Raw genomic sequence first — 72,089 nt, 5'->3', positions numbered from 1 at the left:
AAAGATACAGTGACAACACAAGGAATAAGCATTAACATAGATCTCTCTTTTGTACAAACCAGTTTGAATCATGCTATTATAGCTCAACCTAATGCTTCTCGTTCCTATTTCACCCGGTTTCATTCTAGCGCAATCACATTAAGCCCTTTGCCTTTACACGCACTTAGTGAAGTAGCCGGTTAGTGGCTTTGATCCTTTTTTAGCAGGGGTCTGGTACACTAGTGTGGTAACCCTTTATATATCCCATTTGAAGGTTATGGGGGATCGAACCGTACTTCGCCCTACTGTTGAGTGTAGTTTTAAGTGTCGGGTTTTTGTTATCGTCTCCACAGGGATTGTGAGATATCGCCGTCGTTCGACAGTTGTTTCAATTCTTAACTCGTAGTAACAAGGGGGTTTTGGTTTTAGTCACAGTATCTTGCATAAAAGTGTAATAAAATGCGGTAAAAGTTTTGGTTTTTCTATTTGAGAAATATTGTCAAAGTTAGGGTTCGACGATCACTTTGCATGTATATGTTCGATCAACAAAACTTATAAACTCCTTTAGATGACAAACTATTTCACAAAGTCCTCCCAATGTGTTTATCTCTAACACACATTGTGGGTTTTCCCATTTTGATCAATTGTTTATCTCTAACACAATCTATCAAAATGACAACTTTTTGGTTCAACCTTATGGTGAACAAAATCATTCATTACTATCTCTAGCTAACAAACAAGATTGGATGAAAACCTAGGTAAAGAGTTGGTAAACATCTCTCGATCATAAACCAACACAAAGAGTTTTCAATAAAACAAAGTTTTCACCATATATTCATTATTAAAGAGTTTACAAATGAAGATCATCCCATTTACACACAAAGCTAATGATCATCTACATCTAACCTTGACAAAATGAAGAACTTAGCCACTCATTTTCATGGTGGCTTGCACAACAAGTCTCGGTTGAAGGTTGATCAACATCCAAGTCGAAGAATCGAGATTGGATGGGAATCCACCTTCTTCTTGTAGAATAATGTTAAGAGATGAAGAAAAATGGGTTTCTAGGTTACAAAATATCTCTAGAGCAAATGCTGAAAATATCTAAAAAAGTACAAAGTATGAAAGTGTAAAAGTATGGCTCCAAAAAGTAGCCCCTGCTACTTATAGTGCTGCTACTGAGTTGTCATGCTCGCTAGGCGAGCATAATGGTTCGCCTAGCGAGACCCTAGAATAGGCACCGGAGGCACCTGCGCCCAGAGAAATATCTTTTGCCAGATTTGCACGTTCGCTAGGCGAACAAAACCTTCGCTAGGCGAATCCCACGCTTCAACCTTCGCTCCAGCGAGCTTAGGAGGTTTTGCTATTGGAATTGCTCGCTGGGAGCTCGCTAATGGCTCGCCTAGCGAGTGAGTGCTGGTTGCGCTTTTGACCAAGTCTGGGCGTGTTCGCTACCACCTTCGTTGTCTGCTCGCCTAGCGAGTTTGTTGATGTTTGCTACTGTAAAATGCTGGAGATGTTCGCTGGATGCTCGCCTAGCGAGAACTTCGCCACAGCACTCGCCTAGCGAGTAAGCTGATGAATGCATTCTTTTTCTTGGTCCCTTGCCATTTTCTTGTGCCTTCATTTTCTATTATTTCATGCCCAATTCCCGCACAATAACGCACAAATCAAAGGTACCAAGATCGTTTAACATTGTATTGCGATTCATCTAAAACAAAGGCGGTTTCGAACGCTTTAGCAACAAAAAGGAGTGAAAGATGCCCACATTTGATAACTCAAATAAGCACTTTTGGGCATCTAACAACTCTCCCCAACTAGATTCTTGCTTGTCCTCAAGCAAAGTATGCCTCTTGAAGGACAAGAGGATTTGCTTTAAGAAAAAGGTTTCTCCGAAGTCGGATAAAACGGCTCAAACACAAGAAAATCAACCAGGCATAAGTTCCCAATGACTAGAATAACATAATGCACAAGAACTAAAACTTAATAGCAATGCGAAATATGTATCTATCCACAATAATATTATCTTGAATGAATCACCCTATCTCTCCTTTTCGAATAAGGATTGAAGAAATTACGCGTTTGCAACCGCGGGGACAATCTCTCTCTCCAACAAACAATTAAGAAATCAATTCAATTCATACAATGTCTAACAATTATAAATGGAAATGCGGAAGCGAGAAGATCACTAAGGACTTTTCCGATTATAGCTTGGTTAGGTTTACAAACAAGGGTCATTTCTAAGGCCATTGAAAACGAAATTGTCGATGCAAAAGAGACATTCACTGTACATTATTCACACATCTCAACTTCGTTCCATTTGTTTCTCATTTGAAACCTTCACAACTCTTATTTCACAACTAAATTTTTGTTTTTCACTATTTTTCTTCCAAGCAAGCATTCATTTTCATTTTTTCTATTTTTTTCTTTTCTTTCACATCATATTTACAAAACAGATGTTTCTCTTTTCTATATTTTTATATTTTTTTTATTTTTTTTATTTTCAATGCTTGCTCGGTTTTTCAAGAGTTGTGGCACTTACTGATTCTCTTTTTCGTTCTCCCCAACTTATTTCTTACTCACCCTAAGTGAATTCTCTTGACTTTTTACGGCAAAAGAACAATTATCAAAAAAATTCGGGTTTCAAGAAAAAAGATTTTTGACATCTCGCTTTATTTCAAGCAGAGATTCAACTGTTTAAGCTCAAAGGGGTTAACGAATACTCTCTCTGCTCACGGGTAAGTTGTATTTGGAACTGGTTGTGCTCATAAGAAAACAAGCGCCTTGATCATTTCTAATTGCTTCCACAAATTCACAATAATAAAAGACCAATGCATGAATCAAATGAATCAACAAAGTTTATTAGAATCCAGCATTTAAGTGTACAATTGAGGTTTCCTCACAATTTGTGGTTCTAAGTCCTAGATGAAACATTCGTTCAATTATGTTGCAAAAAGAACAATATTCAATTACAAAAAAGAGTAAAGTTCTTAATGCATTCTAAAATTCTAACCGGAGGTAACCATGTACCTTAGCATTATTCACTTGTTTATTTTTATCATTGCCATCCAAGCTCGGGTGCACCTTCATTGGATACTTCTTTGAGGAGCAACCAATCTAGAAGGTTTGACACTCAACAACCAAAAATTTAAACCAAACACACAAATTTAAAACATAAACAATACTCATTACTTAAAAATTTTAAAAATGTGCATGGGGGACAAAACACCCCAAAAGTACATAACCAAAATCAAAATCCAACAAATCTGAAAAATACAATAAAATAAAACAAACTTAGCCCTCAAAGGACTCAAAACCCTCATCACTATCGGCTTTAGAACCGGTAGCATCATCATCATCATCATCGTCATCATCACCATCATCCTCAGCACCACCTGAAGCACCAGCACCAGATGCACCGGCACCCGCCCCCTCTCCAAACATAGGCCTGTCCATAGGCCAGCTAGCGTTCTGCAGAAACTGCTCACGCGTCATCATCGAGTGATCACTGGAGGGGTCACGTGCCTGCAACTGCAACAGCTGCATAGAGTCGTGCATGTCAACCATGGCGCGCTGAGTTGCCGCCATCCAATCCCAATTGTAGTTGCAGACAGCCTGTTGAAAAGGATCGGATCCATGAGCAAAAGTACCAGGACCATCAGAAGTCCCGGTATTACCAGCAGCTGCACCACTTATTAAGTTCTTAGGCTTGCAAAACTTGGCCACATATCTATCATTGATGGCCGGCGGGATCCTTACTTGACTCCGGGAGGGTAGCTTCACCTTCGCATGTTGGCACAAAGCCATGATTAGACACGGGAAAGCAAGGGGGCAGTTAACTCGTGCCCCCGACTTTAGCCCGCTCTCGACCACGGACTTCATCTCCAAAGCAATTACCCTCGCCACATCAATTTGAATATTCGTGAAGATGCAGTGAACCAGATGTGCCACTGGGATTGGTACGGTAGAGGTGTGAGACTTGGGTTTTATATTTGTGAGAACCAACATGAGTATCAGCTGAGCCATGAGAATCATGTCTTCCCTATGGTATCTCAACGGAACCCCAGATGGGTTCAGCTCAACTGATTTCCCTTCAAAAAGCAGGACAACAGAAATTGAATCGGTATCCCGGTGAAGCCTCAAATCCCTATGGTAAGTGTCTCTCTCATTCGCTCCCAGATGGAGCGGTTCACCCAAGACACGGTTAATTGTGTCCCGATCGAATGCAACCTGACGGCCAGACACTCGTGTTGTCCATGTGAATGACTCGTCATCGTTAGGCAGTGCGTTCGCGTAGAACTCACACACTGTTTTGATGTCATAGTGTTCAAGCGGAGATATCAACCGGTCCCACCGCTTACTGTGAATCAACCCGGCAAATGTACGGTATTCGCCCTCGGGGTTGATTATGAATCTTTTCTCCGGCAGAATCTTTCTCTTCTCCAAAGCGATATATCTAGCCGCTTGCTTTGGCCCGACAAATTTGTCGGTGTCGAATTGTAAGGGCACGGTACGGGAAGTGTTCCCGGCCTTTCTCTTTTTAGGCGTGCTTGATCTGGATGCCATCTGCAAAGACATAGAGAGGAAACAACACAAACACAAAACAGATTAGAAAGCAAAACAGAATATCCAATTACTGTCATGTTCGCCACTGATTCGCCTAGCGAGGTGCTAGCGAATCTTGCGGGTTTTGGGTTCTGCCTTGTTAACACTGAAATTTCAGAAAAACCCAAGGTCTCATGGTATCTATTTCAGAACAAAATGGTTTATCATGAAAGGCATCGTTCTAAGGTACATGCAAATCTACATCCACATGCAAAACCTAATGTACCTATTCCCTCAAATTCACCCTAAATGTCTCATATTCAGAAATATAATCTTGACAACAAAATGTAAATGAGATAGGACAAACCTGGTGAAAGAGATCGATAGAAGTAGAAATTCACAATGAGGTTTGCAATGTAACAATAGGGTTTTGTGTGAGATGAAAAATGAGAGTGTGATTGTGAGTTCTGGAGTGAGTTTGATCCTTTATCAGACTAAAAAAAAACGAAATAACAAGTGTTTGGGCCCAAATGAGTGGCCCTGTGAAACAGAAATAAAGTGCTGCCACGCAGCGCTCGCTGCTGCTTCGCCTAGCGAGCAGATAGCGAATCATCTCGCTACTGCCTTCGCCTAGCGAGCTGCTAGCGAGCATGACAGCAATTTGTTTTTTCATAACAGCAGGTAAAGCACATTCAGCAAGGTTTTTCAAAATGGACACCAATACAACATAACAGAAAACTGTAGATACTTACAATGTTGGGGTGCCTTCCAACAAGCGCTTGTTTAACGTCGGATAAGCTCGACGGTTCGATGCTCACAGAGGAGCATCCAAGGAAATAGCACAGCTCCCGCGATCCACATGACCGCCGAGATAAACCTTCAAACGTTGGCCATTTACCGTCCAACTCTCCTTCTTTTCCATGTCCTCAATGACAATAGCTCCATATTCCTTGACTTCTTTGACCCGAAATGGCCCGGACCATTTTGATTTCAATTTTCTGGGGAATAGCTTCAACCTGGAATTGAACAATAGGACCAACTGTCCGGGCACAAAATCCTTCTTTCGAAGCTTTTTGTCATGATACTTTTTTACCTTTTCTTTATACAACCAACTCGAGTGATATGTGGCATTGCGCATCTCTTCCAACTCAAGCAGTTGCACTTTCCTTTTCTCACCGGCCAAATCCTTATCAAAATTTAATAATTTCAGGGCCCACAATGCTTTGTGCTCCAATTCAACCGTCAAATGGCAAGTTTTACCAAACACCAATTGAAAAGGAGTTAGCCCAATTGGAGCTTTGAAAGCGGTACAATATGCCCATAACGCTTCATCCAATTTTTGTGACCACTCTTTTTTCGAATTTGACACAGTTTTCTCAAGAATTCTCTTAATCTCAGGATTAGAGACTTCGGCTTGACCATTAGCATATGGGTGATATGGAGTTGTCACTCTATGCGATACACCGTAATGTTTTAAGACGTTTTCTAACGGTGCATTACAAAAGTGTGACCCTCCGTCACTAATCAACACTCGGGGGGTTCCGAAACGGGAAAATATGTTTTTCTTCAAAAAAATTATTACCGTTTTCGCATCCGCCCGAGGTGAGGCAATCGCCTCAACCCACTTTGAAACGTAATCAACAGCCACAAACATATACTCGTTACCATAAGAGGGTGGGAATGGTCCTACAAAATCGATACCCCAACAATCAAATACTTCAACCTCTTGGATGTTTTGGAGAGGCATCTCGTCTCTCTTACCAATCCCACCGCTTCTTTGGCAACTATCACAACCTTGCGCATGGGCATGTGCGTCTTTGAAAATACTAGGCCAATAAAATCCTGACTGAAGGACTTTAGTGGCCGTTCTTACCCCATTATAGTGTACGCCGTAAGGCGAGTTGTGACAATGCCAAAGGATGCTCTGCGCCTCATCGCCGGTAACACACCTTCTCAAAAGGTTGTCACCACCCAACTTAAACAAATATGGGTCATCCCATACGTAGTACTTGGCATCCGAGAGAAATTTCCTTTTTTGGTTCGAAGTTAGGTCGGGAGGCACCAAACCACTAGCCTTGTGGTTCGCAAAGTCCGCAAACCACGGCCTAACTTGAACTTTAAAAAGTTTTTCATCAGGAAACTCTTCTCGGATTTCTTTCTCTGAAGTTGTAACCTCCACATTAACTAAGCGAGATAAATAATCCGCCACCAAATTTTCCGATCCTTTCTTGTCTTTGATTTCAACATCAAATTCTTGCAATAAAAGGATCCAACGGATGAGCCTTTGCTTCGAATCCGGTTTGGTGAGCAAATATTTAATCGCCTTTGGACCCTATAAGATAAGAACTAAACTTTTCAAGCGCATACACTATCGCAAGTAATTCTTTTTCAGTGGTGGCATAGTTAATTTGAGCCTCATTAAGAACTTTACTTGCGTAATGTATCGCATGAAATTTTTTCTCTTTTCTTTGGCCTAATACCGCTCCGATTGCATAATCGCTCGCATCACACATGAGCTCAAAATTTAAATTCCAATTTGGAGCGACTATAACTGGAGCGGTAACCAATTTTTCCTTTAAAATCTCAAAAGCTTGCAAACATTCATCAGTTAAAAGAAATACCTGGTCCTTGGCTAGCAAATTACTCAAAGGCTTAGCTACCTTTGAGAAGTCTTTGATAAAGCGCCGATAGAAACCGGCATGCCCCCAAAAGCTTTGGATTCCCTTCACATTCACCGGAGGAGGTAACTTTTCAATCACTTCAACTTTAGCACGATCAACTTCAAGCCCTCTTGAAGAGACTTTATGGCCAAGCACTATCCCCTCGGTCACCATGAAGTGGCACTTCTCCCAATTAAGCACAAGATTGGTCTTCCCACATCTTTTAAGAATCGTTTCCAAGTTTGCCAAGCATAGACTAAAGGAACCACCAAATACTGAGAAGTCATCCATAAAGACTTCCATTGTTTTCTCGATAAGGTCGGCAAAAATAGCTTGCACACATCTTTGGAAAGTCATCGGTGCATTGCATAACCCAAAGGGCATTTTACGGTATGCGAAAATTCCAAAGGGACATGTGAAAGCCGTCTTTTCATGATCGGCTGGGTCAACCGCAATTTGGTTATACCTGGAATAGCCATCTAAGAAACAATAGTATTGTTGCCCCGAGAGTCTTTCTAACATTTGATCCATGAACGGGAGTGGAAAATGGTCTTTTCGAGTTGCGGTATTCAACCGCCTATAATTAATGCACATACGCCACCTCGTTTCAACTTTGGTCGGGATCAACTTATCCTTATCATTTCGAATCACGGTAATGCCACCTTTCTTCGGAACCACAGCACAGGACTAACCCATGGGCTATCCGAAATCGGATAGATCATTCCCGCATCCAACAACTTAACAACTTCCTTCCTAACAACTTCCTTCATAGTAGGATTTAAGCGGCATTGTGGTTGAGCTACCGGCTTAAAATCCTCTTCCATTAAGATCTTGTGCATGCAATGGGAAGGACTAATTCCATTGAGATCGGAAAGAGTCCAACCCATGGCTTCTTGATTCTTTTTCAACACTTTGATCAAACGGGCTTCTTCATCTTTTGTCAAAAGATTGCTTATGATAACCGGCTTTGCCTCGGTCTCGTCGAGGAATGCATACTTCAAAGTAGAAGGTAACATTTTCAATTCAATAGGCGATTTTTCCTCATTAACCTCCTTCTTCAAGTCTTCCTCCTCAACTTCCCACGGTTGTAGTTCGTTTAAACTATCAAGTTCCCTTAAGCATTCATCAAGAGCTTGCTCTTCTTCAACTGTGAAAATTTTAAAGGAGTCATCAAGAGCTAACTCCATAGGAGATATCTCATGAATATGCTTAGAAACTTCAAAGGTTGCCTCTTCAATCGCATCAATGTGAAAACTATCACGTCTATCATTTGAATGCTTCATTGCTTCGAATAGGTCAAATGTAACTTCTTCATTTTGGACCCTTACCTTCATCAAACCGTCGTCAACGTCTATCATCATGCGCGCGGTTTTCATGAACGGTCGGCCAAGAATGAGCGGAGCATCATCATCTTCTTCCATATCAATCACAATGAAATCGACCGGGAAAAAGAATTTGTCGACTTTAACCAAAACATCTTGGGCTACACCATGAGGATGGGTAGTCGACTTATCGGCCAATTGCAACGTCATCCGGATGGACTTAATTTCAATGTTGCCAAGCCTCTTCACAATAGACAATGGTATAAGATTAATGCTTGACCCCAAATCAATTAGTCCCTTTTAGACATAGACATCACCAATTTTAACCGGCAAAGTAACTCGTCCAGGATCAACCTCTTTTTTCGGAAGCGTCCGTTGGATGATCGCACTACAACTAGCATCGAGGACAATCGTCTCCGGTTTCGTATACCTCCGCTTTTTTGTAAGTATGTCTTTCATGAATTTGGCATACTTGGGCATTTGCTCCAGTGTTTCGGCAAACGGAATGTTGACTTCCAGTTGTTTGAAAATATCCATGAACCGGGCGTAATGTCGTTCATTCTCCCCTTTAAGTGTCGGGTTTTTGTTATCGTCTCCACAGGGATTGTGAGATATCGCCGTTGTTCGATAGTTGTTTCAATTCTTAACTCGTAGTAACAAGGGGGTTTTGGTTTTAGTCACAGTATCTTGCATAAAAATGTAATAAAATACGGTAAAAGTTTTGGTTTTTCTATTTGAGAAATATTGTCAAAGTTAGGGTTCGACGATCACTTTGCATGTATATGTTCGATCAACAAAACTTATAAACTCCTTTAGATGACAAACTATTTCACAAAGTCCTCCCAATGTGTTTATCTCTAACACACATTGTGGGTTTTCCCATTTTGATCAATTGTTTATCTCTAACACAATCTATCAAAATGACAACTTTTTGGTTTAACCTTATGGTGAACAAAATCATTCATTACTATCTCTAGATAACAAACAAGATTGGATGAAAACCTAGGTAAAGAGTTAGTAAACATCTCTCGATCATAAACCAACACAAAGAGTTTTCAATAAAACAAAGTTTTCACCATATATTCATCATTAAAGAGTTTACAAATGAAGATCATCCCATTTACACACAAAGCTAATGATCATCTACATCTAACCTTGACAAAATGAAGAACTTAGCCACTCATTTTCATGGTGGCTTGCACAACAAGTCTCGGTTGAAGGTTGATCAACATTCAAGTCGAAGAATCGAGATTGGATGGGAATCCACCTTCTTCTTGTAGAATAATGTTAAGAGATGAAGAAAAATGGGTTTCTAGGTTACAAAATATCTCTAGAGCAAATACTGAAAATATCTAAAAAAGTACAAAGTATGGAAGTGTAAAAGTATGGCTCCAAAAGGTAGCCCCTGCTACTTATAGTGCTGCTACTAAGCTGTCATGCTCGATAGGCGAGCATAATGGTTCGCCTAGCGAGCCCCTAGAATAGACACCAGAGGCACCTGCGCCCAGAGAAATATCCTTTGCCAGATTTGCACGTTCGCTAGGCGAACAAAACCTTCGCTAGGAGAATCCCACGCTTCAACCTTTGCTCCAGCGAGTTTAGGAGGTTTTGCTACTGGAATTGCTCATTGGGAGCTCGCTAATGGCTCGCCTAGCGAGTGAGTGTTGGCTGCGCTTTTGACCAAGTTTGGGCGTGTTCGCTACCACCTTCGCTGGCTGCTCGCCTAGCGAGTTTGTTGATGTTTGCTACTGTAAAATACTGGAGATGTTCGCTGGATGCTCGCCTAGCGAGAACTTCGCCACAGCACTCGCATAGCGAGTAAGCTGATGAATGCATTCTTTTTCTTGGTCCCTTGCCATTTTCTTCTGCCTTCATTTTCTATTATTTCATGCCTAATTCCTGCACAATAACGCACAAATCAAAGGTACCAAGATCGTTTAACATTGTATTGCGATTCATCTAAAACAAAGACGGTTTCGAACGCTTTAGCAACAAAAAGGAGTGAAAGATGCCCACATTTGATAGCTCAAATAAGCATTTTTGGGCATCTAACAACTCTCCCCTTTAGATGGAGCATGTGGATAAGGAAGGTTTTGGATTGGAGTAGCGCTCACTACCTCCTTTCCTTTAGCAACTCTAGAACTTCTCGCTCTTTTCTTTTTCACTTCCTCCACCATTACTTTATCACTCTTATTTTTCTCAATTTCCACACTTTCTTTCTTTTCAACTTCACCATTCTTTTCGTTCTTTTCAACTTCTTCCTCACTCCACTCCCCCACTTCACCATCAATTTTATCCTCTATTATTTTCTCCTCATCATTTTTTTCTTCCTCTCTTTTTTAACTCTCATCTCTTTTTTTATTCTCACTAATCAACTCCCTTCCACTTCTCGTCGTTATCGCTTTACAATGCTCTTTAGGATTAGTTTGCGTGTTCGCCGAAAAAGATGGACCGGGTTGTTGTTCTGCTAGTTGCTTAGCAAGTTGTCCGACTTGAGTCTCGAGGTTTTTGATTGTCGCATCGTTACTTTTTTGATTAGCCATTGACATTTGCATAAATTGTGTCAATGTCTCTTCTAGCTTTGAAGTCACGACCGACGATTGTTGAGGTTGGTAAGGATTTTGGGGAGGGTTTTGACGGCTAGAAGAACCACCCCTATAACCTTGGTTATGGTAATAGTTACTCCTAGGTTGGAACCCTTGATTCCCTTGGAAGTGTTGTTGTTGATTTTGAGAATGTGGTTGATAAGGTTGTTGTTGTTGTTGTTGTCTCGGTTGGTAGTCTCGTTGGTTCGCCATGTAGTTTACTTCTTCGAAACCGGGAGGTGGACAAAATCCGGTGTCATGCTCACCTTTGCAAAGCTCACAACAAGCTATTTGTTTAGCTTTTGAAGGTTTTCTCAACTCTTTTATTTGTTGAGTTAAGAGTTCCACTTGTTGTGAAATGAGTTTGTTTTGGGCAAGAATAGCATCGTTCGTCCCAAGTTCAAGCACTCCCGGCTTCTTCAACGAGTTGCCTCTACTTTGACTTTGGAGGTCATTTAGAGACATTCGGTTAATAATATCTGTAGCTTCTTCGGCGCTTTTAGACAATAAAGAACCACCCGAGTAGCATCCAACAAAGTCTTGCAATTCAGTTGAAGGCCATTTTTGAAAATGTGGATTTGAGTCAATTCGTCGAAACCGTGCCCTTTGCACTTCCGAAGCATGGATTTGAATCTTTCCCATGCCTCATTCAAGGATTCGTTGGTCCCTTGTGAAAACACGGAGATGGCCGTCTTGGATTCCATGAACCGGTTGTGGGAGAAAAATCTTTCGATGAACTTCTCTTCCAACACGTTCCAATCTGTCATGACGGCATGTGTTTGATCTAAGTACCAATCTTTTGCTTTTCCGAGCAAAGCGTGGGGAAATAATCTTTTGAATAACGGTAGCTCTTGAGCTTGATCAACTCCGGCCGCCAATGCTATCTCGTAAAATTTGGTGAGAAAAGCAAAGGGATCTTCATGGTCCATTCTGGTGAATGGACTTCCATATAGTAAATTAAGAGTTCCCGTCTTCATCTCGGCTTGCCTTCCCGTGTGGTTGGTAAACTGAGCAGTATTCCTTGGACTATTTACACATGGAGTGGAAATGGGCGGTGGTTGTGGTGGTTGATCCATGATAGGTATGAAGGGTGGTGGATGTGTGGTAGAAGAACTTTCTCCTTATTCTTGTCGTTGTCTAGCTTGTTGCCTCCTTCGTCTCGTTTTGCTATTCAGTCTCCTGGCGGTTCTTTCGATCTCGGGATCAAAAAGAAGTTCGTCCACAGGAATCTACCCTCGCATAAAACGAAAGTTGCACACTAAACCAAACAAATTACAAGCACAAGTCAAAAATTCGAAAGCTAAAAATTAAGCAACTATTGCGATGCTCGCAATATCAATTCACAATCCCCGGCAACGGCGCCATTTTGTTGAGTGTAGTTTTAAGTGTCGGGTTTTTGTTATCGTCTCCACAGGGATTGTGAGATATCGCCGCCGTTCGACAGTTGTTTCAATTTTTAACTCGTAGTAACAAGGGGGTTTTGGTTTTAGTCACAGTATCTTGCATAAAAGTGTAATAAAATGCGGTAAAAGTTTTGGTTTTTCTATTTGAGAAATATTGTCAAAGTTAGGGTTCCACGATCACTTTGCATGTATATGTTCGATCAACAAAACTTATAAACTCCTTTAGATGACAAACTATTTCACAAAGTCCTCCCAATGTGTTTATCTCTAACACACATTGTGGGTTTTCCCATTTTGATCAATTGTTTATCTCTAACACAATCTATCAAAATGACAACTTTTTGGTTCAACCTTATGGTGAACAAAATCATTCATTACTATCTCTAGCTAACAAACAAGATTGGATGAAAACCTAGGTAAAGAGTTGGTAAACATCTCTCGATCATAAACCAACATAAAGAGTTTTCAATAAAACAAAGTTTTCACCATATATTCATCATTAAAGAGTTTACAAATGAAGATCATCCCATTTACACACAAAGCTAATGATCATCTACATCTAACCTTGACAAAATGAAGAACTTAGCCACTCATTTTCATGGTGGCTTGCACAACAAGTCTCGAATTTGAAGGTTGATCAACATCCAAGTCGAAGAATCGAGATTGGATGGGAATCCACCTTCTTCTTGTAGAATAATGTTAAGAGATGAAGAAAAATGGGTTTCTTGGTTACAAAATATCTCTAGAACAAATGCTGAAAATATCTAAAAAAGTACAAAGTATGGAAGTGTAAAAGTATGGCTCCAAAAAGTAGCCCCTGCTACTTATAGTGCTGCTACTGAGCTGTCATGCTCGCTAGGCGAGCATAATGGTTCGCCTAGCGAGCCCCTAGAGTAGGCACCAGAGGCACCTGCGCCCAGAGAAATATCCTTTGCCATATTTGCATGTTCGCTAGGCGAACAAAACCTTCGCTAGGTGAATCCCACGCTTCAACCTTCGCTCCAGCGAGCTTAGGAGGTTTTGTTACTGGAATTGCTCGCTGGGAGCTCGCTAATGGCTCGCCTAGCGAGTGAGTGCTGGCTACGCTTTTGACCAAGTCTGGGTGTGTTCGCTACCACCTTCGTTGTCTGCTCGCCTAGCGAGTTTGTTGATGTTTGCTACTGTAAAATACTGGAGATGTTCGTTGGATGCTCGCCTAGCGAGAACTTCGCCACAGCACTCGCCTAGCGAGTAAGCTGATGAATGCATTCTTTTTCTTGGTCCCTTGCCATTTTCTTGTGCCTTCATTTTCTATTATTTCATGCCTAATTCCTGCACAATAACGCACAAATCAAAGGTACCAAGATCGTTTAACATTGTATTGCGATTCATCTAAAACAAAGGCGGTTTCGAACGCTTTAGCAACAAAAAGGAGTGAAAGATTCCCACATTTGATAGCTCAAATAAGCACTTTTGGGCATCTAACACCTACCGAGTCCAGTACCAGGTACCTCTGAACCAACCAGCAACGGGTTTTTCTGTTCCTTCCTTTTGTACATCTTGCAACTGTTTGTATGGTGCATATTCAATTTCTCGATAGCAAAAGTAGGAAGGATCTTCTTAATTCGTAGGCATCAATCACTTATATTCATCGGCTTTTCACATGGTTTGTGTTTAAGACGGTGTTGACTGCTAGTATAAACTACTAGGGGTTAATCTAGAACGAAGACTTAAGGTATCAGTATAATGGGTATTCAAACTGATCTCGCAAAAGTGAGAGATCTAAGGTGTCAGGACGGTATCAATTTTGTTAGATTTTTCTCAGCTTCCTAACATAACCTATGTAAGACAACCTATATACTCGTAGGGTATGCATTTAACATAAAAACAAACAAAAATTGTATGACAAATTAGATAGAAATAAATGAACGATTAGATACGAACAAATAAACAAAAGACAAAATTTTTGTTATGGCTAAAAATAGAAATAAATAAAGGAAAGACAAGGATTCCCTCCCACACTTAAACAAAGCATTGTCCTCAATGCGACAATATAAAGAATGAAAAGGGAAGAAACAGGAGGATCGCTACTCTTCGCCAGGATGTTGGGCTCTGTGTGCTCTAACTCTTGCGCGTGCACGTTCACTTCTACCACGTTGGGTAGGATCCAACCCCACATGCTGAGTGTACTCCTGGATGGCATCAACGCGATGTGTCAAGGCATTCATCTCTTTCGAAAGTTCCGCCATCCCTTGGTCATGCCGGTTTGCATAGTCATATTGATCTCTCCGTGTCTGCTGGATCGTTTGCATCATTTCTATCTGGCGCTCTTCCATCCTCTGGTTATGTCGCAACATCTCAGCATAGATATCTTCCATGGTGGTGGGTCGACGCTCATTTCTTCGTTGGCCTCAGGAAGATGTCTCTACAGCATACTCAGGAGGTGGTTGTGGCATCTGTCGGTCAAGTTCCTCTTCAATTCCATCAGCTCCATTATTAGGATCTTCTTCATTGGGCTCAGGAGCGTTCAGATCAAAAATCCAATTCGCCATATTCTGCGGATTTGTACGATTCCTGTTGGGCATGATGATGCATCAAACTATCTTATTCCGAACCACAGGGTGGTACTTTCCGTCGTCTCTGACCTTGATGAGGTGCGAGGAACGATAATAGTCGATGTTGAGGAACTCGGCCGGCAAGGCAGGTAAGTTGGCGAGCCTATCCCCCAGATTCAGGCCTAATGCTATGGAGGTGATGATTCCTCCAAAACAGAACATCGTGTTGCCTCTCATGCAGGCAGCCTGTATGTTGGCCAACAAGAACGGGGTGACATTGAACGCCACCGGAGTGAACACACAGTGAAGACAGAAGAGCTCCTTAGAGTTTACCTTATGATTGTTGACTCTTCCGAAAACCGTGTGTCCTAAGACTCAGTGGAAATATCTTATAGTCGGGTTGTGGATGTATGTTGAGTTGAGTGCATCCCAACTTGTGACGTTCACGTTGGTAAGGCTGTGCCACACACCAAATGTTATTTCCGACCATCCGTCAGGGATACAGCAGTGAACTCCATCTCCATGTCAGAAACCAAGTATTCGCGCTATTTGAGTTTGGTTCAGGGAATACTCGGTACCGAACATTCTAAATGTGGCGGCTCCGGTGAGAAACAGAGTTGCACCAGGAGGGGTTATATAGGAGAACAAACTCAAGAATTCCAGGGTCAGCACCTCATAAGTTGGTTGTGGGTTGGTGCAGAGCTGCGTCAAACCAGAGGTGTTCAGCATCCATTCCACACCCTCTGCAAGCCCTAACTCCGCCAGACAGTCATTATCAACGTACCTCGTAGCTTGGACTGAACATTGATAGAACCTGAGGTAGTTATCTCTTTGTCGTTCGTCGGTTTCTCCCTCTCTGAATATGATATTTGAAAGGTCGGGAGCAGATCTCTCTTGACGGGCCATTGAGTGTGCGAATTGCAAATTTAGGTTTTTGTGGAAGAGATGGATTTCGTGAGTTATAGGGAACTCACTCGTTTCTTGCTTAAAATAGGATGTGATGGAAGGGTTAATGGAGAATTAAGTGGTGTGAGTGGGATGGTTAAGGAAAACAGAAGGATTAGATGAGGAAGAAGAAGAGAAGTACGCCTGTTTTTACAGGGAAACAGAACGCGCCTTCTGGATCCGTGACGAGCGTCACATGGCTGTTATGGTCGTCACGCGTAACGGTCTTGCGTAATGGTCACATGCAACAGTCATATGTAACGGTCATAAACTTCATTTGTGACGGGCGTGGCGCTTCTGTGGCGGGCGTCACGCCTCTGTGACTGGCGTAATACTGCATGTGACGCTCATCACATGCAACAGTCACAATTTTTGTAAAAAGGCCAAAAAATATATAAAATTTACTGCATGCTTAATTTCTAACTATTTGCAATGTTTGCAAGTTATGAGTGTAAGGACAGTAACAGTATAGAAACGCAGTAACGACAATAGCAACACAGTAATAAGATAATTGTAGCAGCAGTATAAAATAAAATAAGAGCAATATGGAATTAACAGCAGTAAAAAATTAAATTGGCGGAGGTAAATTAAATTTATTATAGAAGCAAAAAGAAATAACAATGTTATTTAAATTAAATTAAAAGACTAAAGTTAAATGTAACATTAAACATTAAAAGAAATAATAGCAATAAAGTGCTCCCTCCCCACACTAAAACATAACAGTGTCCTCATTGCTTTAATGTGAGTAGGAGAATTCAGCGGTCGATGTAATTAGCCACGGTGCTGTCCATTAAGCCTAAGACATCAAGGCGCATGCTTTTTAGTTTATCTTTCACATTAATAATGTCAGTGTGGAAACCATCCAAATGGGTAAGGATTATGGTCATATTTTCGACATAGGATGGAATTTCTGGTTCATCTAGGTTATAATAGTTTGGAGGGATTTCAGGGTCAGATTCATCAACAGAGATAGGGTCATCTAAATACTCATAAATAGGCGGTGTCTCAGGAGGTGATGGTGGAGCAATGTGGTGTTCATCTAAATCATATAGCCAGTTATTTCGGTTATGAACACTTGTTCTCTCATGGTTTGGTAAGGTAAATAGATGGACAACTTCATTATTAATTATGTAATCAAAAGTGTCTGGCCCAAGGTTTCCTATAATTCTTTGGTCAAAGCAAAAGTCAATATCCATGGGTCGGATGTGTCCAAAAGGTGTATGCTCGTTAAGTGGGTGTCTAAGTCCAATGGCATTAGCTATCATGGTTACTATGCCACCTATTATGATTGGGGCGCGATTGTTCTTTGCAAGGTGAACAAATATTTCCTTCATAAATGTCACAGCATTGACATGTCGACCTTGGTCGACAAATAGTAAGATGAAAAGTTCATCCCTTGACACTAAGGTGTTGTTCGCTTCTTTTCCAAATAGGGCGTGGGCTAGTATTTTGTGGAAGTAGCAGATAACAAGGTTGTGTATCATTTGGGAGTGCATCTCGTGTGGGTCAGGGTGGTGGTCTCCAGTTAAACTACCCCAAGAGTAATTTAGGTCGATGTCATCAATTAATTCCTCCTGGCAGGTAGTGAATACAAATGGGCCACTAGGAAATCCTAGGAGGTCAGCAAGGTCTCTACGGTTATAAGTGAAATCCATACTAAACAGCCTAAAAAAAATCAACCCTTTGTTTAGTCCGTAACCATGCTCGGGGTTGTAAACTAGGGAGCTAAGGAATTCTAGGGTAAGCTCACGGTATGTGACAAACCTTCTCTTAATAGCAGCATTCTCCCAACCTAGCTGGTTAAACATAAACAAGATGTTATCTCGGATACCTAACCTATCCATGGTAGGTCCATCATAATATATGGATAAAGCCATATCCTTCTAAGCTAAATAATCATAACGCCTTCTCTGAACTCTGCCTCTGAAAACTGTATCTACTGGTTGCATGATGAAAGTTAGTTACTAACTAGTTATAAATTCGCATGTTAATCAGTATCCAATATTTCTAAGTTAGTAACGACAAACAACAAGTACATTACTGCATAGAATCAAGGAAAGGGAGCAAAATAAAAGTAATAGTCAAAGAAGGGAAACGCTTAAAAACAAAAATAACAAATTAAAAAGAGGCGGGTTGTCTCCCACTAAGCACTTTGTTTAATGTCGTAAGTTCGACAGTAACGTTGCGATACATTAGTTTTGGGGTTGAGCGGGCAACTTTATAAGTCTTAGACTATTTGAATAGTCTCTATTGTCAATATTGTGATAATGTTTTAATCGCTGCCCGTTTACCATAAACGGTTGACTATTTCTATCTTTGATTTCTATCGCACCGCTTTTAAAAACTTTTGTAATTTCGAAAGGGTCTGACCACCTAGATTTAAGTTTTCTCGGAAAAAGCTTAAGTCTTGAATTAAATAGTAGCACTACGTTGCCGACATTAAACTCTTTCCTAGATATGCGTTTATCGTGCCATTTTTTGGTTCGTTCTTTGTATATCTTGGCATTCTCATAGGCGTCTAGTCGAAGTTCTTCCAATTCGTGAATGTCTAAAATTCGCTTCTCGTCTACGGAAGTATAATTTAGATTTAGGGTCTTAATTGCCCAATAAGCTTTATGTTCTAAATCCACAGTGAGATGACATGATTTACCATAGACTAATTTAAAGGGTGTGGTCCCTATTGGGGTCTTTTAGGCTGTCCTATAGGCCCATAGAGCTTCATTTAGTTTAGATGACCAGTCTTTTCTAGATATTCCGACAGTCTTTTCTAGAATTTGTTTGATCTCTCTATTCTAAACTTCGACTTGCCCACTAGTTTGGGGGAGATAAGGTGTTGCTACACGGTGTCGGACTCCATACTTCAGAAGAAGTTTTCCAAAGATATTTGATATGAAATGGGAGCCACCGTCACTAACTACTAGTTTTGGCACACCGAATCTAGGAAAGATTATGTTCTTGAACAACTTAATCACTACTCGTGTGTCATTTGTCGGAGAGGCTACAGCCTCGATCCATTTTGAAACGTAATCGACAGTTACGAGTATGTACTTATTACCAAAAGAAGACGAGAATGGTCCCATGAAGTCAATCCCCCACACATCAAAGACTCCCACTTCTAAGATGCCCGTTTGTGGCATTTCGTCGCATCTTGAAATGTTACCAGTGTGTTAGCACCGATTGCAATTTATAACCGCATTATGGACATCTTTCCATGGAGTAGGCCAAAAGAGGCCCGATTGTAAGATCTTAGCACAAGTTTTTGAAGTGCTTGCGTGCACACCATAGGGAGCGGAATGGCAATGAGAGATTATATCGTCTATTTCATCCTCACGAACACATCGATGGAAAATATCGTCGGTACCTCTTTTGAAAAGTAGAGGTTCATCCCAGTAGTACTGTTTTAGATCATGAAATAATTTCTTCTTTTGTTGGTATGATAGGTTCGGTGGAAGTACTCTAACAGCTAGGTAGTTGACAAAATTAGCATACCATGGCAGAGTTGCATTCGCATGAATTTCTTCCACGAATTCTTCTATTTCGGTATCATTTAAGGTTACTTCAGACATATCGCTTTCCATTTGGGTTATAAGTCGTTCATAAGGGAAATCATCATTGATTGGGATTTGTTCAGGCTTATTCCCTTCGATTCGTGATAAATGGTTTGCTACTACGTTCTCAGTACCCTTCTTATCTTTTATTTCTAAGTCAAATTCTTGTAAGAGTGGGATCCATCTTAAGAGTCCTGGTTTGGCATCCTTCTTACTTAGAAAATATCTAATAGCAGTGTGATCAATGTAGACGACGATTTTCGCTTTCTATTTGGGCTATAAGTCATTCGTAAGGGAAATCATCATTGATTGGAATTTGTTCAGGCTTATTCCCTTCGATTCGTGATAAGTGGTATCCTACTACGTTCTCAGTACCCTTCTTATCTTTTATTTCTAAGTCAAATTCTTGTAAGAGTAGGATCCATCTTAAGAGTCTTGGTTTGGAATCCTTCTTACTTAGCAAATATCTAATAGCAGCGTGATCAGTATAGATAATGATTTTTGCTCTTACTAAGTAAGAACGAAATTTGTCTAAAGCGAACACAACGGCTAGAAGTTCCTTTTCAGTGGTGGCGTAGTTCATTTGGGCAGGATCTAATGTTCTACTTGCGTAGTAGATCGCATGAAGTTTTTTATCCTTTCTTTGTCCTAGCACTGCACCTACGGCATAGTCACTCGCATCACACATGATTTCAAATGGTAATCTCCAGTTAGGTGGTTGCATGATAGGTGTGGTGATTAAAGATGTTTTTAACTGTTCAAACGTTGTTAAACATTTCTCATCAAAGATAAAGTCAACGTCTTTCATTAATAAACCAGTCAGTGGTTTGGTAATTTTTGAGAAATCCTTGATAAAGCGTCGGTAGAAACCGACGTGTCCTAAAAAGTTTCGTATTTCTCGTACGGTTTTTGGAGGTTGAAGATTCTCTATAATTTCGATCTCAGCTTTGTCTGCTTCAATTCCTTTATCAGATACTACATGTCCTAAAACGATTCCTTGTTGGACCATGAAATGACATTTCTCCCAGTTCAAGACGAGATTCACCTTTACGCATCTTTCAAGTAACATTTCAAGGTTTGATAGACATCCTTCGAAGCTCTGCCCACAAACAGAAAAATCGTCCATAAAGACTTCCATAATATCTTCTATAAAGTCAGTGAAGATTGACATCATGCATCTTTGGAATGTTGCGGGAGCGTTGCATAGTCCAAATGGCATTCGTCGATAAGCAAATGTACCATAAGGGCATGTGAAGGTTGTTTTTTCTTGGTCGTCAGGATGGATAGGAATTTGAAAGAATCCTGAATAACCGTTTAGATAGCAGAAGTGGGAATGCTTAGCCAATCGTTCAAGCATTTGATCAATGAAAGGCAGAGGAAAATGATCCTTTCGAGTGGATTTGTTTAGTTTCCTATAATTGATGCACATTTTACTTCTGGTCACAACTCTTTGTGATATAGATTCGCCCTTCTCGTTCTTAACAACTGTAACACCCCCTTTCTTGGGTACTACATGAACGGGGCTAACCCATCGACTATCGGAGATCGAGTATATGACTCTTGCATCTAATAACTTATTTACTTCATCCTTGACTATAGTACTTAAGATTGGGTTGATCCTTCTCTGGTGTTCTCTAGAGGTTTTACAATCTTCCTCTAGCATAATGCGATGCATACAGATAGAAGGACTTATTCCTTTTAGGTCAACGATGTTGTAGCCTAACCCAGTTGGATATTTTCTTAAGACATCTAGTAACTTTTCAGTTCCATCTGTCCTAAGTCAACGTTGACTATTACTAGTCTTTTGAGTTCAGTGTCTAAGAATTCGTATCTTAGGTTCTTTGGTAGTATTTTCAATTCTAAGGCTGGTTTCTTCAGGCATGGCATGTGGTTGGGTGTAAGTGTTAAGCATCCGTTTAGACTGTCATTTTGGTATGGTTCACGCAAATTATCATCTTCAAAGATTAGAGGGACTTGGATTTTCATTATATCAGAATATGTGGTTTCTTGCATCTCCATCTCTCTTATGCACTCGCCTATGACATCAAGTAGATAATAGGTATCGTCTATAGATGGAGCTTGTAAGAATTGTGTCAAGATGAATTCAACCTTTTCTTCTCCAACTTTGAATGTTAGCTTACCTTTTTTCACGTCTATTATGGCTCCGGCGGTAGCTAAGAATGGCCTTCTTAATATAATAGGTGTACTGGCATCTTCTTTGATGTCCATGATTATGAAGTCTGTAGGAATGTAGAATTGTCCTACACGTACTAGGACATTCTCTAGTATACGAACAGGATATTTAATTGAGTGGTCAGCTAGTTGGACAGACATCTTCGTTGGTCTTAGTTCTCCCATGTTGAGCCTTTTACAAATGGTTAAGGGCATTACATTAATGCTAGCTCCTAAGTCGCATAGAGCTTTGTCTATGACAAACTTTCCAACGACACAGGGTATGGAGAAACTACCTAGGTCTTTTAGTTTGGGAGGCATGTTATTTTGGATTATTGCGCTACACTTAGCAGTAAGTGTAATTGTTTCGTTATCCTCAATCTTTTTCTTATTGGATAGGATCTCTTTAAGAAACTTGGCACATGAGGGCATTTGTGTGATGGCTTCTGTAAAGGGAATTGTAATATTCAGTTGCTTCAGAAGTTCAACAAATTTCCTAAATTGCCTTGCAATTTTAGAATTTGCGAGTCTTTGAGGATACGGAATGGGTGGTTTATAAGGTGGTGGAGGTACATAAGGTGTTTCTTTCTCGTCGGGATCTTGGGTATTATCTTCCTTCTCCTTTGGTTCACTTACCTTCTCAATTGTTGTTTTGTCAGGTTTTTGGTACATGGCAGGATTTTGGAGTCTTGGATCCATGGGTTCGTCTGGTTCTTTTCCACTTCTCAATATAACGGCATTTGCATGTCCTTTTGGATTAGGTTGTGGTTGTCCAGGAAATGTGCCAGCGGAAGCAGCAGTAGATGCTTGTTGTTGAGCCACTTGTGAAATCTGTGTTTCAAGCATTTTGTTGTGGGTTGCTAAGGCGTCTACTTTGCTTGATAATTGTTTAAGTTGCTCACTAGTATGTATGTTTTCATTCAAGAAGTCTTTGTTTGTTTGAGCTTGGGTAGCTATGAAGCTTTCCATCATTAGTTCAAGGTTGGACTTCTTAGGCATGTTATGAGCATTATTAGCTGGCTTTTGATATCCAAGCAGAACAGCGGGTGCTTGGCCAGGTACATATAGGGCGTTGTTGTTCTTATACGAAAAGTTAGGATGATTTTTCCAACCTGGGTTATAGGTATTCGAATAAGGATTTCCTTCTGCGTAATTTACTTGATTTGTGAGGACTCCTGCTAATATCTGATATTCTGGTACAGTGTGTCCAGGAGTTCCACATAACTCACAGTTTGGAGTCACGGTAGCCACGGTGGTTGCGGGTGGTATGGTCAAGTTGTCTAACTTTTGAACAAGGGCATCTACCTTTGCATGGACATGGTCGAGGCTACTGATTTCGTACATTCCACTTTTTGTTTGGGACTTTTCTACTGGAGTTCTTTCACCTCCCCATTGGAAATGGTTTGGGGCCATGTTTTCAATGAGTTGATAGGCTTCGTTGTATGACTTATCCATAAGTGCACTGCCCGCGGCAGCGTCTACTGTCAGTCTTGTGTTATATAGAAGCCCATTGTAAAATGTGTGAATGATCACCCAGTCTTCAAGACCGTGATGTGGACATATATGTATCGTGTCTTTGTCTCTCTCCCATGGGTCATAGAGAGATTCTACATCTTTTTGTCAAAATCCATTGATTTGAGCTCTCAGCATAGCAGTTTTGCTTGGCGGAAAATATCGGGCTAAGAAAACGTTCTTCAGTTCTTCCCATGTAGTAACTGAGTTGGATGGCAAGGATTGGAACCAAGCCCAAGCTCTGTCTCTTAGAGAGAAAGGAAAAAGGTGTAGTCTTATCGCGTCTTGGGATACACCATTCGCCTTCACAGTGTCTGCGTACTGCACAAACTTGGTCAAATGTTCATTAGGGTCGTCCGTGGGACTTCTAGCAAATTGATGTTGTTGGATAGATGATAATAATGAGGGTTTCAACTCGAAATCATTTCGATTGATAGCAGAGGCAACAATGTTGTTGTGAGGTTCTTGTTGGGACGGGGTAGCGTAAAACTTAAGAGGACGATTATGTGGTTCCACTGTAGCCATGGTTGGTTTTTCAACTGGTTCAGTAGTAGGAAAGAAGATATCGGGAATATCGTACCTTCATTGGTACTATAGTATTCAGCGTCTTAAATATAAGAAACGCTCTAGTTCTGCAATTGGTGGTGCTAAGTTTTCGCCTTGTGAGCGAGTACTTGGCATACAACCGGGAAATAAGGGAAAGGAAATTAGTTTTTACCTTAGTCTATACTGCGCAACGAAAGAATCGTACTATTTGACTAAATCAGGTCCCCGGCAGCAGCGCCAAAAACTTGATACAGATCGTGACTGTATGTAAAATATAGTTTATCGGGTACTTGACTGCAAGTGCACAGTCTAGTTGTTTTAGTTTTAAATGATATCGAACCCACAGGGACCGATGGTCAAACTAATGATATCGATGTTACTATGTTTTAGCTAAGGAGATGATTTTTAGAGGTTTGGTTAAACAAAAATTAGATCTAAAGGAAGTTAAGTTTTTAAGAAAATATTAATAGAGGGATATCAGTATGCAACGCATTAATCGTCAGGGATTCGATAAGTCATCGGTGTATATTTTTAGTACCAAATATCTTTCAGTAGAAAATACTCATTTAAAAGGCTTTATCTCACACTCTCGTGATTGTTGACTTCGAACTATACTTTTAAGTCAGAATGTACACTCTCGTTGTCCCATTTGAAGTTAAAAATACTTTTTGAAAATAAATAAGTTCTAATTGCTTTTAAAGTGCTCTCGCTGTTTTTAAAATCAATGCCTAGTTTTTACTATCCAGTTCGACCCTCACGCTCTCGCGATTGTCGGTTCTCACCTTAGTTAATTTCTCACTCTCGTGACAAAGTTAATTAAATTTAAGTTAAAAACCACAGCCAGAAAGATTGTTTGAGAAAAGAAGTTTTACACCGATTATTATTGAATCCTGTCTAATTAAATTGTTTACATACCGATACCGATAGTTTAGCCGGACATGTTAATTACTGCAAACACAGATGAACATAAACAGACTAACAATAAAGCAAACATGATTATAATAATAATAAAGCAATAACAATAATAATTGAATAAAAACCTGGAACTTGGATTAATCAAATATGCCTAATCTTAAAGTACTTGAGCAGTCCTCCACAGGTCGGTAGGATTCTGCTTATTCGAAATAACTGCTTAAACTAAATTAAATAAATTGTAGTAGTTCCCCAATGTAGGAAACTACTACTTTGGCTAAATGAAAACGGAAAGGGAAAGGGAAAACAGAAACTCTGAAGGGAACGGTAAACAAATTGCGGTAAAAGAAAACAATGTTGCTGAAGAAAAAATAATAGAAAACAGAATTGCTGTGGAAAATAAATGCGGAGAAAGATCTTGAAAGTTGCTTCAGGGTGGACAATCAAGCGTGCCAGTAGGTTTCTAACTTCCATCCTTTTATATTCTCCATTGGGTCTTGGTAGTTGAGAGAAATAAGGGTGACTTGATTGAGTGAGAAATTCACGGGAAAGTGGGTTGAGGAGCGAGAAAAATGGGCGTGTGGATCACTTCTGTTGAACAATTCCATTACATTGCTTTTGGCCTTGTGACGGTCGTGATGGGCCTGTGATGTTCGTGACACCCAGGGCGTGACAGTCGTGACAGGGTTTGTGACGGTCGTCACATGCACAAGATTTGTATTTTTTGCTTTTCTGTTGTTTTCTCTTCTGTTTCTTCTTCTTTTCCTTCCTTTTCTATACTGTGCTCATTTAAACATGGGAATTGAAATACCTGCAAAAATAACTCGAACACTTGCAGAATAATCGGAATATAAATGAAAGTGGTACAATTTTTTAGTGTAAATCAAGGCAAATATACGATGTATTTTCGCGTTATCACCCTCTCCCAACATTTGTTTCATTCTCAAGATTGAGTGTTGAACTGTTCAAACACAACACTGACATGGATCCATAGAGATGCCGAGACACAAACAAGACAAAGCACCGAGGGTGGATTCACGAAATCACTTTAATTTAATCCACGCGACGCTAACGCGAATCTGTGATGATGTTGATAACGTGAAACATGGATTCGAAGGCAATGTCTCAATTCAAGAATGACGATGAATAGTGAAGACGATTTCCGAATACAAATTTGTGACGCGAGGGAGGCGGATAGAACGCGACGATGAATCCTTCGGAATGCTACATTGGAAACTCTGACCAGACATGGAGGTGAGGAGGAATCGACGGAGAATCCGTGAGGCACATGATCAAACACGACGTGATTCCATGAGCAAGGAAGCCGATATCGGACTCGGATTCTGAGCGAGTTTTAGTTTCATTTTGGTCGTGATTGCGGGCTCGTTCAAGGAGTCGACCAAGAACGCATACAAAGTTTCAATTTCATTCCCGACGATGTTGGTTTAGTAGCGGCCGTTTAGGGATGACGACGACGGATCTCACGTGGATAGCCATGTGTGTTTGGTATTCACCAAAACCTGGAAAGTATGCCGGTGTATGAGGGTTTAATTTGGCCCCTGGGCCCAAAAAGATCCTTGAACAATTACTATCCACACTATGTGCGAGGTTGTTGCACCCTCTATGGCTAGATTATTTCAGCATTGGGCTTAGACCCTTGGCCCTGAAACCCATTGCTGTTCACACCCTCTTCCATTGATCATCCTCCAGAAGGCCATTTCCCGGTGTTTTATGGTTTTGCTAATTATTTTTTAGTTAGAGATTAGAATTTAATTAGGTTTATTAGTTCTTGATTAACATATTAAGTTCTAGAATACTAATTAGGGATTTAGGTTAACTAAAGGGATAAATTTTGGAAATTAAGTAAAGATTAGAAATTAGTTAAGATTTTAATTGTGATTAGATTAAAAGAATTAGAGTTAATTAGAACATTAGAAATAATTAGAATTAGAATTTAGTTTTATTTAGAACTAGGACTTAGTTTTAATTAGAAATTTTAGAATTTAGTTTTGATTAGAAAGATTATAATTTAGGTAATTAGATTTAATTAGAGTTCATTGATTAATTAAATCTTACATAGTTTTTTCATGGATTTTTTAAAATAGTTTTAATTAGATTAAAAATTAGAATGTTTAGATTTTAGTTGATCTTAGAACATAGTGAAATTTCTAAACATTGGGTTAAAATCAAACTTTAGGACTTAATCAATTTTTAGGCTATTGGTTAGATTTCAACTATAATTTAATTTGTAGTCAATACCATATTCTATGAAATGCCCATTTTACCCTTTAGAGATTATTTTGTCATTTTTACCTTATAAATGCATGATCCCTTAGGACTAGAATTTGACATTAGAATTTTAATCAATTCCTAACAATGGCATGTTCCCTTAGCATTTTAATATAGAATTTTAATCAAGAATTTTGACATGATCCCTTAAGGCTAGATTGATCATTTCTAACTTTTAGATTAGGATTAACCTAGTTTCTCAAATCAAATCAAACCCATGATTCAAATTGATCAAAAGTAAATTTGATCAATTAAATCCTTTGAACTTGTATAATTCCACAGTCTAATGTTAGTGGCCAGAAGACCCTTGGTCACTTAATATGACTTTTTTCTTTTAAGCTGTGGAGCTCGAAGCCTTAAGTCAAGATATTTAATCAAGGCATCCTCATTCATACCAAACAGTGGATAATACAAGCAATCAAAGGTAGCATCTTCAAGAGCTTGTTGAATCAAAGTTAGAATTGTGTGGCATGAGCCTTAAGTAATAGAGAAGGAGCGGGACTGGAGAATTCCTACCCCCATTCTGGATATCTTTGGGTATGGGACGAATGACTCAGTGCTCATCGTATTCACTTCTATTCATAGACTTTAGCACAATCCTATTCATATGATTGGCAAGTCTCTCTCTCTCTCTTTACAAAGCAAAGCAAGGACTACATCAATAACTTATCAATCATGAATCGAGTTGTACGGTATGAACCTTAAGCAATAGAGAAGGAGTGGGACTGGAGAATTCCTACCCCCATTCTGAATATCTTTGGGTATGGGACGAATGACCCAGCGCTCATCGTACTCACCTCTATTCATAGACTTTAGTGCAATTCGAATCAAACAATTGATAAGGTCACCTTCAGCAAGAAACAACAAAGATTTCCCCCTTCCCTTTTGAAAGTTAAGATGAGAACTACATGCCATGATCCTTAAGTAGTAAAGAAGGAATGAGACTGGAGCTTTCCTACACTCATTCTCGATATCTTTGGGCGCAAGACGCTTGGCTCATTGCTTATCGTGTCCATCTTTACTCATAGACTTTAGTGTCATTCTTATCAAGTAACTATCAAGTCTATTCCACTCTTTCGTTCAATCATTCTATCGTATTTTCTTTTGCCTCCCCAATCATCTCGTTTCAGCCATAGTAGGCTGAACTATGAAAGCTTTGATTTCCTTATTGCACTATAAGGATACGTAGGCAGAAGAATTCAAATTCTTTGTGAGCTACCTTATTTATCAATCTACCTTATTTATCAATCAATCATTCTTTATTCATCAATCAATACCATCTTTTTGAGATCGAATATTACTTTTCCTTGGTTTCCATGTTCATCCTTTTAGGACGCCTAATGAATAGTCCGCCTTGTGAACCAAGAGCTATTTGGATTGTCCCCAAACATTATAATTTGTTGTGACAGGAATGGGTATGCCTAGTTTCCTCCACATCCTAGTCGATACCTCTTTCGCTCTTCGGTTCAGATTTATTCCTTCTTTGATCCAAGATATTGTCCTTCTTTGATCTCAAACTCTTTGTTCCCCCAACAAGTGATATATTCTTACTTGCATCCAACAATAATTTCTTGTGGGTCTCATCCTCATCCTTTTAGGACGCCTAATGATCAGTCCGCCTTATGAACCAAGAGTTGTTTGTGCTATGAAACCAAACATTTAACTCATTTCTTTTTCGGCTGTTCCAATGCAGTGTTGTAGGCCCTCACTTATTGGTTCATACCAATTTTACTCTTGGGTTCGGAGCCAGTTATTTTTGTGAGTTCCCACTTTACCATTCTGTTGGTGCAAGTTATAATTTTCATCACTCTCAATCTCTTTCTCCATTTTCATAGTTCCGAACTACAATTGCTCTGATTTTCTCATTGCATAATAAGAATACGTAGGCACGAGGATGTGAATTCTTGACGAGCATACTTCTAATTATTCCTCCTCCACCTTAGGGTACCATCCATATATTTCATGATCCATTACCTATATTCGATCCTAAACCGTTCACTCCAGTGACATACTGTTTCTTTAAAATCAGATACACTTTCTTTGGAATTCCATATATACCCTTTTAGGACGCCTAATGAATAGTTCACATTTGTACCTAGAGTTGTTTGGCTTAATGCCAGACATTTAATTCCTTCTTTTTGGCCCAGATGCCTATTTCCCTCTATGATACGAATCCTATTTCTCTTATGGATTCCAATATACCTTAACTTTTGGTTTCAAACTATACTTATTCAGTCACTTGTTACCAAAAACTCTATTAGGTGACTTTGGTCACTTTATTCCATCCATCTCCATGATGCATTCATAATCTACCTTCATTCACTTCAGGTGATATACCTATTTTTTAAGCCAAATACATTATACCTCTGTGCTCCATCTTGTACCTCTTTGTGAACCAAGAGTTGTTTGTACTATGCAACCAAACACTTAATTCTATCTTTTTTTGGTTGTTCCAATACAGTGTTGTAGGCCCTCACTTGTTGGTTCATACATGTTTTGATCTTGGGTTCATATTTTCACCCCTTGTTGGAGTTCAAATCATATTATCCTCTGGTTCAGACCATACTTTGATCACAACTTCTTTTCATCTCCTACCACTAGTTCTTTGAACTACGGAGCTCTGAATTTCTCATTGCAATATGAGGATACGTAGGCATGAGAGCCCCAATCCTCACCAAGCACTTTATCTATTTCTCTATCTTTTCCCCACTCTTTTGTGAGTAAACCTTAGATGTCACACCTATTCGAGCAAGAACAATCAAAACGGTTCCCATGGAGTACCATGGACGTTTGGGGTGCTAATACCTTCCTCTTGCATAACCGAATTCCTTACACATCATATCTTTTTCCCCCAGGTTTTATCGATGTTTTCCCTTTCCTTCAGGAATAAATAAAGTTCGATGGCGACTCTGTTGTATGTTCGAGCGTGCGATACCTTCGAGGATATTTCTGCTAGCTTCAATACCCATACTCCTCTTTTAGTTCAAATTGAATTGTTGAATAAAAAGCTAGTTGAAGGCAGTTTAGGTAGAGCTAACGTGAGCCAAGTACAAGCACTTAAGTGTGATTTATATGGAGGTGGACATGCAAATGGAAGTTGTTTGTTGGAAGGGACAAGTGAGGAGGTCCAGTTTGCTAATTATCAAAAGAGCAACCTGTATTCCAAGACATACAATCCGGGTTGGAAAGATCAACCAAATTTCGGTTGGAGCAATAATCATAATTCCAATGCCAATCAAGGTATGCAACAAAGCCAACAAGCTCCACTTCAAAGGAAGCCATGACAATTGGAAGATACTTTGTAGAATTTTATTAAAGTTACTCAAAGTATATTTAATTAGGTAACTAGGAAACATTAAATTTTGAGCAGAAACCGTGATACGTTAATCGAGAATTTGGAGACTCAAATTGGTCATTTATCAAGACAGATAGCTGCTTTGTGAAGCTCAAATAGAGGTTTCACCAGTAACACCGTTGATAATTCTAAGAGTGAAACATGCAAGGTTGTGGATACAAATTTTGGGGTAGGTTTTAAAAAGGATAAAGCTGAAAGAGTTTAAGAGGATGAAATCGAGAAAAAAAAAGGTGGAATTGAAAATGAGGAGAGTGTAAATCAAGGTGACAAAGAGGAAAGAGGAGTTACCGTTGATCAACTCATAGACAAGAATTATCCTTGGAAGAGAACAAAGGAGAAAATCCTGAATGAATCGAGCCCATCTTTACCAGATTACATAAAACCACCATATCTTATCATTAAGAAGAAATTAATACATGAGGATGAGGCTGGAATGTTTGAAAATTTTAAAGAAGTGTTGAGACAACTTCATGTAAGTATATCTTTACATGAAATTTTAGAGTTAATTCCCAAGTTTCCTAACTTTATACAGGTATTGCTGAAAGATGGAAAGCATAAGTTGCCTCGAGAACAGGTCAACATGGCAGAGAAATAGGAGACAGTAGAACCGTCGAAAGTTCCACCAAAGATGAAGGATACAAGGGAGTTCAACATCACTTACACCATTGGTGGGTTTAAAATCCCACATGCTTTATGCGACTTAGGATTGAGCATCAATATCATGCCACTGAGCAAATTTAAGTAATTGCAGATAGGAAAGATCATACCGAGCAAGATGACACTCACTTTGGCCGACTCATCTATGACTCGTCCACTTGTATTGTACAAAATGTGCTAGTTCATGTTGATGGTGATCTTCTCTGCATACTTTGTGGTGATTGACATGAAAAATGATTATGAAGGATCACTGATTCTCGGGCGCCCATTCTTGGCAACCGGGAAGGTAAAAATAGATATGGAGACAAGTGAATTGATTTTGAAGTGTAATAAGGATAAGGTGGTGTTTAATGCATATTAATGGACACCATATATGTAATATCTAGAGACATGCTATCAATTGGAAGAGAAAGGTAGTGAAGTTCACAAAAGAATGAAAAAAACAATTTTCACCGACGTGAGGGTATCCCTTGTGCCTGCCGTGTTTTGAGCATTTAGTGTCTAGCTAATGACGAAAAATAAGCACTAGATAAGAGGTAACCCATCAATTTTAATTAGTTTTTGTTTTTCAGAATTTACTTTCTTTTTATTCAAGACCATCCACAAGAGAAATTATCTACTCAAGGATAACCCTTCCATGAAGATCCATGTTGTCTTTAATAAGCAAGTTTGTAGTTGTTTTATTTCTTTCAGATTGCAAGTGTAGTACTTTGGCATTGAACAAATGATACAAAATAAACTTGATTATCACAATAGAAACTAACAACCTGAAGGCGAATGATGATAAAATAATCAACAGACTTGTACCCAACCTACAAATACCTCATATAGTAAGGTTTGAACAAAATATTTCCATTGTTCACTTTTTTTCTTTATAAGTGTATTCATGCATTATTCTCGTATATGGTTTGATATTTTTCCGATTAAGTTATCTAGTTAGTGATCGAGAAAATAGCAAGTGTACTATTTTGCCTTTTATAGTAATAATGGGGAAATTCCCCGAATGTCGATCTCAAAGACTGCATGTTAATATTGAGTTTAAATTATCATTCAATTAAACAAAAAGTATAAATTTGGTTTTTAAGTGTAAAAATATAATAATAAAAGTAAAGGTAAAAAAGGATGAAAATAAGGGTTTATAGAGAAAAAGGAACAATGCCAGGGAAGGTGTATGATTTATCCCTGTAACAACTCTGAGTCACTATTGCATCAACAAATATCAATTACTACCAGTTCTCAAGGGTATTTTCTCCCAAGTCCTTGGTGAGAAAACCTTTAATCAATCTACCCTAATTCCTATGTCCATAGCCAATTAGGGTGAAGTTAAGTTGTATAATATCAAGAATACTCTGGTTCATACAGGGTATCCCTAGTCCTAGGTGATATCTATTGTAGAGTAACCTTGTGAAAACCTTATCAATGGCGGTCCAGCCTAATTGATAACCACAAATCAATCTCAATTGGTCCGAAAGAGAAAGCAATAGACACATCAAAAGGTTACCGTAAAAACAATATTATAAATGCAAATGTAAACTCAAATTCATTACAAATCTAAATCAGGGACACCCCCTAGCATTGGGGGGTTTAGCTACTCATATTGTTTAAAACAAATTCAAGATAAAAATTACACAATACAAGTAATTGGATGACTTTGATCTTCAATCGCTCCCGCTCATGAATATCTTCAGCTCTCTGAATGCCTTGATCTCTGTAATACTTGATTGATTCACAATACTGTGTTTTGCCATATTCCAAGATGATTTTTCCTTTGGCAGAAGACCTTCTTTTATAGTGAAAATTCCCAGTAGCAATTTGACAAATCCAAAGATGTCTCTAAAAAGGCCGACGAACAAAAAGCCCGAGAAAACTAGATTTTTTGGGCTTGGGCTGACACGGCCCGTGTCAGCCTACTGTTTTGGCTAACACGTCCATGGCAGGGGTGACACGGTTGAGGGCACTGCCTGACACGGCCCGTGTCAGCTGACACGGGTGGCCGTGTCAGGCTACTGTTTTCTTCACTTGTCTTCCCTTTCCCTGACACGGTCCGTGTCAGGTGACACGGGTGGCCGTCTCAGGCCTCCTGTACCGGGGTTTTCTGCTCCTTTGCTTGCCGGAATCTCGCACTATCTTGTTCTGAGTTCTCTGGTTCTTCTACCTGGATCTATCGGAAAAAGCACAGCTATCCCACGCATAAAATCACGATAATAAAAAGTAAAACATAACAAAGATTAAAAACGCGTAAATAAAATGACGAAAGTAAAACTAACTCGAAATGTACCATAAATGCTTGCATAGTGTGTCAAATGCCTTTGTTTCGCATCAGATCAGTAATGAAAACTCAATGTAAATGGTGACTGATCACAACCCCAAACTTAGCTCATTGCTTGTCCCAAGTAATGTTTCATGATCACTCCCTAGAATTCTTCATGTTTTCCACCACTGCTGAGATCATTCGCCAACGTCTTCCCTTTTCTTTTCACAAGTCCTGCCTATCCTTGTAAATCATTATTCACACTTCCACTTCAAAGCACCGTTTCACCTGTCATCTTATATCACATTCTCACCAATTCTCTCGGGGTAAGCTGTTTACACTCATAATTCAAAATATGCAATATCACTCACAAGTTTGAATAGTCTCTCTTTTCTCATCACCTACACATAACACACACACTTTTGAGATCTTTAGGGTTGTAGCTTGGCTTGGGTTAGGGTATGGATTAAAAAAAAAGAAAAAGGAAAACAAGGGTATTTTGGTTCAGATTCGATGTTACATCCTGTGTTTGTTTCTTTTATTTCCTCGGTTTTCTTTTCTTGTTTCTTTTTCACCGACTGCCCTTTTTCGTGCTTCTTTCTTTTGAATCTTCGAGTTGTCGAATTTTTATTTTTCTTTCTTTTTCTCGATTCATCATTTTTTTCTTTTTCTCTTGTTTTTGCACTTTCTTGGGCTTTGAGAGCTTTTGGGGTTTTTACCCCAAACTTAACTTTTCAACACAACTTTGAATGCATTATCATGACTGTGAACAGGGTGAGGAAGTGTTTTGGCCAATGGTTACATTTATGGTGTTTAAACAAAAAATGGATATAGGCTCAAAGGGGGTTAACGAGGGATATAAGTATTCGAGATGGCTAGAAAGGCTCGGGGTTAATTACAAACAACATGCCTCAGTGTGTGTATCATACAGTGACAGTCCCAGAGAGTCTACGCAAATTTAGAGTGATAAAGACAAACCTGAATGACGCTCATGATGATTAATGTGTTTGGCTTTTTATGACTCACTTGGTTTGGTTCAGCTTTGACAGGATCCACAATGCTCATTAATTTGGTGCGATTTCTTTCTTACTTCGGAATGTGCAGGATATTCGTGTCGGTTAAGCTGTATACGCTGCGTCCGATCTTTACTTTCAGTAGTGTCACTTTCTGGGGAGATCCTTTACAATAAGCCATGGTGAGTGGTGTGATCCTTTCATCCATTCTCAATCGTGATCATTACTATTTCCAACCTGTCAACACAGACTTGACACACTTGTAGCATAACGTACCTTCAACAGACAAATTAAATCTAGAATACAAAAGTAAAAAGTAAAAATAACACAATAACCAAATACTAATAAGAGACATAAAATCTCCCCCACACTTGAACTCAACATTGTCCACAATATTTTTGAACAAGAGCGGATGAGGGTACTCACAGGGTCATACTGAGGAGGGGGTTGCGGGAAATGCAACATCAACTGTCGCATCATGTTGCTCATCTCATCCAACATCGCCCCCTGACGGGCTTGCTCGATGCCTTGCCGCTGTTGTTCAGTTCTCAAGTCACCTATCTCGATTTGTACCCAGCTCCATTGGTCAGTTGACCAAGATGATGAACCCGCCGCCTGTTGGGTGGGTTCCTGATGCGGTGGGACAAACTGCTCAGGAGGTGCTTGAGGATCTTCCTCTTCTATTTCCGTTCCTTCGGCATGGTCATCCACAAATTGCTCACCTGCAGTAAAATGGTCAGTTTCGTGGCCTTCATCCGCATCGGGATTGGCGCTCACATACAACCAATTAGCACAGTCAGTAATAGCAACTCTGTCCGGATCCGGCAGAGCGATGATAAACCTCTTATGGATAAGTACAGAATAATAAGTAAGGGCAACATCAATGATACCTTGTGAAATTAGAGCAGACATGTCAATTTTTGTGTTACCTGCAATTGGCGTGTCTTCGAGTAAAACAACTTGATACCCGAAATGCTCAGTGATTTGGGTGATCATTCCCCCTACGGATATGCCTCCGGAGTTTGCTCAGCCGACTCTGCCCAGATAGTCTGCTGCAAAGGTGGCTACATTGATGGCTTTGGTTTGGGCCATCGAGTACATAAAGAATAGCTCTCTTTGAGTAGCTACCCTTGTGTTATCGCCTCTTCCAAATAGGGTATAGGCTAAACCCTTCTGGGCGTACCTGAAACATGGATTCTGGATGCTTGAGGCTTTCGCACCTTTGGAGGAGTAATCCGTCCTCCCGGTGATGGCGATCCAGAAATCCTTTGGTGAGAACCCGTCTGGGACCGCCCTTGGTCCGTTCAGGGGGAATCGGAGTATTGCAGCTAACTCCTCAACAGACAATTCATGATAATTGTTAAATAACCGTAAACGTAAGGTGCCGAAATAATACCTGGTTGTGTCAATCCACCTTTTTTCCAACTGGAATTCCAACATGCTGAGGAACTCGAGAGTAATGCGCTCGTAGGTTGGCGCTTCCAAACTCATGAACTCGAGCATTCCCAAAACATGGAACATCTGGTATACCTCAATTTTCAGCCCAGAGCTTTCAGAGTATGCTCACACACATACCTTGTCGGCGTGAGTTTGCGCTTTCGGTGAATTTGGTATCGTCGTTCTTGTTCCGGATTGTCAAACACGATGTTGTGTGGAGTTGGATTCTGACTCGGGCGCTTCCGTGACTTTTCCATTTCCGTAAGTTGTTGCTTTCCGGTAAGGATTCTCTGCGGGGGCATTTTGGACCTGCAAAAAATATAAATATTCTGAACTTTCGAGTTAAGAAATTCCGAAACTGTGGTTAGGACCGGGACAACGAGTGGAGTAATATTTGTGAAGGGTGTTTTGGCGATAGGTGAGTGGAAATGGGGGTTATGGAAGGTTTTGTGTGGTGAGGTTTATGAGGTTTAATGGAATTTGAAAGAGTGTGAGAGAAAGAGATGAAGAATGATGAGAGAAAGTAATGAGGTATGGGAGGAAAATCAGATAATGATGAGGTAATTGGGGAAAATGTGTGGTTAATAGTGGATTAAGTGGGTGGCCCACACGAAAAATCAAAATTTTCAAAAAATTCAAAAATTCCGCTTGCCTGACACGGCCGTGTCAGCTGACACGGGTGGCCGTGTCAGGCTATTGGATTCACCACGTTTCAGCAATTTCCTACAGTGCTCCTGACACGGCCGCCCGTGTTAGACTATTGTTTACCAAATCCAAAATTGCTTTTTCTTTCAGTGCTCCTGACACGGCCTGTGTCAGCCTACTGTTTTCCCAGTTCCACGTTTGCTTTTTCCTCTTCTGACACGGCCCGTGTCAGCTGACACGGGTGGCCGTGTAAGGCTGTCCTTTTGACAGTTTTTTGATTTTTTTGTTGGTTCAATTGTTGGTTCCTCTATGATGTTCCCTCCTTGTAGAACTCCTGTATAAACCTACAGACACACACAACTGATTAGAAATAAAAAGCGTGGGTTGCCTCCCACGAAGCGCTTCATTTAATGTCGCATGGCTGAACGGTTCTCCGTCTGCTTAGGTGAGACGAGTTTTTTCTATTGGACCACCCTCCTGGTCTTGTATGTATGGTTTAACTCTCTGCCCATTCACCTTAAACGTGTCTCCGTTTGCTGGATTTCTTAGTTCAACGGCTCCATGCGCAAATACTTTTTGTATCTCAAAGGGTCCCGACCATCGGGACCTTAGTTTCCCTGGGAAGATCTTCAACCTTGAGTTGAATAATAACACAAATTATCCTTCCTGAAGGTCTTTCTTCTGAACGCGCCTGTCATTCCAGGTTTTGGTTTGCTCTTTGTATATCTTAGCATTCTCATACGCTCGATTTTGGAATTCTTCCAGCTCTTGTAATTGGAGGATCCGAGATTTACCCGTTGTGGAAAGATCATAGTTGAGGAATTTGGTGGCCCAAAACGCCCTATGCTCAAGTTCGAGTGGTAGGTGACAAGCTTTACCATATACTAACTGATACGGGGACATACCTATTGGTGTTTTGAACGTTGTTCGGTATGCCCAGAGTGCGTCATCGAGCTTGATTGACCAATCTTTTCGTGAGGCACTAACGATCTTTTTTAGGATTTGCTTGATTTGCCGATTGGATACCTCAACCTGTCCACTAGTCTGGGGGTGGTATGGTGTGGCGATTTTATGCTTGACATTGTATTTCCGCAGTAGGTTCTCCATCAACTTATTTAGGAAATGGGTACCTTCGTCACTAATCAGTGCTCTTGGTACCCCAAACCGTGCGAAGATACAATTCTTGAGAAAATTGATTACCACCTTTGCATCATTCGTGGGCTGTGCAACTGCTTCCACCCATTTTGACACATAGTCAACCGCAACCAGAATGTATTGCTTTCCAAATCCCCCACACATCGAACAGTTCGACCTCTAACATGGCATTCTGAGGCATCTGATTTCTTTTAGATATGTTGCCTGTTCTCTGACATTTGTCGCATTCTTTTAGTACTACTTGTGCATCTTTGAACAGTGTAGGCCAGTACAATCCAGACTGGAGGACTTTGGCCCCGGTTCTGTCTCCGCTAAAATGTCCTCCATATTCTGAGTTATGTCAGGGTTTTAAGATGTCCCTTTGCTCTTCCTCTAGAACACATCTCCTGATCATGCCATCTAATCCTTTTTTGTAAAGGAATGGATCGTCCCACACATAGAACCTGCAATCATGCAAAAACTTTTTTCGTCTGTTAGAGTCAAAGTCATCAGGTATCAGTCCACCTACCACAAAGTTCGCGTAATCGGCGAACCATGGAATATGCGTAATGGCTAGAATACGTTCGTCTGTGAACTCATCTCTGATGGGGTGCGTTTCTTCTATTTCTTGAATAATAGTCATCTGAGACAAGTGATCAGCAACAATATTTTCACTACCCTTTTTGTCTCTGATTTCCATGTCGAATTCTTGTAGTAGTATGATCCATCGCAGCAGCCTTGGCTTTGATTCCTGTTTGGAAAAAAGATATTTTAAAGCAGCATGATCGGTATATACAATTACCTTTGATGCCAGCAAATAGGATCTAAACTTATCAAACGCGTATACCACCACTAGGAGTCACTGCGCCAAAAACTGGAATAGACAGCGCACCTTAGAGGGCGCTTTATTACAAAAGCGCTCTCTAAAGTGAAGCGAAAAAATAAGGAGCAATAGACAGCGCACTTTAGAGGGCGCTTTTGTAATAAAGCGCCCTCTAAGGTGAAGCGAAAAAATAAGGAGGAGATAGAGGGACAACAATACATGGCGCTTTTTAGAAAGCGCCCTCTAAGGTTACCCTTAGAGGGCGCTTTTAATAAAGCGCTGTTATAAGTCCATGTACATTTCCAGCTTATAAAGCGCTTCTGGAAAGCCTTAGAGAGCGCTTCCATAAGCGCCCTCTTAGGCCCCCTTTAGAGGGCGTTTTTTTTCCACAAGCGCCCTCTAAGGTCCCCTTTAGTAAACATTAAAATTATAACATACTGCGCATTTTGTTATTTCACTCTCTGTTATTTTCGTTCTTTTTCACGTTAGGGTTCTAAGGCGTTTTCCTTCCACCTCTGTTAGATCTACATTATTACTGCGCGTTTCCTCCTTCTACCAATCAAAGGTACACGATGCATACATTATTACTTTTACTATTGCTTTGTTTTAGCTTTGCGCAATTTCAGTTTTATGTTATTGTTTTACTATTGCTTTGTTTTAGCTGCGCGTTTACTATTGCTTTGTTTTAGCTTTGTTTTAGCGCATGCAATGGGACTACATTACCCAGTAGTTAGGGTTATACGACCTATGAACATTTGATTTTGTGTCAACACCAGTATCATTAGAAACCTAGGTCCGAATGTGTTTGAACTCTTCTGAAATTGTTTTTTATTTATTCTAATTAGTAATGGATAATACATGGATGTCTTCCAATCGATTGTCGAGAGAGTACGAGAATGGGGTATCAGAATTTGTTAAGTTTGCCGTTGCGCACGCCGAAGACCCCAGTAGAATGATATGTCCTTGCTTGGGTTGTTGTTATGGGAAACGGGTTGACGCAGTTCAGTTGACATCGCATCTAATGAGGCATGGAATTGATCGAAGTTAAACCCTAAATTTGCAAATCTGTCGTATTTTGGTGTTATCGAGCGCATTTGGGTGTTTGATTATGAGAAGTTTCAGATTCCTATATTTGGTTGCAAGTGGGTTGAAAATAATAACGGCATTCGAATGGATAAGTCAGGATTTTTGCAAGTGGATCTTAATAGGGTGGGATACAAAGATGAGTCTTTTATTCTAGCCTCTCAAGCTAGACAAGTGTTCTATGTCAATGATCCGAAAAGTACGAAATGGTCTATAGTTCTTTTTTCCAACAAAGTAATTGATGAAAACACTGGAGATCAAGGTGATATTGATGTTGAGATTGAATCGTTTACCAGAAATGATCAAGATGAGAATATTATATCAAATGATTCATATATTAGAAATGATCATAATGAGGGTATTTGGATCAATCCAACCGTCCGTGTTGTTAAGAGACATGTAGAACATATTCCAACCAAGAAAAGAAAGAGAACTTAGTGAAAAAGGTACAGGTCAAATGATTTTAATTGTGCTCTTTATTACAGATAAAATGACTTTTATGATTTTAATTGTTTTTACATTTGTCATCTGATTTTAATTGTTTTCTTTATTACAGGTAAAATGGCTATTATGAAGTCAATCATTCGTGCAAGGGGCAAGGGATACTCGAAAGTATCAATTGATATTTGTTTAGATGGAGATGTTCCATTGTCGTCAAGCCTCATTCGCGTAGATGATGATGCTGGATATTTGAAAGTATCCCTCTACGACAATGGAACATGTCCATCTAAACAAATATCAATTCTATCTTCAAAAGATAAGAGACCAAAAATATAAGGGGATTACGCAGCAAATCGAGTCAGTTGCATCAAAAAAAAGGTATAAACACAATTATATGATATTTATGCATAGAAAATGTTAATTCTTGATCTTATACATCACCTAACTAATTTTATGATATTTTAGGTTCATGCTATTGATATTGAACAAAAAGAGGTTGTTGCTAAGAAGACTGCTGCTAGCAAAAAAAACATACATCTTAGAGATGCTTTTGCTACTTAGTTTTATTTCTTTTTAAGTTATGAATTGGTTGTATATAGAATCTTTAGAAGTTAAACGATTATATATCAGTGGATTATTGTATATGTATGGATTGTTGTATATAAGGCTTGTTGAATGCAATGTGTGAAAAAGAGCTTCAAATTATATAGTTTTGGGTGTACTGCTTCAATATACAGGTTGTCTAAAATAAATAAAAAAATATAGCGCTTTTTTTAAAAAACAAAATTAAATAACCACCCACTTTAGAGGGCGCTTTTTAAAAAAAGCGCCCTCTAAAGTGGAAACATTTAAGGGTTTAGAGGGCGCTTTTACTGGAAAGCACCCTCTAAAGTGGAAACTTTTAAGGGTTTAGAGGGCGCTTTCCAGTAAAAGCGCCCTCTAAACCCTTAAATGTTTCCACTTTAGAGGGCGCTTTTTTGAAAAAGCGCCCTCTAAAGTGGCCCTTAAAGGGCTTAAAAAGCCACTTTAGACAGCGCTTTCACTAGGAAAAAAATACCATAGGGGCATGTGAATGCAGTCTTCTCTTGGTCTTCAGGGGCAACCGCAATCTGGTTGTACCCCGAGTAACCATCTAGGAAACAATAGTAATTGTGTCCTGCTAACATTTCCAGCATTTGATCAATGAATGGTAACAGGAAGTGATCATTCCTTGTTGCCACGTTTATTCTTCTGTAATCGATGCACACTCTCCAACCTGTAACAGTTCGGGTTGGAATCAACTCATTCTTTTCATTTTTTATTACCGTCGTGCCCCCTTTTTTTGGTACCACGTGGACTGGACTCACCCAAGAGCTATCGGAGATAAGGTAGATTAGGCCCGCATCTAAGAGTTTTACAACTTCTTTGCGCACCACTTCTTTCATGGCTGGGTTAAGTCTTTGTTGTGGTTGCACTACCGGTTTGTGGTCATCTTCCATTAAGATCTTGTGCATGGAAACATATGGCTTATACCTTTTAAGTCCTCAATTGCCCATCCGATTGCACCCTTGTATTTTTTTAGCACTTAAATGAGTTCTGCCTCTTGGACACTCTGTAGACTAGCATTAATGATAGCTGGACATTTTTCTTCAGTGTCTAGAAATACATACTTCAAATTTGTTGGTAACTGCTTCAGATTCACCCCTTTTTTTGGTTCTTCAGTGACATTGGATGGTGGTGGTCTTAGATCTTCCCACCGGTGTGGTCTAGATCTAATCCATTCAGGTTGTTTTTCCATCAGAGCAAGCACCTCAGATTCTTCTTCATCTTCATTACTTTCAAAAATGGATAAGCTTAAGACCCGGTTTAGTGGTGACTGGGGTCTATACTGTTCATTTTCTTGAGCAATTACTTGGTTGATTATCTCTATAATGTTGCTTGTGCCGATATCATCTTTGTATTGCATTGTATTCCTTACATCTATCTTTAACTCTTCATCATAGACCTTGAGGGTCATAGTTCCTTCCTCAATATCTATCACACACCGTCCTGTTTCCAAGAAAGGTCTTCCCAATATGAGAGGAATCTCCTCATCCTCCGGCATTTCCAGAATGACGAAGTCAACTGGGAAGACAAACTTGTCAATTTTTACAAGAACATCTTCCACAATACCATATGGTCGCCTAACAAAACGATCCGCAAACTGAAGGGTCATTCAAGTATCTTAAACATAACCGATGCCTAATTTCTTATAGATGGACAGTGGCATCAAGCTTACACTTGCTCCTAAGTCAGTCAGAGCCTTCTTGAATTTTCTATCACCAATAGTGCAAGGAATAATAACCGATCCCCTGTCTTTCTTTTTCACTGGGATTTTCATTCCTTGGAGAATGGCACTACATGTTTCAGTCAGGATGATCCGTTCCGTATCAGTGGAACGCTTCTTGGAAATTATGTCTTTCATGAACTTGGCATATATTGGCATTTGTTCCAATGCTTCAGAAAAAGGGATATTGATTTCGAGTTTTTTGAACATCTCCAGGAACTTCTCAAAATTCTTCTCATGTTGATTTTTCTTTTTCTATCGTGGAGGGTAAGGGAGTTTGATTATGGGTTTAGGAACCTTCTCCTTCTCCTTGACAGGAGGTGGTATTGCTTCTTCATCTTGGACCTTTGTTTCCTTGATTTCTAAATCCACCTCTATTAATCCATCTTTTTTTATATCATTTTCCTCTGTTGACTTTCCACTTCGGGTTGTGACAGCGTTAACAGTATTATGTTCCCGTAGATTTGTCACCGTACCACTAGGTAGGGTGCCCCGGGCTTGAGAGTTTGAAGCTAACTGTTGTGCTATCTGTCCCATTTGAACTTCAAGATTTTTAATGGAGGTTGTGGTGTTTTTCTGATTAGTCCTTGTTTCTTCTTGAAACTGTATGCTGTGGGCTGCTAACTTTTCAATGGCAATCTCCCATTTAGCCTTTTTAGGTGCATGTTGTTGTTGCTGTTGTTGCTGATACCGAGTCTGATATTGCCCTGTACCTTGTTGCGGAACATTCCCTCTCTGATCTTTCCAGGAGAAGTTTGGACGATTCTTCCAACCTGGATTGTAAGTGTTAGAATAGGGATTATTCTACTTCAAGAATTTGATCTCTTCAATTTGTTGGGGAGTCGCAAAGCAATAGACTGTGTGATGAGGTCCATTACAGATTTCACAAGTGCTCGCCTGAGCTGGCTGAACCTGCGCTATCTGTTAAGTACCTATATTCATAGCTTTCAGCTTTTTGTCTACTTCGACAACAACAATATCTTCCAGACGGATTTTATTTGTCTCTAATTTTAGATCAATCACCCCATCTGGCTGACTGGTACATCTGTCATATAGCTCTAGATGCTCATTGGCAGCTATTGCTTCAATAATCCTCTTGATACCAGTGGCTGTTGAGAAATTTGTTGAGCCACCGGCTGTTGTATCAATCAAATGTTTTGTCTTTATTTTCAGCCCATTAACGAACATCTGCATTTGTTCGGTTTGATCCATATTATGAGTGGGACACGCGACTAATATCTTTTTGAATCTTTTGTAAGTGTCTACCAATGATTCACCATCCTTCTGTTTGAAAATAAGAATTTCATACCTTTTTCTCAGGAATACTGACGCTGGAAAGTACTCATTTAAGAATGCAGTTTCCATCTCCTCCCAGGAAGTGATACTACCGGCAGGGAGAGAATAGAACCATTCTTCCGTGTCTTCAGCTAAAGTGAACGGGAACATTCTTAATTTTTTTGCTTCATCAGTATGACCATCAATTTTCAGGGTGGTGCTTATGGTCAGAAATCTTTGCAGATGTTTGTTGGCATCTTCATTAACCTTTCCGGTGAAAGGTTTTCTTTCCAATTGATTGATCGTGCTAGGATGCAGTTGAAAATTCGTCACATTCACCGTTTGGTTAACAATGGTCAGTCTACCACCCGGTGCATTTGCACCTCCATAGTCACCCAGGAGTCTTTCCGGAGGTGGAAGAGGTGGAATTGGAGGAACTTTAGCCCTTGGTTCCTTGAGTTCTGAGTGATCAGAGGTACTTTCTTCTGTAGAATATACTCTTTGTTCTCTGCGTCTTCGGTGAAGGGTTCTCTCGATCTCTGCGTCAAAAAGAAATTCAGCTGAGGGTTCTCCTCGCATACACCAATTAGTAAATTATAAATGACAGAAAAATAATTTTATTGCAGAGCAACAAAATTTTAATTGAAATAAAATTAAACTCTATATTTTGGCAGTCCCCGGCAACGGCGCCAAAAACTTGATCGGGAAAATAGCAAGTGTACTATTTTGCCTTTTATAGTAATAATGGGGAAATTCACCGAATGTCGATCTCAAGGACTGCACGCTAATATTGAGTTTAAATTATCATTCAATTAAACAAAAAGTATAAATTTGGTTTTTAAGTGTAAAAATATAATAATAAAAGTAAAGGTAAAAAAGGATGAAAATAAGGGTTTATAGAGAAAAAGGAATAATGCCAGGGAAGGTGTATGATTTATCCCTGTAACAACTCTGAGTCACTATTGCATCAATAAATATCAATTACTACCAGTTCTCAAGGGTATTTTCTCCCAAGTCCTTGGTGAGAAAATCTTTAATCAATCTACCCTAATTCCTATGTCCATATCCAATTAGGGTGAAGTTAAGCTGTATAATATCAAGAATACTCTGGTTCATACAGGGTATCCCTAGTCCTAGGTGATATCTACTGTAGAGTAACCTTATAAAAATCTTATCAATGGCGGTCCAGCCTAATTGATAACCACAAGTCAATCTCAATTGGTCCGAAAGAGAAAGCAATAAACACATCAAAAGGTTACCATAAAAACAATATTATAAATGCAAATGTAAACTCAAATTCATTACAATTCTAAATCAGGGACACCCCCTAGCATTGGGGGGTTTAGCTACTCATATTGTTTAAAACAAATTCAAGATAAAAATTATACATTACAAGTAGTTGGATGACTTTGATCTTCAATCGCTCCCGCTCATGAATATCTTTAGCTCTTTGAATGCCTTGATCTCTGTAATACTTGATTGCTTCACAATACTGTGTTTTGCCGTATTCCAAGATGATTTTTCCTTTGGCAGAAGACCTTCTTTTATAGTGAAAATTCCCAGCAGCAGTTGGACAGGTCCAAAGATGTCTCTAAAAAGCCCGACGAATAAAAAGCCTGAGAAAACTGGAATTTTTGGGCTTGGGCTGACACGGCTCGTGTCAGCCTACTGTTTTGGCTAACACGCCCATGGCAGGGGTGACACGGTTGAGGGCACTGCCTGACACGGCTCATGTCAGCTGACACGGGTGGCCGTGTCAGGCTACTGTTTTCTTCACTTGTCTTCCCTTGCCCTGACACGGGTGGCCGTGTCAAGCCTCCTATACCGGGGTTTTCTGCTCCTTTGCTTGCCAGAATCTCGCACTGTCTTGTTCTGAGTTCTCTTGTTCTTTTACCTAGATCTCTCGGACAAAAACACAGCTATCCCACGCATAAAATCACGATAATAAAAAGTAAAACATAACAAAGATTAAAAACGCATAAATAAAATGACGGAAGTAAAACTAACTCGAAATGTACCATAAATGCTTGCACAGTGTGTCAAATGCCTCTGTTTCGCGTTGGATCAATAATGAAAACTCAATGTAAATTGTGACTGATCAGTTAGACCAGCACACATTAAGGCAATTTTTTTGTTTATAACTCTGAGCCTTTATAAACCATCATGTAGTAATAGCTATATCCATTGCTAACCATTTTGAGCCTAAGCCTCTCTTTCGGTGACGTAGCCTAAAATTCTTAGCCATGTTACTTAAAAGATCTTCTCTTTCCACTCTCTCTTTTAAGTTAGATAAAAGTCTAGTTCCTAAAGCATATGAAAAAGATTAAGTTTGGGGTTGCTCTTGGAAGTGAGCAAAGTTTTAAGTTTGGGGTTGGGGTACTAGGGAATATGATCCAAATTTTCAAAAATTATTGGGAAAAGAAATAAAAAAAAAAGACACTTCTTCAAAAAAAATGAATGAGAAAAGAAAGAATTATATTATAAGAAGAATCAAAACTCTTTAGTACTATCATAAAGGAACAAATATGTATAATAATAGAAGGAGAACTATAAACCTAACTCCAAAGGTTTAAACCTATTTCCTCAAAATATCATACCCTAACACAATCCGAGTTACAACCTGAAAAGTCTTTTAATGTGTGTGTTGTGATTTCTATGGTGAACTCTATTAGAACATGATCAAGCTAAATTTAATTGATATTTGCATGTTGATTAAGAGATCACCCTATCCATTGAGTGAGTTATAGTGAGCTGAGAGACAGGTTGAGTACTTGTAAATATTGAAGATGTTTTTCCGAATTTGTCAGATAGAAGTTGGGAGCTAGAACAATGGTTATACAAGTTACTTAAGGACAAGCAACAATTCAAGTTTGGGGTTGTGATAACAGTCCATCATTGCATATATTTAGTCGAAGAATCAGAGCAAAATAAGTGAAAGCCGAGAGAATACGAAGAAGAATGACCAAAGAATGAGGGGGAAATATCTAAGTGTGCAAATTGTGGACTTGGTGAAAAATTGAGTGAAAAAGGAGCAAAAAAGGGTGCATCTTTGGAAATAATTACACCCACCATAGCGCACAGGATATGACATTTAAAGCTGCATCTCGCATGCAATGCAAGGTATCATGCGCGCGATGGTCATTTTTCTTGGCTTTTTCTGACGCGTTCTGGTCCATTTCGACGCCTTTAAAAGAGGATTTTTTGCACTTTCACAAGGGGTTATGAAATTTGGAGATTGAAACACGATTTTAAGGGCACAAATGGATATTTTTAGAGCATCTGAAGCCATTTGAGGTCATCACTTCAAGGGACTTCTCATGTCATTTTTATCTATCAATTGTGGTATTGTTAATTGCACTATGAGTAGTTAAGCTCCTCTATGTTAGGTTGTGTTATGATGAACCTATTTATATATTGTTGGATTCTATGTTGATTTGACTATTGTATGAACCTATTGATCTATAATATTATTCAATTATTTTTTATTTGTAATGCTTTTTATGTGAGATACTCTTTTAATCTAATTTTGTGCACATAAGGAATATTAATCATTAGTCTATATGTTGGACCTAAAGCAATTATTGTACTTACGCTAGTTGAATATGGATAGGAGACCCCGAGTAATGGCATAAAGAATTAACGTTCTATACACCGCTTAACCTTGCTTACATTGGCAGACTAGGGATAGAAAACTCTGGGTAGTGGTTAATGAGTTATTTCGTGAGGGATCAGCTATAATGGTTTTGTTAATTCGCCTTGGGGGTTATAGTGATTAGATCATTCATACATGGCATCAAACATCAATAATAGAGGAATAGAAGATTCTAGAACACAACCTAACCACTTTTGTGATATTGTTTACTTGTTTATTTACTTCTCGAACTAAAACTCGAAACCCCCACTCTTTACTAGTTTTTCTATATTTCACACATTTTATCTTGCTTGGAGGCAGCTCCCGTGGATTCAATCTTTTTATTACTTATACATTATCAATACACTTGTCTAGAAGTCATCAAAGGTCTTGATAGAGTGTCATTACCCTTCATTAAGAGATTCCCATAATTGATTATAGACTTTATTATCTCTCATCAATTTATTAGGTATCTATTCTAATCGATTAGACAACTCAAAGACTCGTCATAATCAATTTAACATTTTCCAATTCAACTGACTAGGCTCCAAAATCATGTTTAGTGAATTTAATTGAAAAAAGTTAGGCTTCAAAAATAGTTTTTAGTGTGTGTGATTTATACCTGCAAGCACATAGTTCCACACAAGTTGCAAGACTTTTCATTTTTTCACCATGTTAAAGAAAAATAAAAGTTTTAAATGGAAAAACGAATGCAAGCAAGCGTTATTGGAATCACCGTCTATCTTGACACGCTGAATAATAGGTTCATTGTTATATATCAACTTGATTGTTACCAGGCGTTAAGCTCAATACTCGTCTAGGAAAAAAAAGGTGGAACAACCTGTCTATTTCTTAAGCAGAGTGTTTATGAACGTTGAGGCTCAATATCATAATATAGAAAGGTTAACATTGGCGGTAGTGGTGACAGTAAGAAAGCTCAAACTTTATTTTCAAGGACACTGAATATTGGTAAAAGTAGATTATCCCATATGTCAAGTCCTCAATAACCCATACCTGACTAAAAGAATGGTTTATTGGGTATTAAGGTTGTATAAATATGACATCCAATACATTCATATTGGAATAATCAAGTCACAGGTCTTGATAGATTTTTTGGAAAAATTCAGCACGTCAATTGGCGAGGAGATTTCCCCCACCTGCACCAAGATCAATACCTCTGGTTCAAGAAGCACCATGATCGCAACCTTCGATCCACAGTGTCACATCAACACAGTCCATCGAAATATTCGCTCTGACATAGTTTCCACAATCCTCACCATTTTCTGGTTCCGCAATAAAACACTTTGTTTTATTTTTTATTCACTTTTAGGCTAGTAGTTTAACATCCTCGTACCCATACTCAAAGTTCTCTCAATAGTAAATAAACCCACAAACAAGGGACATATTTCCTACCCCAACACAACCATGTGAAGAAAAAAGATATTATTGGTGAGAGTTATCAACTAAACCTCAACTAACTTTCATAGTTAACAACAAAAATGACATAGTCAGTTGGATACCACGATCAATACTGCTACAAACTCCCAAACATTAGGTCAATACCACACTAGGTATATTCACTTGTAGTGTGGAAATAACCTAAACACTCTGGATCAACCATCATCATCATCATCATCATCATCATCATCATCATCATCTATAGGGAGTCAGGTAAACAATGACCATATAAAACTTATATAAGTTAGTGGGAATGGCAACAATCATGTCCTTTCTCATTACTTATAGACATGTAGTTGTTCCACCAAATGAACCTAATGGTAATAAGTGTATAGACACATATCAAACTATGGAATATATGACACCATTTATCAAGTTTCTCAACAACTCATTGACATTGTAAGACCCATGGTTAATAACGAGGTCTAACAAGCTAATGAGTTGAACACAAGAGAGTTAATTTGGGTGGAAATTTTGTCGCATTTGCTACTTAAGGAGTCAAAGGGAAACAAGGTTAGGGAGACATTTCTACTAAAAGGCATCATGTTAATACGACAATAAATCATTCTAAGATCCATTTGACTCATATACAACAAATATCTTTTACTCGTTTGTAATTTCCATTTTAGAACGTTCGTCACAACTAACTGTTAGGGGAACCCGATGAAAAATGATACATATAATAAGGTTAATCTTCAATTTGGATAGTAATATATGGCAAGAAGCCGTATGTAGCAGTGGGACATATTGATATTCCATAAGCATCTCCTTATGGCGACATTATGCAAGAAACCAACATGTCTTACATTGAAGGATATGCCTTAATCGTCTTGATAATGTGATCTAAAGGCTTATGTAAGTTTTATCGGGGTCTATGACGAGCATAAATGTTCATGTATGAAACACGAGGGATGACTCAAATTAAGGATATCATCTTTAATTCATATTCTCATATATTTTTTTTTCTTCTTTAAGTGAGTGAGGCATACATACATTCTTATGTCAATGTAAGACATGATGTAAGCATGTTATACGTGAAAATGTGAAGTAAAATCACACTTAGTAGGCGAGACCCTTATTTATAATGTAATAAAGCTTCTTTAAAGTTCTGCATGTTTCTATTTCTCCTCGTGCGACTGTTGCAAGCAAGTTGATATGGATATTGGAAACTAATGTTTAACCAATCATATCATAATAATAATGGTAAGTCAGTGTGATTGTTGTCATTTGAGTTGAGATTGACGATACAATTAACTACATCATAATTATTTAAAGGTATATGCTTTTTATGACAAGAAAAGTGATGTGAAGAATAAAAATTTCATATATTTGACCACTTAAAAAATTGAAGGCCACATGTTAGAGTATTAATGGCTTAAAGGAATACTATTGTTTGACGTTGAGAATAAATCCAAACCATTGGACCGATACAAAAGCCCATCACCAAAATGAGACCAAGTTATATACGCGTGATCCCGCATGAAGATATTGCAATTACTAATCCTATATTATTATAAAATAAATCTTGAGATAGATCCCCAACACAAAAACACATGAAACCCTAGATTTACGATTACCATCTTCTATCTCCAACACAAACATAACTTTCCGTCGCTCTTTGCTCTCATCACAAATACCACCATCGTTGGGTTTTTCCCTTTGCAAAACCTTATACAAAACATCAAGAACTTACTGTCACATATAAATTCCATTTATACGTGCACTACCAAACTCAACATGTTCGACACTCATATCGATGACTCCTCGAGGGACAAAATCACACTTGTTCTCCATTTTCATATGGTAAACAACGCTCTCACGATACGAGGTAATATTTCTTTAGTGCTTGTTTGCATCAAATCCTCATTTATATGGTTATTGTTTGAAGAGACGTTTCAATGATTTAAAATCAAATCATATAAAATCAAACTAATCAAAATTTTATTTGTTACAATTATTATTTTTAAATCAAAAGTATGATTTAATTATTATGAGATCCTAAATCTATACTATATCATATGAATTAAAAAGTTGGGATCATCTCATTTCTGTAGAAAAAAATGAAAAGTCTTAGGTAGTACAAAGATACTTTAAAAAAATATATTGTTTTATCAACTTTTTTTTATTTTAAACTTATTCATTCATTTTGAATAATACATAAGTTTGTGTAATGTTTTAATTTTGTAGGAGAAGATTTTAACAATCATAGTTCAAGTAAGAGATAAATAGTACATAAAATTTCGCACGTGCACACTTCGCACAGTGATGAAAGAAAACACAAGCTACGCCACAGCTTAAGCCAAAGAAGGAATAGCGAGATCACACGGATCGATGACATGTACACATTCTTTTCATTATCCCGCGTAAATGCGTACTCCAAATTTCATTTTCCCTCCATATTGCTCTCACGCTCACATTCAAAAACCCACACACGCTCTCAGTATTTTTCACAATTCACAAAACCGAATTTACTCTCTGAAACCCTACACTTCGCTCGCACCGATTCTCTCTGAACTTCGATCAACATGCCTAAGGCTACCTCCAATGCAAAACCTGCTGATAACCTGTGAGTTTCTTCTTCCGCTTGCTCCGCACTTTCAGATTCGGTTTTAAGTGTTTATCAGATCTTACGTTTGCGATCTCGTTTTCGTTTTTGCTTGTTAGGTTGAAGCGCAAGGGCGCTGGAACTGGAACTAAGCAATCGAAGAAAGCTGCGAAGGATCCAAACAAGCCTAAGAGGCCTCCAAGTGCTTTCTTCGTTTTCATGTATGTTTCTGAGCTAAAAATTGTTCGATCTGATTTTTTTTTATTTAAAATTTGATATATCGTTTTAAGTTCAATTCATTTAGTATTTTTAGGTGAATCGGATTTTGATTTTTTGTTTGCGCGATTTTGTTATGGTTTTAGGGCTGAGTTCAGAGAGACTTTCAAGAAGGAAAATCCTAACAACAAATCGGTTGCTGTGGTGAGATTTGTGACGTTAAGTTATTGTTATTGATATTTTTTGAAATTCGAATTTCGATTTGAGTTATCTAATGCGATTTAATCTGAATTTTGAATAGGTTGGTAAGGCTGGAGGAAAAGAGTGGAAAGCACTGTCTGCTGCTGTGAGTGATTTGCGCAGTTCATCGAAGTTAATTGATGATTATTAAATAATGATTATGCTAATTCTATTTTTTATTTAACGTCGTTTTACCTTTTGTGTCTATTCCAGGAAAAGGCTCCTTATGTTGCTACTGCAGAGAAGAAGAAAGTTGAGTATGAGAAGGCTCTCCGTGCCTACAACATTTCATTGGTAAATTATTTGTTTTGTATTGATCTAATTTTACTTTGAATTGTGTTATCGTTTGTGATGTTTGAATTAAATTTTATGTATTAGACGGAAGGAAAAGCTCCATCTGAGGAAGAGGGATCTGACAAGTCCAAGTCTGAAGTCAATGATGAGGATGATGATGATGATGTAATATTTCTATCGTTTTAACTCTACGTGCTTAGTAGTTGTTATTTTACTGGTTGTTGTGTTGATTGAGTTTATTGTTTTATTTTTCAGGACGAATCTGACGAGTAAAGTTGCTGCTCTTCAAAGAAGAAGAAGCGTAGTAGTAATTGCCATAGAATAATAATTTGTTAGTAGGTTTTCAGGAATTATGGGGACATTTTGGATCCACACAGCTGTTTGTGATGTGATAAACAGTTTCAGTGCCTTAGGTTTATATTAGTGCATTATATTAAGTTTAGGTTCAGAGCCCCATGACCTGTACTTAAACTCCATCTCTATTATTAATACAAACTCAGTTTTCTATGGTACACTTGTTCTATTTCTCTATGGAATGCCGTTGTCATTTTCTTTTGAATGAGATATGTTACTACCTTCTTCCAATTGATTGTTAAGCATTTGTTGTGATTGATACATATTTTGTTAGCTTTAGTAAGTAAACTCGGACATTTATTTTCTTTATTTTTGTATTTAAATACATTAGCTTTGGACCCACTATTATGATGTATTTTAATATGGAGAAAAAAAGGGAAAGAAATTTGTGTTCATTCACTATTTGAGTTTTTCATTAACAACATTGCAAAGTTTATTTGGGTCTTTGGAAATGAGAAACTATGTAAAATTTTGCTGATTTTGTAAAGTTTATCATTCCAAAGGTTATTTAATAAACAAAAATCATTTAAAAAACAAACCATGTTGTTCACATTGTGATTATTTAGTATCAATTTCACATTCATTTATTCTATTACTCGCAATCGATGACTATCCAAATGAATTGTGTCCTGAATCTAAGTCATTAAAGAAATTGGAATTGCCACATAATTAACTAAAACTTGAAAAGTTTAATTGAGAAATGTGTAAAACTATTAAAAAATAATTCCAACTACTTAAATATTCAGCACTGCGAAGATCGAGGAACAGAAACTATGTCTGGTGCTGGGAAATGCTTGCTAGTGACAGGTCCTCCTGTGAGTAATCCCTTCTCCGATTTCTTCTTCTCCTTTCTTTCAAATTTGAGTTACTTCCATTGTTACTCATCATTCATGTAATTGATTGATTTATTGTTTTTCAGGGTGTGGGAAAAAGCACTCTTATTATGAGAGTATTCGAAACTCTCAAAGCTTCAAATCCCACCCTCAAGGTTCAGGGTTTCTGTACTCGTAAGAATCTCTTCCTATCCCTTCACCACCCTTCCCCAATTCCCAAAACTTTTCAATGGTTTGATTGGTTTTGTAGGTGAAGTTAGACTCGCAGGTGAGAGGGTTGGTTTCGAAGTTGTCACACTTGATGGTCGCACATGCCCACTTGCTTCTTCCAGCTTTTCAAGGTTCTGTTTTTCATTCCGTTGCTAAAGATACTATCTTTTTTCTTGTTCTGTGTTTCTTGGTGATAATGGTGCCTGTGGTTATGTTTTAATCGATGTTTTAAAAAACCTGACTGGATATTGAATTGACGAGACCTCATAATCATGATTCAACTGCTTGAGCTGGGACAAAAGCACAATCGAACCGCGTAAATAACCTACTTGTAGACAATGCTGGTTTGAATCACGAGTTCGGTTCAGTTTTTAAAACATTGCTTTTAGCAAACACAGAACAACTTGAGATGATTTTTTAGGTGTTTCTAAAAATGTTGTGGCATTACAGAATTTGGATTAGATGCAGCCAGAATACCGCGTGCGTCGTCACTGCATTTAGTACATCTAGACCGTAGCATTAAATTTGGACGGTTCTAATTCCAAGTTTATATTTGTAATTTGCTTTGGTGAAATTGAAATATGAACAATCTTGATCCGAGCACCGATATGTGCTGACTGTTGTGACTTGTTATTTGGCAGCATATCAGACAATCCAGATCCTACATAACAGTCTTGTTTAGTTTTGTCAATGCTTTGCTTATTTGACTAAAGGGTGTGTTATTTAATGGCATTGGCAGCCAAGAGTCTCACAGATGGCCTAATGTTGGGAAGTATAAAGTTGATGTAGCATCTTTCGAGTCACTAGCACTGCCTGAGTTGCAGGTGAGCTTGCTTTTGCATACTGCTTGTCGCCGATGTTTCGCTTACACATTTTTCTTAACTTGATGGAAGAGGAGTATTGTCATAGTAGGTGGAGACTACATGAGTGTTTTTTTCTAATATATGACCATCCTTGCATATAAAAAACACTGTACTGGTAGTGTGCTTTTGAGCTGCTCCTTTGCATTTCTGAGTGTAAATTTGTCATTCAGGATATTCAAAGATGTTATTTACAGATACCCATATGTTAGACTACTCTCTGAAATTTGAAGAGACACACTTGATGAATAGGTTAGAGAAGACACTGATCTTTTCATCATTGACGAAGTTGGTAAGATGGAGTTATACAGTTCGTCATTCTTCCCTGCAGTTCTAAAAGTTTTGGAGTCAAATATCCCAATTTTGGCTTCCATTCCAGTTCCAAAATTTGGCAGAGATATACCTGCAGGTAAATTTCTCATACTTTCAAAATCCCTATTTTTCAAGCGTCATGTTTCTTTCTTGGCATGAGTGATTTTTCTTTTCTTGATGCTTTAAATGATTGAGATGAGACAAATCTGTCGTGAGCGTTGTTAACCATATATCTCAAAGATCTACTGATGTTTTGAGGATTTTAATGGATTTGCCGAACCTGTTAATGACTTATGTTTTGCATTTTCGCAGTTGCAACATTGAGGAATCATGCAGGAGCATCTTTGTTTACATTGAGTGTTAGTAACAGAGATGCTGTACGAGAACAGATACGCTCACTTCTGGAAGATCTGTTGATAAAGCACTAGTTGTTGCAAAGTTTGTCTTCTGAACTCATTTTCTTTAAGTTCTAAGTGCATTGTAATAGGAATCGCCATCTTTCACGACCATAGGCTAATAATACTCCAGTTAGTGAAATAAAAGGAGAAAATCTCAATGCAATTTGGACGTCGCATTTTAACTTTGTCCCATTTTTAAGAGTTGACATTTTAATTTGCGATTGTGTGTGTATGTAAATATTCCTAGGTGCAAATAATTCTACCAAAATAATTCTCTCCAAAGAGACAGAAGGTGGAGAGAAATATAAACATAAGCTTATGATACTTTGATTTACAAATTCCATGGAAAATGACTTGTTTACGTCCTTGAATCAGTTGTGTGTCTTTATCAATAAAATGTATAGCATAAAGTTGGAGCAATTGCTGTTTCATATGTACTTCAGGGAGCATTAAGTGCGATGGTCAAGCTTCTTTACTCTGCAATCCACATATGAAAGTAACAGTGCAGGTTAATTTCAAAAGAAGCAAAACTAGCACAGAATATATAAAGCTTTAAAATTGATATACAAGTAATTGAAAAATTAAAACAAAATTAGTTACCTTAGTACCTAACTGGTCTTATCAACTTTGTTTATCCTGTTCAGCGTTTCGCAGCACCTGTTTTGCCATCGATAAAAATGATTTTGCCTTATTTTGTATCTCTGCAGTACGTAGCTCAATACCCTGTCAAGTTATAGGAAAATATGTAAACAAATATATAGTGGATTTTCATCTTTCTTATTCTTATTTCTTCTTGCATTAATTGTCATGTGCTAAATGGTAACAATATACTGCAAAATTTTTGTGTCTGTCAACAAATAATATACCTGTAATTTCCTTGTGTTTTCCTGGAGCTTGCTCTCTGCAGATTTAGCGACGCTTGTTTCCTATAGCGCCAAATTCATGATTAGTATCATATTTCTGAAAACAAATACTAGTATTTTATATATATATGAAAGTTATGCTTATCAAATAGTGACACTCTCAGCCATGTGGGTATTCCCATTTTGACCTTCTCTATTTCTTTTAACATAAACTTCCCACACTATAGGCCTTAGCACTAACTGCACTTTTGAGCCAGCTTTCTCATCCCGGGTCCTATCAGATACCAAGTTATAACTTATTGTGAAGGATACTTCTTGAGATCTATTGCTATTAAACCCATAATTTCTAAGTTAAAATATACCATTTTTGTGGTAATTGTTATGCTCAAAATGGTAACTATATATCATTTTCTTGATTGGATCTTATTGATACTGATCAATCTTGACACTCAAACTGCATTTGCGTAAACAGATACACTTATCACTACCTCCAGACAGAAAACTAGTCCCTAGGCAACACATTTAACTTGTAAAAGTGTGCCATACTTGTGAACTGTTTCATGACAGAATGCAAGACAAGCCTTATAATGAATGGTGGATATGATTGTTAAGAGTCCCACATCGGACAATATATGGTCTGAACATGTGTTTATAAATGGAGGCAGTCCTCACTCTAAAAACCGGTTTTGTAGGGTTGAGTTAGGCCCAATCACACATTCTTAACATGGTATCAGAGCCTCGTCTAAGATCCGGTGGGCCACCTACTATGGTTTCTGTTATCGGGCCACCCACCATTTATTTCCACGCTCCAGATGTCCAGTCCTAGGCGTGAGGGGGTGTGTTAAGAGTCCCATAAATATATACTTACATTGGACGAAGAAGAAAATCCATATTTTTTCTTAATTTGACTGACTGCACCAATTTTCTTATCTGGTTGCTCTTCCTTATCTGATGCTTTTTGGTTGTCGCCCTTCATCTCTCTCACTTTTCCTGCATATTGATGCCCAATAAAATTAGCTAGTATATAGTAACACTCTTTATCATCTTGCTGTTTTCCTCTTCTTTTTGTAAGCAAAATATCTTATACTTAAACTGGTATTTCTCCAAATAAATATAAATCATGCTAAAATTATAGTAGCATCCTATATTATTAGCACAGGTTACATAGCATCTAGAGTAGTTCATTCAAGTTCTTGTTTCTTAGATCAAATATGAACATAAGAACAATAGTTTGCATAAAACTGAGCTCATTGTCACAAACCTTTCAAAGCCTGAAATTTGCCAGCCAATTTCTTCTTATTAAGAGCTCCTAATATGCTTTGTTCTTTGCGTATTTCTCTATGGTTCTCAAGATCCATGTCATCTATATAGGAGGAAAAGAGAACATCTCAAATTGGTTGCCTTAAACTCTAGTATCTAAATGCTATAAAATGCATTATATGGAGAAATAAGCTGAACTGCCTCTGGAAGCATATTAACATGTGACTGGAATTTCGTCATGTTTTATAATATTTGTGCTTTCTGTTCAACAGAGTCAGGCACCAGTTAAACCATGCACAAATTCATTGACACATAACAAATTTATCCTTTATGTCATGCATATCTGAAGCATTGTTATACCTAAGCTTGATTCTAGCTTATTTTCATCCACACTATTGTTGGCTTCCAGCGGAAAATTTGCATGTGAAAATATTGCAGAGAGTTCCTGGAGACTTTCTTTAGGATCTTCTTTTTCCATGAAGGGCATATACTTTTCTTTGCCGCCAGTAAAATCTTTGATAATCGAGTTGAATATGCCCTACACATAGACACGATTAAATGCATTCTGTATCCAAAATAATGGATATAGTTGGATAAGTTATTCATATGTTAATGTCAACCTTGTTTTCCTTATGTATGACTAGGTTAGGAACAAGCTCCTTTTGTGATACCATCCTTTCCTTCCCAATGCAGCCAACAGAGTCCAAAAGCCTACAAAGAAGTCAAACATTATGTAACGAGACTACTGATTTACCATTTACCAGTATCACTTTCATCTTTAGTTTCCAGTTTGAAAAAGAAAAAAACGAAGAAGATAAGACTGTAGGTATCGTTCCTTGCGGGAGATTGATAACAAGATTCTCAGCTCCATTCTTTAACCATATATACCTGAAAATATTCCTTTGGACCAACAACGAGACAACAAAAGTTTCCTGGTCACCATTCACCTGTAAACTGACCTTGAGTTAATTTGATATCATAAATATCAGAAGCTTGTTAGTCTAGTGAAAGATTCTGTCGTACCAGAACAATGTCTCCTCTGGATGAACAACATATCTGTTTGTCAGAAAATGACTTAAACTTCGGAGGTGAATAAGTGAAGCCTCTAATTGAAGTCTTCACTATCAAAGATAAGTCTGGTAAAGATCTAAATCAAAAAAGAAATAGTAAAGAAAAAAAAAATAATGCACCGGGAAAAAAATCAAAATATTGGTAAGTCTAATTCTATGTATTTTGTATGCTTATCAATTTATATTATGAAAAGTAAGTGCAGACTTCAGAAAGAAAATCCACCTTAATTCTACTTTTCCAGTGGTGAAAAGTAGTACGAGACCAATATCAGAGGCGCCGTAAAAAGCCGATGCCCAACAACAGGAAGAAGAGAACTTCTTTTTGTAAACCACCTTTTTGATTCCCTAAAACAATAGAAAGTAATTGTAAGCATTAGCTAGTCTTCCGGTTCTTTATAACTCGTAAGGATAAAAATAAAGAACATTGTACCTGTAGAGCATGCTCGAATGAATAGATATATAAAGCCTTCTCAGAACACAGCAAAGTTTTCTTTGTTGTTGCATCCTCAATATGATTCCCTTCTCTCAAATCAAAGCTATCTTTTCTAATTGATCTTGTAATTGGTTCACACTGTCCATCTGTATAACATAATAAAAAAAACTCTAATCCCTCACTGCCATTAATACTAGTTTTGAGGTTTGTATCCTAAACCAACTTTTTTTTCAGATCATTGATAATATATACCAATGCGTTTTACTAATTGTCCCTGTGTCAACTTTGCAAAATTTTACCTAACACCTTCATAAATAGAGCTTTAGATGGCTTCTTAGGATGAACAGATCCAGTGCTCATCATGTTTCCAGTTTCGCTATCCAGTGCAAAAACTGACGAGTCCTTTGTTCCGACTGCTAAGATGTTTTTCTCGAAATCGTACAACCTGCAGGCTATGAACTGCAGAGAGATGATACCAGTAGAAATTTCGCTTGAAATATGTTTCTGAAACAACAGAGATGGACCATCCATGTTAATAACCGAAACCTGTAACAAATTGATAGATATTTACACTAATTAGTGCTCTGAAGCTGATAAACAACTATAAACTCCAAGTGAAAGATAATAACTTGAAAAGTATCTTACATTTCCTTGATCAGAACCAACAGCAAGATGCCTTGAGCTATGATCTATAGTCATACAAATTACAGCACCAATAGTTTTTACATGTTTCATACTCTTGACTACATGATCAAACCCTTTTTTTGTATTTCCTACAAAAGATAAATGGAAATGCAAGTCATTATTAACTTAGTGCGAACTCTGCGGATTGTAAACTAAGCAACACGATATACATAAAATACCTGTAAGGGACATGAAGCCGTTGGAGGTGTAGGGTTCAGGTTTGAATCTGAATATACGAACCTGTAGATAATGTTCATATAATGCAAATAAAAATAAGCAGGTGCGGTGAAAATTTGCGAATGAACAGAAGGAAAATATCGATTTTCATCCATTCATAGTTGAATTAACCTTACCAGTCCGCTCTGATCACCAGAAATAAGGAGAAGAGAGTCGATGTCAAAATATAATTCTGTCAAGGGTACGCCACTTAAAGAATGGTCATTTTCGCTCTGCATTAAGACGAATGAAAGAATAATCATGAGCAAAAAAAAAAGTACATGTTCTTAGACTCAAATAAAGCTAACATTTGGACACAAACCAATATTTTTGGATTTGAAATACTACCTGCTGGTTTAATTGCAAAACTGGAATGAACAAGGGACATGATGCATCCCAAAAAGTTATAGCTCCATTTTTGTGTCCAGTTATGTACAAGTTTTTAATGTTTGAAAATCCAGAGAAGTTGGCAGAACTCAGGTTAATCCCCTCTCTGTGATTTGTTTCAATGGAAAAAAGCTGTGGATAATTTCTCAGCATCTGACTGTAATACTGCAATAGAAAAGAAACATAACAGTAAAACGGTTAACGTATTGAGAAATCAGATTTTTAATAATAATAATAAAAACAGAAGAATGATTCGATTCATCACGCAAATATTTTTTACTATGGTTCAGTAATAGAATAATTTCACAATGCTATTACCTCGTCTTCAGAATAGAACACATTGGTAGCGTTGGAGATGAATTTAGCTATGGTGATGCTTGAATCAGAAAGTGGTAACCTCACCATAACCTCCTTTGGCAGTGAGGGAGTGGACTTTGATTGCCATTGCAATAGATACCTTTCAATCAAGCTATCATCATACATATATACATGTCCTGATTTCCCAAGCAAAATCAATGAATTTTGTTTATGCTTGCTTTGCTCATTTGAGGATGATATAATCTCCATGTTAACACAGTATTCGGACAAATTAAGTCCTAACTTAGTCGTGCGAGTTTCGGTATGTTCATTCAACAACACTACCTGATTCATACAATCATATAATTAAACATTACGAGTTTGTTTGAATCGACTTATTTGAGTTTATCTACTGTCATAAGTTACCTGCATCGAGTTAGAAGCTCCCATGACATATAATCTACTAGACTTTCCTTCGGTATATATCCATTTTACTGATTCTATACAAGTTTTATCTGATTTATATCCCAAGTTGAATTTGAACATAGGAGTGTTTTTGCTGCTAAAACCAGAAGCTGAGCCATTTCCTGTGGTTAGAGAAGGAATGCTCCAAATGAAGAGATCTCCATTGTTGTACCCTACAACCACTTTGCTTCCATAAGGACACACCCAACACGCACATGACACTTTCTTTGTTTCATTATGCAGTGACTGCGACACGTTTCCGCCAGTTCTGAAAATGCATCTGCTCTCTTGAATATCCCATAGTATTATTTGGCCGTTTCTAAAGATTACGAGAACTCTGCATTGATTACATTAGAGAAAAGAAGTTTGATTTTTTGCGTAGAAAAATATCGATGAAGTAAATGCGTGATAAGCAATGTCTTAAAGGAAGGTAGGGTTTGTGAAAATCAGTATCACCTTTTACTTTCAGCTGCTGGTTGAGGCAATATGTGCGTCACAGCGATATCATCGAATACTTCATTTGAATTCCCTAAAAGATGATCAAAGAACTTAGATGACAATGTCTATATCTAGTAGACTACTCGTTTTTACTGACTCGATTGATAAAATTTTGAGGATCAAAATGATGATTTACTCGCAAAAATATGCATCTCATCTTACCAATAGAAGCTGAAAGGGGTATGAAGTAGTTCATCTTTACCACATGCCAATTTTGATCAAGCTTCAAAACTGAAACATTACCACTAGAAACTCCAATGTACCTGAAAATGTTGATACATGTTCATAACATTTGGTGCTTCAAATTTTAATTTCTCAAATAGCTTATTCTGAAGTAGAAGTATTACTTACATGTAGAGGCTGTGCTGAATGATTGCAAAAGAAGTGATTTCTTCTTTAATAATGTACAAATCACACAACAATTTCTTGTCTATGTCCCAAACCTAGATGCGAAAATAAAAATTCTGAGTAAATCAACTTAATGAAACACTTATAGCATAAACTCTTATCATATAGTAAAAATCTTTACGTATAAGTTTTGAAACACTGACACCTTGAGTCAATGTCAGTGTCCAAAATGTTTCCGGGATATTCGTGTTTTTGTTAAGTATACTTACCTCAATATGGTTATTTGAAGTGACATTTATAAGTATGCCTTGATTCTGAATGAACTATACATGCATAATAAACACCATAGTATTATTGTTAATTAGAAAATCATACTTAATATACTAGAAAATACATTTTCATAACATGAACCTCATGAGACATTTGATAAGGTAAAAAAATATAACCTGTAAGAATTTGGTACACACTGGCTTATTTGATTCAAGTAGGACTTGAGCATTATCTTTACCAAATAATTTAATCCTCCCATCACTTAAAAATGAAATAAAAAATGTCATAAAAAATAATTTTGAAGCATAAGTTTAAGAAATGAAGGTATGTACATGACAATAACATACTTGGTGGAAAGAGCCAATATGTTGTTGATATTGTGATAGGTAAAGTTGGTAGCACCTGATGGTACACCATGATGGAATATCAGCCGTGGATCTACATCTCTAGATTTTAATCCATCTGATGAATTTCCACCAACCTGCAAACCACATTATTATTTTACTAGACAAGATACATCTCTAACAGGATATCAAATTTTAGCATGATCTTTTTTCTTACTTTCAATATTTCAGTTTATTTAAACTATTTTGTTTATAGTTTTATCTCTTTTGTTTTTAAAATTAAATGAGTTTTTTTTTATAATAAAATCGACACATAAACTTTTATAACTTCTATTTCAATCGAGAGTCAAAATTGTTGGTGAATTGGTGATGTGGATTTTTGATACGGTCATGCAAATCTTTGGTGTAGTTGTGTGAGGGTGAACCTGAAACGTTAATACTCTAACGTTCAAGTCACTAAATAAATGAAAAAGGAATAGATTGAATTGTATTTAGAATCATACCTTAGACTGCACACAAAGTAACTTATATATGATGAATGGTAATTGGATTTATTTCGTATTGAACTTGTGGCCAACCCAAAACAATTGTCCTTAAGGCTTGTCGTAGCTTGACATACGAGAAGCCTTTCAAGAGATTGGGTCAGACTCTCTACAAGATCCTTACGCGGATAAATGGAAGAAATATGGGGCACAAACACATTAGATGTTAGTCTCATCATTGAGACGTTTCACATGATTTCCTTACACGTGACCCTAGGTTCGTAGGCTAGGGTATAACGCTTTCCCCTAGGATGTTTGAGTGCACTCAAGTGCCCTTATATTTTCAAGGCGAGACCTGACAGTTGTTTTTCATATTCCTATTTTCTTTAATTATAGATCGATTATTTATCCATCTCACTCTTCTATATAAAGATCACTTGGGTCTTTCAAATGATTTTTGCTCCTGCTTACAACTGAGAATTACTTTCTCTTCACTGACCTTTTCTTCATTCTCTGAGTTCAGGTGACCTCTAATTTCACCACCTTCTCTTTTTATCCGGGTTCGATGTTTCCTGATTCATCATCATTTTCGAGTTTCACTTGCCTTTAACAGTTTCTTCGCTTTACCTTTTATTTAGGTACCATTTATAATCCTTTTTTCTTGAATTTTACTAATTTGTTTTCTTGTCTTTTTCATGACCAATATTGAAAATATGCCAGCCAACATGATAAATGACCCTGATGATGGGGATTCTTCGTCATCTACACTATTTGAAAACTTAAAAATTCTAAATGATGATCTTTTAGAGGTTAATCGACTTAACCCCAATCTTGTCATGTTTAGCGACAATTTTGAGTCTGACGAGGGTTCTGTAGAAAGGGGCGATGAACCCTTTAACACCTTTACTGAGAAGAGTACCGAATAATATTCTAAAGAAGATGAAGAGATGAACTTCGGTAACCTTGATACAAGGGATGCAGATGCCAATCTTTCCTATTCTATCAGAGCTCATATAGATTTAGATGTTGATATAACAACTCAGAATGAACGTCAAACTCACTATTTTACTATAACTTTTAGGGATGAACATGGTCGAGATCATAGATTAGAGATCACATTAATTTTTATAGCCAATTAACAGTTTTGACCGACATTATCTTTTTCATGACCATCAAGTGGACATGGTTTGACATGAGAGTGATGGTTTGGTGGAGCCGATTGATGTTGGTTTATCCTGCTGGGTGGATACCTAACTAATGATGATGATTTCCTTCTACAAAAGTGAAGCTAGAGTGGGTGATGCTCACGTAGAAGTATGTCCACCCTCTGACTGACTGATTTCCCATGTCGACTCCAACAAGAGGATTTGTAGTTACTTTGATAGGTGTTCCATCCGCTTTTATGAATGCATATTTCACCAGTTGAAATTCAAGCTGCCCTTCAATAGGTTTGAGGAAAGAGTGTTAAAACACTTAAAGCTTGCCCATTATCAGCTACACCTGGTAGCTTGGGCATTTGTTAAAATGTTTTAGTACTCGTATGAATACTAGGATAAAGAAATACATGTGATCCTCTTATTTAATCTTTTCACCGTGACACGACCTCAAAAGATCCTTTCCAGAGACAAGGATTGATCTCGCCACATTAGACATCTAAAATATTTGTTGTATATATTGAAAGTTGGAAGAATTTAAAGGATCACTTCTTTTTGGTGATTCCGTAAGCTCTAGAGTCCCATTATGTATTATGCAGGATCTTTGACAAAAAAATCTTCCCAACCGGCCCTTTTGCCCTAGATTCAACTAAATGTAAATATAGGATTCAAAAGTGTTGGGTATGAAGCCACTTCAACTGGAAGTCGCGCACATATGATATTTCTTAGGACTCTCTAATCCAAAGGAAATATTGATGAAAGAGGATTTGATTACTTTATGGGAGCACTTGGGTTACGAAGAAGGAGCTGACCCTTCACATGTAAGACCTTTCATGTAGGTGAGGTGACTCATTAATACCCGAGCTGTAGTGGACACAACAAATGCTCAAGAGAGGAAATAACTCATTGGTGAGGATGAGGAATATATCTTTATATTTTTCTATGATATTCCTTTAAATTTTGCTAACTTTCTTTGCTCTTTTCTGGAGATACCATGAAGTTCATCAAGACCATTTTTAAAAGGAGAAAAGCCAGGACGAAAATTGACGTGCTCCATACTCCTCTTCCTACACCAATTTCAACTCTAGAGAAAATAACAACGAAATAACTCTATGCAGACACTAAGGCTTTGCTCACTGCCCAGACCCAGCCGGATCACCTTGAGCAGGACAAAAGACGGAGCAAAAAGTCCAATGATCGATCTGCTTCAGCGGCCGAAGGTAACAACAAACGATACCTGGACAAGAGTCTTGGCAAAGTAGGAGGACCAAATAAGAGGTCCAAGTCGTCTGGTCCTAACGCTATAAGGATTACCATGATCAACACTAAAATCGCTCCTCCCACGTTTCCTACCACTTTTCTCTCTCAGGTGCCTCACACTTCACAGGAAGCAAAAAATTTGCATCCCCGAATGGGACCTTGCTTATATCCAGAGACTCTATGACACAAGTAAGTTATAATCGATGGTGGAGATGACCTTTCACATGTTTCAAGGTGATTCCTTGATGAATCTTGCAACTACTAGTTGTGGAGAAACACTTGCTCCAGGTAATCCTTCTAAAGATAAGAAGCAATGGAAGATAAAGTACGACTCCATTGCTTATGAACAAACTTAACTTCAAGAAAAGGTGTCTGAGCTTCAGAAGGAAGTGAATAGGTTGTCTACTTTTCAAAAGGAGTTGGATACCCATGATGACCCTTTTAAGCTATCTACTTTGCAGGCATATCTGGAGAATAAAGAAAACTCCCTTGAATAAGCAAGGACTTCAGAGAATACATTGTCCTCTCGGGCCACTGCAGTTGTAGAGGCTCTAAAGATAGAGAAAGGGGATCACCAAGAAAAGATGACGACATTGAAGAAAGAGCTCGATGATGCCATCGACAAAGACCTTAAAGGAGTTTTTGATGGTTTCAAGAACACTTGCGACCAAGTGAGGATGATGTGAACCTTGACCGCACGCATAAAGGGACCATACTAGTTTTTCCGTTGCATTCTTCACGCTCTTGCATCACCGTCTTCTTCCTCTTGATCTACTCATAGATTTCAGTTTAAGAGAAAATGGAATCATTGCCTTCGTCGTGCTTATCAAGATCCTTCTATTTTAGAGTAACTAATTTTCACAAGTTTAAGCAAGAACGTGCATTACCTCTTCATCGAAGTGTCTTCCATTTCAAAAAAATTGAAGTTCCAGCTACTAGCAAGGATTGGTACTATAACACACCGATCAAAGCTTCAAATAAGAAACATATCACAAAGTTCAATATGAATCTACATTTATTCTCAAGAAGCAACAATGGCGAACCTTGACACCTCACCACAACGTGGACAACCTGAAGTGCAAAACTCTCAAGCTACATCAAAAATCACGGCATTCACAGGTTCAACTAACACTTTTGCTCCAAAACTCTCGATTAAGCTTCAAGAAAACAACTTCCTAATATGGAATCAACAGGTTGAAGGTGTAATTATGTCACACAAACTACACAAGATTGTGATAAACCCCCACACTTCACCAATATTAAAAAATGACCATGGTCAAATTGAAAACATTGTGTCTGAAGCCTATGAGGAATGGATTGTGCAAGATCAAGCTTTGTTCACTTGGTTATTCTCAACAATCTCAGAATATGTGTTTCCTAGAGTTCTTTCTTGCAAACATGCTTATGAGGTGTGGGACAAGATGCACAAATACTGTAATTCTCAGATGAAGGCACAAGTTCATCAACTGCGTGCAGAGCTCAAGATGAGCAAGAAAGGTACCAAAACTACCTTTGAATTTTTTCTTAGAATCATAGTTATAGCATACTCACTCATGGAAATTAGAGATCCTATCTCTGAACACGATCAAATTGATTCCATTCTCCAAGGCCTCCCCGAAGAGTAAAATCCATTCATCATGATGGTGTATAGAAAAACTGATCCGATGGACATCTATGAAGTAGAAGGTTTACTGTATGTTCATAAGGCCCAACTTGACAAATATCGTCAATAACTTACATCACCAAATGTATTAGCCAACGTTGTTCAAGCAGATGCGAATACACAAGCCAACAATTCACATAATTCAGGAGGTTCGAGTTATTACTCATGTGGTAGATGCAAACATGCTAGAGGAAGAGGCCAAGGCAGATCCAACTACAACTTCACAATTGGAAATCGACCAACTTGTCAACTTTGCAACAAGTATGGACATGCAGTAGTGGATTGCTGGCACAAGTTTGATGAACATTTTGAACCTACACAACCTAAGGCTCAAGCTCAAAGCTTTACATCCACCAATAACAATCAAGCTCAAGAAGGAAACAAGAATTAAGACTTAGCTACTTCTGCTAATGCATATCTAGCTCATTAGGATCAACTACAACTACCTCAGGGATTAGAATCTCATACATGGTTTGCAGACTCAGGTGCCTCCCACCATATCACTTCTAACCCTTCCAATTTGAAATATATTAAATCATGTGTTAGCCCAAATAAAGTAGTTCTTGTAAATGGACATAACTTAGAAGTTCAAGCTATAGGAAATACCAAATTTCATTATTCTCGTTGTGTCTAACACCAGTTCGCTACTAGCCAATCTTTTGCATGTGCCCAATATAACTAGAAATCTCATTTCAGTTTCAAATTTTTCCAAAGATAACAAAGTATATTTTGAGTTTTATCCTAACAAATGCTTTGTAAAATCTCAGGCATCTAGCCAAGTCCTTCTTGAAGGGTTCCTTGATGCAAGTGCCCTGTATTGCTTCAACAATGTGAAGGTGGAATCCTTAAAGGGTAACTTCCAACACAAGACATTTGGTGTAGAACCAATAACTAATAATGTAATAGTTTCCCAAAATTCTCTTACTATTGATAAACATGATTGTACTAGCTTAGATAAAGTTTACCTATGGAATTCTAGATTGCGGCATGCTCATCCCGAAGCAATTCATAAAGTTCTAAACTTGTGTAACCTACATGTTAAGAATAAAAAAACACTTGATTTCTGTCACTCTGGTTGTCTTGGCAAAGCTCACAAATCATTTGAACCATTGTCCACAACTAAGCACACTACTTTATTTGAACTTGTGCACACTGATTTATGGGGACCATCATTCAAACATTGGATACTCCTATTATATTTTCTTTTTGTATGCTTGTTCCAGGTACACTTGGATTTACTTACTCAATTACAAGATTGATGCCTTAATTGCATTCAAACTATTTCAAAGCTATGTGTCAACTCAGTTCAATGCAAAGACCAAGGCTATACAATCAAACTTTGGGGGAAAATTCAGGCCTTTCACTAAGTTACTTACTGAATAAGGAATAATTCATAGGTTAATTTGTCCATAGACCTCATATCAGAATGGAGTGGTGGAAAGAAAACATAAACAAATAGTAAAAATGAGGCCCACCATGCTTGCACATGCATCCATGCCAATTAGTATTTGGGATCACAACATCACCACTATAGTGTACTTGATCGACATGCCCTATACTAATGCGTTATCTAATTACAACTCACCTTTTTAGTTCTTATTCAATAAACAACCTGAATATGGCACAATCAAAACATTTGACTGTGCTTGCTATGCTTTAATCAAACCTTGCAACAAGAACAAACTCCAATTCAAAAGTGATCAATGCATATATCTAGGTGTTTCACCAACACATATAGGTCACAAATATCTCAATCTAAAAGGCACGATCTTCATATCAAAAGAGGATGTTTTCAATGAAACAGAGTTTCCTTGTAAAGCAAGTAATCTCAAAGAAGATGACAATTCACAACTTCTACCAAGCCATTTATCTAAGATTACAAACTTGAAGACGCTTCTACCTAAGCCCAACCTTTATCTTCACTTACATCAAATCTCATCCAATCAAACCTCACCCACTCATGTGTCTCCAACTATCCAAACACTTCATAATACTACAGACAACTTTAGCTCACCTATATAACTTAATGTTTTACCTGATACACATGATCACCTATCTACCTCTGAACACAAATAACCATCACCTCAAGAGTTGGTAAGTAACTCTTCCCATGTGTCAGACACCTGTCAGTTTCCAACTAGTCCCACTTCTCCACCCATCATCTCTTAGTAATAAAATGGGTCTACTGCACCTGTTTCAAAAAACCTTGACACCATATCACATAACTGTCAGGTCATGTCTGAATCTATTTCATCTTCGTTTCACACAAAAATCCCCTGGCCACACTTGTGGTAAATGATCACCCGATGCTCACTAGAGCCAAGAATGGAAAATCCAAGCCAAAAGCTTTCATAGTTCATGCTGAACCAACAATAACAAAGCAAGCCTTGGAACAACCTGAGTGGTTTTAGGAAATGAAATCAGAATATGATTCACTTATGAAGAATGATACATGGGTCCTGAATACTCTACCACCTGATAGGAAGCCAATTAGATGCAAATGGGTTTACAAATTCAAGGAAAATGCATATGGAAGCATCAACAAGTATAAAGCACGACTTGTAGCTAAGAACTTTAATCAACAACTAGGATTTGACTACCATGAGACATTTTATCTGATTGTGAAACCTACCATAATAAGGATCATACTCACACTAGCACTCACCAACAAGTGGGAAGTTCAACAAGTGGACATAAACAACACCTTCTTGAATGGGGAGCTGCACGAAGAGGTTTGCATACAAACACCACCAGGGTTTCTTGACACATGCGCTACCTTAGTGTTCAAACTAAAGAAAGCTATCTATGGCTTAAAACAAGCACCTCATGCATGGTATGAAAAACTCCACCAAGCCCTCCTGCAATTTGGTTTTGTCTCAAGCCAATGTGATCACTCTCTCTTTAGCTACCATCATCACAATATCATTCTGTATGAATTAGTGTATGTATATGATATTTTACTCACATGACCTGCATCATCTCTTCTTCACAAACTCATTAACAAGCTTCACACGACTTTTGTATTAAAGAAGCTAGGCACTCCTCAATATTTTCTTGGAATCAAGGTACATCACCAACCTTGTGGTGTTATTCTTCTAACTCAGACAAAATATACAAGATACCTCCTTGCTAAAGTTAACATGATAGAGGCCAAAGGCGTGACAACTCCCATGTGTAGAATGTTAAAACCTAGAAAGCATAGAGAAGACAAGCTACCTGATCCCTTTCTCTACAGATCCACAATTGGAGTGTTACAATATGCAACCTTAACTCGATCTGACATTTCCTTTTGTGTAAATAAAACATGCCAATACATGGTTGAATCACATTGGAGTATGGTTAAAAGAATGTTATGATATCTCAGTGGCACAAACTCACATGGATTACTTCTTGGACTTGCACATTCCATGCACAAACTCTCACTAAGAGCATATATAGACTCAAATTGGGCAATCGACCCCAATGAGAGGCGCTCGACCTCAGGTTCATGTGTGTTCCTTGGACCTAATCTAGTTGGTTGGAGTTTCAAGAAACAATCACTGGTAGCCCGATCTAGCATAGAGGCGGAGTATTGTGCATTAACGCATATACCAACTGAAGTCTTATGGATCGATTCACTCCTTTAAGAACTCTAAGTGCCTAATCTTCCACCCACGTTTCTCTATGATAATATCAATGCCGTAATGATATCTTATAATCCGATTATGCATGCTAGAACGAAGCATACTAGATTAATATTGATTTTGTTAGAGAAAGAGTTGCAACCAACAAACTTCAAATCCAACATGTTTTATTTCAAGCTCAGATTGCAGATATACTTACAAAAGCATTACCCTTAAATCTCTTAGTTTATTTTCGGGACAAACTCAAAATTTCTTGTCTCAAGTCACGAGTTTGAGGAGGAATGTTAGAGCATACATAGTTATATAAGATAGAAAGTAATTAGGAAGTTAGTTATGGTTGTTACACTTGAAGTAACTAACTCCTAACTCATACACGCATGTATAAATATAGAAGCCATAGGCTTCATTGATGTAATGAGAAAGATATTGAACTCAAGCAAAGCTTGATTCACTTCCACACCTCTTCCACGCATTCAAACACCTAAATGTTGTCTAACTATTCCTTCACACACTTTGACAATAGTGTAGGCAACTTCTTTTTTAAAGTATGTCAAGATAAAGGTCGACACAATCTCCTTTCGTACAAATATACATATATTTGTTCATCAAATAATATTATATGATCATACATTTCTAACCAAGTTAGTTAATTAATCTTTATGTCAACAATTATTTTTGAAGCTTTCAATAAGCTAAGTGAAGTGTAAAAAAGATAGCCAAGACTTTTTTTAATAAAAAAAAATCATATAAAAAATAATAAAAAGTAACAATTATAATAAAGATTGATATATTAGACAATTTTAAAGTTTAAATTAGTTTGTTTGGAACTCTTAGTAAACTGATCTTTAGAATGTAAAGAGAAAAATTGATTTGACAAAGTACAAGTTACATACTGTACAATTACTAGAACGAGTTTTATTCAGGACTAGATAGAAAAATAAGAAAATATAGTTTCCAAAGAAAAATAACAAAACTATTAAGATATATCCTAAATTTGAGTAAAAAAAATCATCTCCATCAAGTTGATCATAAAGAGTTATACTATAAGAGAGATTTACTTATAATTGTAATAAACTAACATAAAATAAAATATTTATACTAAAAGTGAAAGGTCGACTCAGAAATCAGAATCAATAGTTAATGTAATATCTGAGATAGTTATATGCATATGCTGTTGATGTTGAAACAATTGTACATGTTTTGAGATTTTAATTAAACCAAGAACTAATTATTGAATAAGAAAATATAATCACTAAACTATATGATAAGATGATGGTTGATGAATCTATGAAAGTGAAGATCGATATTGACTAACCTTCTTATTAGATGCCTTCTCCACGAGTTTCTTGACGAACATGATGAAGAGAAATTGGGTAATGCCAAATTCTAATATGCTTTGTGATAATCGAAAACAGATAAATTAATTTTATACTGCTTAATACAAAGATTAGCATTCACAATAAGTTCTTTCAAGGATTTATACAAAAGACAAACGAAATAATAGTTTTATGTTTCTCTCATCGGTCTTCATGGGCTAATAAAATACTAATAAAAACTTTTTTTTTATATAGTAATTTTTAGTTTTTGTTTTTTTATTTTAATTTGTATAATATTATTGGTTAATATTGAAATTAATTTCAATAATGTATATGTTTTTTATACAAAATTTCTAGAATATGTTGACCATACACATTAATTTTACTTTTTAGTTCCTTAAAAAAATAATATATATATATATATATATAATATATATATATATTATTATATATATAATATATATTATATAATATATATTATATATTATAATATATATATATATCTATATATATATATATATATATATATATATAATAATATATATAATATATATATATATTATATATATATATATTATATATATATATAAACTAATTAAAATAAAATAGATACAATATTCTAGAAGCTAACTTGACAAAAATAAAGAAATAAAGAAACTAAACAAAATAGTAAAAATTAAAGATTTAAATAGTCCTTTTGCCCATATAAGTAGTTGTGTTTTTGATTTTAGTCT

General features: G+C 37.8%; 3 protein-coding genes, 1 long non-coding RNA gene and 1 other non-coding gene across 8 annotated transcripts; 4 read left to right on the top strand and 1 right to left on the bottom strand.

Annotated features, from left to right (window-relative positions):
• Nucleotides 1-23,236: 23,236 nt before the first annotated feature.
• On the top strand, nt 23,237-23,343 carry LOC127123957 (small nucleolar RNA R71). The gene has a single exon (XR_007803610.1). It is a non-coding gene; the product is annotated as a small nucleolar RNA R71 (small nucleolar RNA).
• Nucleotides 23,344-50,761: 27,418 nt separating this feature from the next.
• LOC127119987 (high mobility group B protein 2) lies at nt 50,762-52,267 on the top strand. The gene is made up of 7 exons (XM_051050372.1): nt 50,762-51,026; nt 51,125-51,226; nt 51,368-51,425; nt 51,523-51,567; nt 51,675-51,755; nt 51,840-51,920; nt 52,011-52,267. Exons 1-7 carry the CDS (start codon nt 50,986-50,988, stop codon nt 52,026-52,028), a joined length of 426 nt encoding a protein of 141 aa, XP_050906329.1. The 5' UTR covers nt 50,762-50,985; the 3' UTR covers nt 52,029-52,267.
• Nucleotides 52,268-52,605: 338 nt separating this feature from the next.
• On the top strand, nt 52,606-54,885 carry LOC127119986 (uncharacterized). The gene is made up of 6 exons (XM_051050371.1): nt 52,606-52,924; nt 53,029-53,116; nt 53,193-53,283; nt 53,892-53,976; nt 54,265-54,421; nt 54,637-54,885. The coding sequence occupies exons 1-6, from the start codon at nt 52,883-52,885 to the stop codon at nt 54,750-54,752; spliced, it is 579 nt and encodes a 192-aa protein (XP_050906328.1). The 5' UTR covers nt 52,606-52,882; the 3' UTR covers nt 54,753-54,885.
• On the bottom strand, nt 54,870-71,467 carry LOC127123564 (uncharacterized). Its single transcript, XM_051053775.1, has 25 exons — nt 71,355-71,467; nt 61,861-61,994; nt 61,690-61,774; nt 61,384-61,566; nt 61,247-61,338; nt 61,058-61,158; nt 60,854-60,926; nt 60,359-60,734; nt 59,954-60,277; nt 59,597-59,800; nt 59,386-59,481; nt 59,212-59,272; nt 58,994-59,121; nt 58,648-58,894; nt 58,346-58,494; nt 58,139-58,260; nt 57,869-57,992; nt 57,734-57,792; nt 57,466-57,556; nt 57,206-57,383; nt 56,847-56,948; nt 56,454-56,575; nt 55,589-55,648; nt 55,323-55,445; nt 54,870-55,199 (listed from the first exon to the last, which is right to left on the bottom strand). The coding sequence occupies exons 1-24, from the start codon at nt 71,394-71,396 to the stop codon at nt 55,344-55,346; spliced, it is 3,255 nt and encodes a 1,084-aa protein (XP_050909732.1). The 5' UTR covers nt 71,397-71,467; the 3' UTR covers nt 54,870-55,199; nt 55,323-55,343.
• LOC127119988 (uncharacterized) lies at nt 62,736-67,485 on the top strand. Of its 4 annotated transcripts, XR_007802947.1 has the most exons (4): nt 62,736-62,862; nt 63,060-64,402; nt 64,483-66,901; nt 67,184-67,485. It is a non-coding gene; the product is annotated as an uncharacterized LOC127119988 (long non-coding RNA). The 4 variants fall into 4 exon arrangements; XR_007802948.1 differs by lacking the exon at nt 63,060-64,402 and having other exon boundaries at nt 62,762-62,977; XR_007802946.1 differs by having other exon boundaries at nt 62,762-64,402; nt 64,494-66,901.
• Nucleotides 71,468-72,089: the final 622 nt, after the last annotated feature.

Source organism: Lathyrus oleraceus, chromosome 2 (genome assembly GCF_024323335.1).
Source record: "Lathyrus oleraceus cultivar Zhongwan6 chromosome 2, CAAS_Psat_ZW6_1.0, whole genome shotgun sequence".
NCBI classification, from domain to species: Eukaryota; Viridiplantae; Streptophyta; class Magnoliopsida; order Fabales; family Fabaceae; genus Lathyrus; species Lathyrus oleraceus.
The sequence above is the reverse complement of the archived record's forward strand: the minus strand, read 5'-3'. Positions and strand labels throughout refer to the sequence as shown.

Bases quoted from the DNA above. Each gene is read 5' to 3' on its own strand.
- LOC127123564 (XM_051053775.1), bottom strand. From the start codon at position 71,396: ATGTTCGTCAAGAAACTCGTGGAGAAGGCATCTAATAAGAAG. The intron at 61,159-61,246 runs GTAAGTAATACT...CAACATTTTCAG, and splicing joins ATTCAGCACAGCCTCTACAT to GTACATTGGAGTTTCTAGTG. The intron at 55,446-55,588 runs GTATATTATTTG...ATAACTTGACAG, and splicing joins AAAACACAAGGAAATTACAG to GGTATTGAGCTACGTACTGC.
- LOC127119986 (XM_051050371.1), top strand. From the start codon at position 52,883: ATGTCTGGTGCTGGGAAATGCTTGCTAGTGACAGGTCCTCCT. The intron at 52,925-53,028 runs GTGAGTAATCCC...ATTGTTTTTCAG, and splicing joins TGCTAGTGACAGGTCCTCCT to GGTGTGGGAAAAAGCACTCT. The intron at 53,977-54,264 runs GTGAGCTTGCTT...CTTGATGAATAG, and splicing joins TAGCACTGCCTGAGTTGCAG to GTTAGAGAAGACACTGATCT.
- LOC127119987 (XM_051050372.1), top strand. From the start codon at position 50,986: ATGCCTAAGGCTACCTCCAATGCAAAACCTGCTGATAACCT. The intron at 51,568-51,674 runs GTGAGTGATTTG...TGTCTATTCCAG, and splicing joins GGAAAGCACTGTCTGCTGCT to GAAAAGGCTCCTTATGTTGC. The intron at 51,756-51,839 runs GTAAATTATTTG...TTTATGTATTAG, and splicing joins GTGCCTACAACATTTCATTG to ACGGAAGGAAAAGCTCCATC.